Source organism: Ochotona princeps, chromosome 5, assembly GCF_030435755.1.
Source record: "Ochotona princeps isolate mOchPri1 chromosome 5, mOchPri1.hap1, whole genome shotgun sequence".
Taxonomy (NCBI): Eukaryota; Metazoa; Chordata; class Mammalia; order Lagomorpha; family Ochotonidae; genus Ochotona; species Ochotona princeps.
The window spans coordinates 53,307,740-53,379,828 of NC_080836.1; positions in this window are offsets into that span (position 1 = coordinate 53,307,740).

The following is a 72,089-nucleotide window of genomic DNA, read 5'->3' on the forward strand; positions in this document are numbered from 1 at the left end:
ATCAATTCCCAAAAGAATTGCCCATGAGATCAAGGAGTCCAAAATCTTTACCACAGGTTGACAACTGGGACAAACTCCCAGGCTTTTAGAGATGCCTCTAATCTCTGCCTCGCTGCTTGAGCAGTACAGCTGAGGGCTCCCAGTCTCTCCTCCCAGAGGCCCTCTGCACAGCCAGCAGACAACAGCTGAGCAAAACAGGAAACTCCTCTGTACTGTACTTTTCAGAAAATAAGAGAAGAGAAGAGGAAAAAGGAAATGAAAAGAAACAAAACGACAGAATCTTCAATAGATCCAACAGGTTATTCTGGAAGGGATGCAGCCTTGCCACCTAACCGGCACGTGTCTCCCTAGCACACGACTGCCCTCAGGAGTGCAATCTATATTGCCCCCTAATTCTGGTTTTTGTGCTTCAGTATTCTCCTTGATTCATAAAGCTATCAACTCTAGTCATAGTCAAAGGTGCTTTTTGATTGCTAAATATCCATCATGCTTACCAAGCATTGAAATACTATAGGTCAATCAAAATTACTCTGAGTTTTGTATTTTTCTTGAGCATGACAAAAATCTCTCTGGAATTTGACACTAGAATAGCAGTAAAAAATGATTTTATAATATTGCAGGAATATACATTATAATTAATGTTATAGATGGTATTTATGTTATACAGTAGTAAGTGAAGTTTGTGTGTTTTTTATGTATTTATAGATGTACACACACCTGTCCCTTTTTATACAGGTGAGATGGATCCCCAGACCTCCACAGGTACCCAAATCCTTGGCTGCTCAAATCCCTTATAAACAATGGCATAGTATTTACCCATAATCCAAACTCATCCTCCCATATACTTTCAATCAAAATTTTAGATCCCTCATAACACCTAAGATAATGTATATGCAATGCATGTTGTCTTTATGCGGTATATTTAAAGGATGGTGATAAGTGGGAAAATCTGTACATGTTCAGCATAGACACAAGATTTTTTAAAAGAAAAATGTTCTGGGGCCACTGTTGGTTGACTCTGCAGAGCTGGAACCTGCAGATAACAGACCACTGGCTGTCTATTCTACTTAACAATTGTTATCTTGTTATTCAATTACTTCCTCTGATAAAAAGCATAGCAGCACCCTGAGTCATCTCTCTCTGGGGTAAGTTTCACTCAGATTCCCTTGCTCTTTCTAAGAACATAGTTGGCCCATAGCCAACTGGCCCAGTGCTTTCCAAGTGCTGAGAAAGGCTACTAGCCCTAAGGGATTTCACTCAGTATAATGAAAGGGATTTATTGTCATGGAGTTGAATAATAATAGTAGTGATAACAGCAGCAGTAGCAGTTGAGACTGAGGCACCTGCTTAAGTGATTATAAACGCTTTGGTTTATGTGCTTTTAATGCTCAGGCACAAGATTGTGAAGTCTTGCGTGGGTGACGTTGTATGTGATGCATTCTCATTGACTTCAAGGTAGACCCTGAAAACCACTTTCATCAAGCTGCGGAGAAATAAAAATGAATCAACGTGTTCAAATCCATGTGGCTTTTGTTCTCTTTGGATAAAAGTTAATCTAACATCAAATCCTGCAATTTATTATCATGATACAGTGATCAGTATGGCTCGGTTATTTCCAGTCAGTAACATAAATGATGTGCTAAGAAGGTATTAACATTGATGAGTGGGGAGAATGGATCAGAAGGTGGGAAATTTGGAGATGTTAACTTTAAAGATACACAGGACCCACGCAAGTGCAAGGCAAGCAAGTGTTGGGGACCAGGAATGTCAAACACCATTTCACAGCAGAGTAGCAGTCAGACACTCAAGAACCCAAATAGTCACAGGTAAAATCATGCATTTGGGATTTATCCCCACGTCAATCTGGGCTGAGTGAGAAGAGGCAGGGGAGTTAGTGGGAGGGCTGTGGATGAGGCAGGATTGACTTTAAGTGATAGTTCTTGAGGGCAATAATGGATGGCTAAATTCCATTGAATTCTTCTCTTTTTGCCTGTATAGCTTTGAAGTTTTCTGTAAACAAGGTAAAAACTACATCCTTAAAATACACAGAAAGGTAGGTTTACAAGGTAGCTAATTTCCAGCACCTGCTGTAATTGAAAACACACACAAAAAAAAGTGGCTGTTGCACTTTGTTCCTGATCCCAAAAATAAAGACAAGCAAGAAAGTCATTGCTGCTGGTAATTTAGAGATGCCAAGGTCAGTAAGATCATGAGACATGGGAGCCTTCTGCTTATTTGTCTCTAGTATTTATCCATAATCACTTTTTTTAAAAAAAAGATTTATTTGTTTTTATTTGTAAGGCATAGTTACAGAGACAAGGAGAGTCAGAAAGATCTTCCACCTGCTAGTTCACTCTCCAAATGGTCACAAGGGCTGGAGTTGCACCGATTTGAAGCCAGGAACCAGGAGCTTCTTTTCGGTCTCCCACATGGGTGTAGGGTGCCAAAGCTTTGGCCCATCCTCTGATGCTCTCCCAGGCCACAAAATAAGGAGCCGGGTCAGAAGCGGAGCAGCAGACTGGCACCCATATTGGACACTAGCACCACAGGTAGAAGCTTACTACCACAGAACCAGCCCCATAACTGCTTATTAAAGTCCAGAAACCCTGAGCCCTGAAATGTAACGCTAAAGACTCCCTGCCCTCATTCTGCACACTTACATACACTCCCACATATTGAGACGGACTGGATAGTGGGATACTCTTTTAAGCCAAGTTTTCTTTTACCATTCTCTTAGCTAACCAGGTATATTCCCTACCGAACCAGGCCCTTATCCATCTTCTCACTCCCAGAACACAGTAGCAACCGAAGAGTTATTTGTTGAACTTGGGTACACAGGGTCTGCCTTAACATAAAGTGGAATGAGGAGCCGCAACCAGCTATTCATCACTGTTAACATAATGTGGAAAAAGATCATCCTTAACCAGCGGCTTACCCATTAAGTCCAACAGCCACCCTGGCAGGATAAAGGAGAGCTAGTGGTTACACAAAATTAAAATCACAAATTTTGCTATGTAAATGTAAAAATATTCCGAAGTCCCAAGTACACAAAACAACAAAATCATGCAATCCAAATCAGAAGATAATGCGAAACACTGTCCCTGCCACTGGCATGTCATTCACCACACAGCCTTCTCCTGCATGCTGGCCCTCTCTCTACTCCCAGGAACAGAGCCAGTCTGATCCAGAAAGCATACACGTCACGGAGCCAATTCCCACTGGAAGCACTCTTCTTCCACGTCTTGGATCGGCTGACTTGGTGACAGGATAAATGACGGAATAATTCAGTTGTGACAGGAGCACCACAAGGGGACTCACTTGTCACTGGCCCATCTGTCCACTGTCACTCTGCATCCTCTCAAACACGGAAGAGCTTGGCCTGCTGCTGAGAAGGTCCCAGGCAGAAGGAAGCCACTTGCTCATCCCTGCTCTAAATGAGGTGACGGGGCGATCCCCACAATGCATTCCATGGTGCCTTCTGAGGGAGTAGCAGCCTCCAAAAGGCAAGTGATGGCCCTGGACCTTCCAATCCCATGTGTACTGGCAGTCCCTTGTGTCTCTTGTAATTTAGAACTATAGAAAAGCAATAAGAAATTGCAATGTTCTGCATGTATTTCAGATCTCTCGTTTAAGTTTTAGTGTCCCCTGTCTTCAGTTTCCCTCTGTGTCACTGTTGTGTCATTTGTCTTCTCTGTGTGGGCGGGGTTTCGGCCTTCCTTGCCGACTGCGGTATTCGTAGCAACAGGCAGTGGAGGCAGGCACTGCAGGTGTGGCTGTAACTTGGCTCCAACAGTAACCCAGAAACTGGAACCCTTGACAGGACTGAGGCACAGAGTCAGCTAAAAAGTAAAAAGTAATTACAGGAAACCAATAGATGGCAATCAGAAGGTGGGAGGTGGGGCGGAATTCCCTTACTGCATAGTTTTACAGGCAATAGGACTGTCTATATGATCTTTTTGCCCCTCCTGCTTAAGGCTCTGGGACAGCCCATGCCAAAAATAAGTCATCTGCAGTATTGTTGACCAGCCTTCAGCAGCAACAGCTGCAGGGCACAAGCAGACCTGTGAGTGGGCGTAGCTGCCCCACACTCCCAATGGACCACTCTGACTCAGAAAAATACCTCCACATAAACACCAGATGCCTCTCCCCAACCCTGGGGGATGCCACAGGGGTGGTTGATGAAGCATGACGTCTTCATCCCTGGGGTTTGCCCACAAGACAACAAAAGCAGCCGGTCTGAGATACCCTCATTGTTCTGCAGGTGTGCCAATGTTCACACTTTGATACCTGTTGGGCCACTGCTAGCTGGACCACCAAACAGTTTGGGCCCTCTTAGCTTTGTTATCACCAGCTCCTTTGCTGGCTCAATATAGCAAAAGATGCTGAGCAGGGCGGCCCAGTTTGGGAATTTGACTTGGCTGTATGCAGGTATAGATGGTGAAGTTCCAAATGTAGCTACTTGCTCTGCTCCCACCCTTTATGTCACAGAGTGAACAGACATGTATACACATGTGAGCACATTCACATGTGTACACACACACACACACACACACGCACATTCACACAGCATGCCAAGACCTATCTTTGAGTGCTGGGCCCAGATTTCAAGCAGCTGGAGCAGATGGCAGCTGTTGGCAGGAGCAGACAAAAGTTGCAGGATTGGGTCCAGATTGACATGCGGAGTCCTTGGCATGGCCACATTACAGCCCTGTCTTAGAAGAATCAGCAAGTTTCCATACCCATCCAGCAAACCCTAAGCCTTCTATGGGAAAGGAAAATGTAAACCATTTGTCCCTGACTGTTTCAAACTAAATTGAAACAAACTATATTCAAACTGTTAGGGCCCAGCTCAAAATGAAGGTTGTTGCCACACGAATAAGAACAATGGCATGAGAGTAATTGCGGGCCATTTCCTCATATGACCAAAGACTTTAGCCTCCCTAAAAATCACAGTGTGTCAGAGCTGTCATTGTGGTGCAAGGGTTTAAGCCACTGATTGTGATGCTGCCATCCCGTGAAGGAGTGCTCTTCAAGTCCCAACTGTCCTCCTTCTGATCCAGCTCTCTGCTGCATGTGGCCTGGAAAGCAATGGAGGATGGCCCAAGTACTTGGTCCGTGACACCCAAGTGGGAGACTCGGAAGGAGTTTCAGGCATGTGACTTTCGCCTAGTCCAGACCTTGTTGTAGTGCACATTTGGGGAGTGAACCAGCAGATGGAACATTTTTTCTTTCTTCTCTCTCTCTGCCTTTCAAATAAAGAACAAATTTTTAAAAAAATGATAGCAAGGCAGCCTGGCTTGTGCAAGGACCTGGTGCTGGCTTCAGTGATACAGAGGCAAGGGAGACAACCAAGTCCTTAGTAATTCTCTGCTGATGTGGTTAAGAGCTGATGACTCTGAGGTTGGGAAGATTGGGCTCCAATCCTGAATCATGCTTGGGTGAGCTTGCACAGTTTCCTTCATCTTTGTAAATCTCAAATTTCTGTATCTGTGAAACAGGAACACAAATAACACCCCTATCCTCTGCCCCCAGGGCAGGCTTGTGATACAGTCAGTTAACACACCACTGGCGATGTTCACATACTCTATCAAGAGTGCCAGTTTGAGTCCTGGCTGCTCCACTTTAAGTACAGATCCGTGATAATGAGCCTAGAAAAGCCATGGAAAATGGCCCAAGGGCTTGGGTCTTTGCTCCCAGGTGGGGAGATCCAGAAAAAGTCCTTGGCACCTGCCTTTGGCCTAGCCCCAACCTCGCTACTGCAGCCATTTGGGGGATGAAGCAGCAGATGGAAGATGGGTCTCTTCCTCCCTCCTTCTCGCTTAGCCTTTTCAATAAGCAAATTCAAGTAGCATTCTCCTCCCTAAGTTGTTGTAGGGATGGGGTGGGTTGAGACAGTGCAAGTGCTCATCTCAATACCAGCTGCTCTTACTTACTTACTTACTTACCTAATAAACGTTAAATTTCAGTTTTTCTTGATTCTGTTTTCAACACACACATATGACTATACATATCATCCAGATATCAATTCTGGATGGTAACAGAATTGGTTTTCCAGAAGTTTGTTTGAAATGTCCTTTTCACTGGTGAGGCTCCTAAAATACATGTCAACTTACAAGAGCATCACAAACACCATGTTCTTTACAAACAATTGCCTTAGAGTGGCATAAAACTTTTAAGAACATTTTACTTTATTTTCAGATGGAATAAACACACTAGTAGGCTGGATCTTTTAACTCTGTCAGCAGTCTTAAGTTTTCGAAATGACAGATTTACAGTAGGCAGATCAAAACCTGTCTTCCCTGCCTGCCCACCTTGCTCTCTAATTCTTTTATGTTTAAGATTTATTTTATTTTTATTGGAAAGTCAGATATACAAAGAGGAGGAGAGACAGAAAGGAAGATCTTCCATCTGTTGGTTCACTCCCCAAATGGGTGCAATGACTGGAGCTGCACCAATCTGAAGCCGAGAGCCCAGAGCCTCTTCCAGGTCTCCCACATGTGTGCAGGGTCCCAAGGCCTTGGGCCGTCCTCCAGTGCTTTCCCAGGCCACAAGCAGGGAGTTGGATGGGAAGGGGGGCCACCAGGATTAGAACTAGTGCCCACATGGGATCCCATTGCATGAAAGGCAAGGACTTTAGTCACTAGGTTACTGCACCTGGCCCGGTCCCTGATTCTTAATTGCTTTTGGGGCAGAAAAAAAGCCAAAGTTTTGTGGTTCCTAAATCCAGTAATAATCTCTTTAAAATGTGAAAGAAAATAAATCATCTCAGGTAAAGCAATTAAAAATGATTTTTTAATTGTTGAAAATATAAGAGAAAGAACATTGGTTTTTCAGAAACCTCAAGAGACTGTTTTCTTTTTAACATGCTACCTTTATTCTTCTAGGACATGTATTATGAACAAAAGCCTAGATTAAAAATATCCTAACATAATACCTAAAAATGTTTTGCTTATTTATTTTCATCTTATTTGAGAAAGAGAGATAGGTGAGGAGAGAACTTGATTTAATCTTAACACGAATATTCACTCCAAACATCTTGCCTGCATTATTATTATTTATTAAATTCCAACACTGGCAAACACCAAACTGCTCATTTCTGTGCATTACTGCGTACTGTTACTCCTTGAATCTGTTATCTTCAGAACACAAACTTTTCCATTTACATGGTATCAGTCATACTAACTTGGCTTGAACCGGATCTCAGGACATATGCCAATTTTCCCAAGTCTATCTTGACTTTGTTAACAATTTGAGTCTGTCTCTACCAGAGGCTAACCAGGACTTAGAATCTTAATTCTATGTTTGAGCTAAAAATACCATTAAAAGATCTTGGGTTTTGACATAATAATAATATGCAAAAGAGTCTGTTTTTACTAAATGTATCAGGATGAAGTTAATCTGGAAAGTAATATTATTTTCTCATTCTCTCTCTCTCTCTAACAAACCAGTGATACGTTACTTCCAGCAACATCCCAGTCTATTGAAAACAAAAAACCCGGGAACCAGAGTGTGATGCCAAGACTGCGTCTGTCTGCCAATCTCGACATTCACCAGATGTTGAAGGCCAGAGAAGACACCTCACAAGAGCCATCATTACAGCCTTCAACCACCCCATTTAGAATTCACAATAAACTGAGCAGAAAGTCATTATTCCACCTTCAGTGTCAAGTTCTCCTTGGGTTGCGAGCAGAGTTCTGCACCGGCCACACACACCATCTGCTCTGGGCTCACTTTGCTCTTTCGTGAAACTTCTCCCAGGAGAAACAAGCTCCACAGGAAGTGCAGAAAGATGGGGGTGTCATTTGTCATGATCTGGGGTTATTACAATCCCTAAAAGTCCTTGACAATGCCTGGGGAAAGTAATTACATGAAATAATAACAAATCATAATAGAAGGCATTAAAAGAATAAACATTATGAATTAATCAGACTTAGACAATTATAACCCATATGGCTTGTTAAACTCAATCTGCTACCTGTTGTGACATCAACCGTACACTGTACAGCCCATGTTGCAGTCTTTTCTTCCCCCTGCCCTTACCCAAGATGTAATTGATTTTGTGAACGAGGTATAAAAAGTAATGTGTTCACAATTTGATACCTCCTATATTGGACCAAAGGTGCACCTGTCACAGCTTGGAAGCTTTCTGAAGTCTTATCCTTTTAAACACTGAAGTGTTGAGAAAGAAGGTCCTCCTTCCTTAAACCACCTGCACTCCATCCTCTCTTTTCAGGTATTTACAGCAGGAAATGAGGAGAGCAGACCCTGTGCCTGTAACGAGCCAGCAGAGAAGCGATTTCCCCTGATTTGATAATATGGCCAAATGACAACAGCAGCTCACTGGAGAAAGAAAGCCTTGATGTTTGTCCAATAAAATCAGTTGTGTGACTTAGAAGAGATGATCACTTTCTCATTTACCAGGGTCATTGATAATCTTGAGCAAATCATGTGATTTCCCAGAATGTGAGTTTCATCATCCATAAGATGGGAATAACAGTAATATCTCCCCATGCAGAACTGCTGAGAGTATTCAATGGCACTCGCCCTTCACCCTTGGAAGGGCCTACCACAATGCTACTGCATGCTGACAGAATGAATGGTGAACTCCCATTCTGAAAAGCCCACTGGGAGTTTAACTGTTCAAGAGCAATTCTAAAAAAACAAAAACAGCTCAAGAGTGATGAGAATGGTCTTACTCTGAGAGGACATGGGTTACCTGTTCAGCTACAGCAAAAGGGACACTAGAGAAATTCAGGGATGAATCAGATTCAAGCCTAGTCTATGGGGTTAGTCAACTTTAAATTTACCATGTTCTACATGACAAGGTGCAGCCTGGCAGGTTCAAGGGCGCCTGTCATTAGATCTCACAGAAACTGGGGGCAGAGGAACCAATCCGCCACTCCTTCCCAAGTAACTTACAAACCAGCAGCAGGGACAATAGGTGACCACATGCTAAGAATCAGCTGTGTTCTCTATCTGTAAGTCAAACATACCCCTCTCCTCATCTCCCTACAAGCTAAGCAGCCAGCCCTGACACCTAAACACATCTGTGAGCACCAGACCTGCCAACAGGACAAGAAAGATGGAGTGAAACATGAGCCACTAGGAGTCCAACAGAACCCACAGGATCCATCTCTATGAATATGCCTTAATTAAACAATTTTCACACTATCATAGGACAAGAGATATGTGTGATGCTTGTGTTACCATTTACCCTCTTACAATCAAGTCCTCTGAGTAGTTCTGTAACATCTCTGAAAGCAAAAATTCCTGGGCTGGTTCTTTGGGCCAATTTCAATTGCAGGAACTATTTTGATGTAGTCTAATAGTCATTTGCACCTGTTGGGGGCCTACATGTGCTCTTAAGAACTAGTACAAATCCTTCACTCATGTGGGAATCACCTGGCTCCTGGTTCCTGGCTCCAGGTTGACCCAGCCCTGGCCATTGCAGCCCCTTGGAGAATGAACCAGCACGTGTGTGTGTGTGTGTGTGTGTGTGTGTGTGTGTGTGTGTGTGTAACTCTTTCAAGTAAATGAATATATCTTCAAAACAAAAACTTAGGAAGAACATAAAAGGTAGCAAGAGATTTGGTGTTTTGGCACATGGGTTTGAATTTTGGTTGCCCCTTTATATACCACAAGCATGTACCATGACCCTCTGATCCTCTTGGACTTACCATGGTATTCGTTCTTCCTAAACCCATTGTAAATTGAAAATGCCATAAGTTAAGAATGCATTGAATCCACCTTAACCTACTGAACAACCTAGCTTAGCAACACAGCACTCAGCAGTGGATAGGCTGTTTTCCCTCATGCAAGTGAGGCTGACCACAGCCTGCAGCTCTGACTGCTGCCCAGCATCTGGAGAGTGTATGACCCGCACATCACCAGTCCAGGAGAAGGCCCAAAGTCAAAATCTGAAGGACATTTCTACTGAATACATGTCAAAACCTTACAAGTGGAATCATCATCTGTCTACCCATCTCAATCCGACCTTCTAGGATGGTTGTGAAGACTAAAGGGGAAAAAATGCTCCAGAAAGGCTTAACACACTGCTGGCATGTGGAAGGAGCTAAAATCATATTTGTTTTCCTATTTTCTGCCATGTAAGGTGCAGCTTGCTTATTGTATTCATCCTAGTTCAAGATATCTCTCACCTGTATAGTCAAAACATCTCTTGGAGGTGTTCTTTCTGTTTCTTTCTTTATCCAGTTGCTATATTGGATGCAGCAGCCATTGGGATTATATTGTTTTTGGCTGTAGTAAGAAACCACCACAATCTTAGTTGTTTAAAATAATCCAGATCTATAATCCTACAGTTATAAAGGCTGAATGCCCAAAATGAATCTAAACTCTGGGTGTCAGTGGGGCTGTGCTCTCCTGGAGACTCTACAGAAGTGGCCACCACGTCACCCACATCAGTTTCTAGAGCCCACCACATCCTTGGCTCACATTTCCTTCCTCCACATCAGAATCCAGCTGTGTTGGACAAGTATCTTCCCACAGGCCGCCCTCTCTGGAGCTCTCTCACCTCCCTCCCTCTGCTACTTGCAAAGACTCCTGTTCTGACATGGAGTACATTCAATTCCACCTACATTTGTAATTCCCAATGGTCCATGGTATTGCATAATCACGAATCCTGGGAACTGGGACATGAACATCCTTGGGGAGATCGTAATCCTGCCACACACAAGATCCAGTTAAAACATGAGTCAGATCATGCTCATAAGAGGCTAACCTGATTCCTACTAAGAAGGGATTGTGACAAAGGTCGTAGAGACAGAAAAACTTTCTGGCAAACATCCTCAGATCCAAGAAGCCTTTGTCCCATGGCCCAATCCCATGAAGTCTCAACTCTTAGAATAAGAAATGGTTAAATCATTTCGGTCTAGTTTTTCCCCTTTCTATCTGGGTCTTGTACACATTACAAAAAGCATAAATTAATCTTATGCTTAGAAATTAAATAGGAAAAGGAAATCACTATGCCGTCACAGCTAAAGGGAAACATTTTTATTTTAAAATCTTTACAGAGTGAATAGGTCCTGTTCTACACAGATCTCTGCCAATGTTCCTCACCTATGTGGACCTAGAAACACAATCTTCAGCAAAAGTCTGGTTCTCACACATAGGATTCTGGCCTAGGGACTGAGAGTTTTGCCATATTGTTATGATAGCATGGTATTATTGTTTGACCATTTTCAATGGTCAGTACTGGACACTGAAAGATTAACACTCTGAAATTCACAATTAAATAGAAATTTTACATGTTCCTAATGAGATACATTTCAGAGTAACAAACCAATGCTAGTTGATGAGAGAGAAGTTTGTGGTTAATGCGTAACAAAGGAAAGCTGACATTCTAAAATCATTATTCTGCAGCCCTTGAAACAATCATAAATTGATTGAGGATGCTAAGAACGAAGGACTGAGCAAGAACTGGGTAATTTGATGACTGAGAGAAAGACCACCACATTATAATGGACCACTTGGCTATCACCAGCTGACCTCCCCAACTAATCCTGTCCTCCCTAAACTTCAATAACCCGGACAGCCTTTTTCCCTCCTAATGAGATACAATATGAAATAAAACTCAAAATATTACACCTCAAAACATTGATGGTCTTAGAATTAAAAAATACAAAAGATAGAGAGATAAACACATCAGCATGCTGAGGAAGACCTTAGATAAATCCAGAATGTGAAGCCACCCAGAGGACATCCAGTCTTTTTAAGTCAATGGAAGGAATAAAAATAAGGGAGTGGGAGTAGGGATGAGAGAGACCCAAGACACACAACCAAATGGATCCCAAACAACCAAAACACTGAAAGAAAAAAAAAAAGAACTGAAATGACAGTTGCAAAAAATGGAAAGTGGATAAACTATTAAACAATACTGAAGAATTCTTGGGGTGCCACAAGGTCCCTGTGATTATATAACAGAACACTTTCTTTGTCTAGAGATGCATGCTGAAGCACTGAAGCAAAGTCACAATGCTTAAAATGTTTAAAATTCACTTCAGAATTTCTCAGCAGAAAAGAAGACCGACAGATGCGAGGTGGCAAAATAAAAATCTCCCCTGGAGTGACGCTCTGAGGGTTCATCGTTTATTCACTCCTCTTGTGTGTAACTTCATACTTTTTCATAACAAAAAGTAGACAAAAAAAATAAGAAAGTGATTCTCACTCAACTTTGGTATCACCAAATTTTACTCACAAAGAATATTTCCTGCCTTTGAAGTTTATTAATGATATGAATTCTAAAACAGAGTCATAAAATTTATGGATATTCCTAAGATCTGTATTTTTTGTCTTCAAGTTTTTTAAAAGAATAATTGTTCTTTCTAGTTGACTAGTTGATCACTGATGAAATGAAAAATGCCCAGTTAATGGACCATTAGAAAAAGTTAAAATTATACTCAAATCTCACCCAAAAAATGAGCTTTCAGGGTTTCTGAATGTTTAATGCTCCTCACATATGAAGGATGAAGAGTTATAAATATTCCCAGTGTAGCTTTCAAAAATACTGTTTCACCTAAAATTTTTAAACTGGATATAAGAATAATTTGTCACTAGTTGGTCAGTTAAGTTTGTTTCTAATTTTGAAAAGGTATGCATGGAGGGAGTTGCAAAAACTTTATTTCATGATATATATTTTCACAATTCAGTTCATAGAAGTAGTAACTATTTTATCACATACTTAAGCCTGAGGTGCAGATTTCAAGTTGAATCTAAGACCTTATAGACTTTCCTGGTTTAGGCAGTATTAAGCCAACAGTTAACCCTCCTACTAAGAAAACACAGGTAGTAGGGTCCTAGGGAAGTGGCTAGGTCCAACAATAACCTCCAGACTCTGTTCCCATCTCCCTGCTGACCCTGGGAAGGTAGCAGAGATGGCCCAACTAATCGGGAAACTTGGATTGAATTCCCAGTTCCAAGCTCAGGTCAAGCCCAGACCTGAACCTGGAAGGCATGTAGGGAATGAATCAGCTTTCTCTATCTTTCAATCTCTCTGTTCCTATCTCTCAATAAATAAATATTCTTTAAGAACCCGCTAATGGGCCCGGCGGCGTGGCCTAGCGGCGAAAGTCCTCGCCTTGAAAGCCCCAGGATCCCATATGGGCGCCGGTTCTAATCCCAGCAGCTCCACTTCCCATCCAGCTCCCTGCTTGTGGCCTGGGAAAGCAGTCGAGGACGGCCCAATGCATTGGGACCCTGCTCCCGCGTGGGAGACCTGGAAGAGGTTCCAGGTTCCCGGCTTTGGATCGGTGCAGCACCGGCCCGTTGCGGCTCACTTGGGGAGTGAATCATCGGACGGAAGATCTTCCTCTGTGTCTCTCCTCTCTGTATATCTGACTTTGTAATAAAATAAATAAAAATCTTAAAATAAAAATAAAAAAGAACCCGCTAATGAAGTGGACTCCACTAATTCACTAACACTGCGAATGAAAAATCCATCTGTGCTTTAGTTTGCCTCTGAAATAACAACATTGACTCCCCTGACATTTGGGAAACATTCTCTATGATAAATTGAAAGGAACAAGACTAAGAAAACTAGATACAAGGAATTGATTATCCTACCAAATCATGTTTAAATCAAAAGGGATGATCCATGGCACAAAGTAAAATAAATCTCACGAGCCTATGTTGCCATAGACTCCAAGGAGCTCCTGGCTCTGCAAGGACAGATCCATTATCCACTGCAAGGTTGTTACATACAGCAAGTGGACATGGAAGCTTGTGGTCATGTGGCTAGACTTATTTTCAACATTCAGATGCTAATGAGTTCATTTTTAAAAATTTGACAATAATATTCTACTCAAGTTGCCTAAGGTATAAAATGTAAAGAAGATATTATCAAAAGAAGCAAGATAGTGGGAAAATTAAGTCAGAAAATGGAGCTGAATCCTACAACAGACCAGGATCAAGGATCAGAAAGCTGTCTGGAGTGAACATGGCCTCCTGCTCTCTTGGATGGAAGCCTCTGGAAGGGTACTGTATAGCTTTAAAATTTGATTATTTGAAAAAGAAAGTGAGAAAACTCTTCCATTTATTGGTTCAATGCTCAAATAGTCCCAACAGCTGAGGAAGGGCCAGGGTGAAGCCAGAAGCCCAAAATTCCATCCTGATTTTGCACATGAGTATTGGAAATTCAACTGCTTGGTCCATAATCTACTGCCTGCCAAGAGCATATCAATTTAATAAATGGGCAAGTGGAGTAACTGAGACTTGAATCAGCATTCCAATAGAGGAAATAGTTAACTCAAGTGTAATCCACTGTGCCACAACAGCTGCCTTGTGGATCATATGTTTTGACACAATGTCCCCTAGCATCTGCACCATGCCTGACACAAAGATAGTCAAAACTTAAGGATAAGTGAATCATTTTGTTTGTGTAGTCTCCCTTGTTCCTTCCCTTCTCTCTCAAGCTGAATGACTTTTCCTCCCTATCTCTCTCTTTACTGGTATCATAACTAATTTGCTTTTTCCCTTGATTGTTTTTCAGTACTGCCCTACACAGAAAGCTGAGCATGGCCACCCTACAGTTCTTGAATTTACATATCTTTGGTTGAAGAAAGCACAAAACTCAGGATCAATTCCAGACTCTCAAGAAAAAGTGCAAATAGCCAGCAGAAGCCAGCTCTCCATTTTTAATTCAACTCACTCTAACAGGGCAACAGTTAAGGTCAACAGAGTCCACTGGTGGGTGGAGCCAGTTCCTGGAAAAACAGGCCAGGACATCCATTGTCATCTACTCCACTCGTATCCAAACCACCAAAAAGCAAATGTTCCTACTTGGTTCTCACATCAGATCCATAGATGTTGGAGAGTACAAGACTATCCTCATCAAGGCAAAGTCACCACATTTTCGGCAGGTAAGCAACATCATTCTGGACTCAAATTCCACATGTCTCACTTTTTCCTGTGACCCCAGGAGGCAAGGATTCAGTGCACCTGCTCCTTGCTGCATCTCAGTGCCCAAAATAATGCTTAGCACTTAGGAGGCAACATTTGTTCAATGGATGTTGGTTGGTGTGACAATAAGGAGTAACCAATCTAAACTTTCAATCCAGTGTGTTAATGCACACACACATAAATGCACATATACACACACATTTGTTGCAGCCACAGTCAGTCTCCACTTTGATTTCAGAGGAAGAATTGACCCTGTTCCTGCTCAAGGCCAATAAATCATTTGCCCTCTTAACCCCACATTCCTGTTTTCTCAGCTTTGGACTATTGCTTAACCCCTTTCTGGTATTTCTCACCCATTTTCCCCCTTTTGACTTCTGCCCCTCAACCTCTGAAACACACGTTGATCTCACCCACCCATAAAGCTTCACCTGACTTCATTTTGGGCTTGAGGCATTTCTTCACTGTTCAACAAGACATAGATTATTTTTGTAATTTAGCAAAGTTTACTTTCCCAAAATGTATACACAAAATTACAGACCTGCTTTTCAAGATGTCTCACGTGGCTTGAGCTGGTGAGTAAAGTGTCCCATGGGTCCTGTGTTACACAGAGGGCTGCATTTGCAACCTGGTGGGAAATTATCTACTATGTGCTTATATCTCTCCAAACTATGAACAGTTTAGGCAGCGAGCACGGCTTTTTTTTTTTTTTAAAGATTTATTCATTTTATTACAGCCAGATATACAGAGAGGAGGAGAGACAGAGAGGAAGATCTTCCGTCCAATGATTCACTCCCCAAGTGAGCCGCAACGGGCCGATGCGCGCCGATCCGAAGCCGGGAACCAGGAACCTCTTCCGGGTCTCCCACGCGGGTGCAGTGTCCCAATGCATTGGGCCGTCCTTGACTGCTTTCCCAGGCCACAAGCAGGGAGCTGGATGGGAAGTGGAGCTGCCGGGACTAGAACCGGCACCCATATGGGATCCCGGGGCTTTCAAGGCGAGGACTTTCGCCGCTAGGCCACGCCGCCGGGCCCAGCGAGCACGGCTTTTGCCATCCCAAATTCTCTAGAACCCAGCACAGAGTCTGAATCAGCATTAAGTATGTAAAATCATGCCAGTAATCACACCAAGGCAAGGGGAGGGAGATATATATATATATATATAAAGTTCTATATATAGAATATTGACATATATATGACAATCTTGGTACTGCATTGAGTACAAAAATAGGAACAGCACAAATAATTGAATAACTCAATTAATAGTTCTTTAGTTGAGTAATTTCATGTGTGGGGCTGGCAATTTATAAAATAATGTATTACTCATGACTTATCCCTACAAGAAATTTGCTCCTATTTGTTACAGTTGAGGTTTTCTCTTGATGATTTATTATGTTTTTCTCTGAAAGGCAGAGCTATAGAAAGAGAAAGAGAGACAAAGAGATCTTCCAGCTACCGGTTAATTCTCCCACATAACCTCAACAGCTGAAGCCAACTTGATGCCAGGAGCTTCTTCTGGGTCTCCCACATGGGTGTATGATCCCAAGGACTTGAGCCCATCCTCTGCTGTTTTATCAGGCCATAAGCAGGGAGATGGAAGGGAAATGGAGCAGCCAGGACATGAACTGGCATCCATAAGAGATGCCTGCACCACAGGTGAAGATATAGCCTACCATACCAAGGCACCAACCCAATAGCTGTAGTTTTAAAGAAATAGCAAGCTAAAGCATCTTCAACAACTTTTCTTGTGCTACCTCATTTTAAAGCCTTTATGTGGAGCATGAGACAAAGAACTCTGAAATTCTGATCTCTTGTAGAACAGAGTTTGACCACAAGGCCATTCTCTGTCCCCAAAAGATTATCTTGTGAAAACAGATTTATGACTTGAATCACGTTGATTTTTGTCTCTTCCATTGCTGACATGTTCAGTAGGGCATTCCCCATAGAGGAAGAGCAGGACTCACCCCAACAGAGTTATGGTCTCTGTAGACAGTTCTCACCTAGGGCTGTTGAATGGAGAAGTAGCAGTCTGCTACGAATACCACCTGATACTATGGATCATAACAGAAAAAAAATAGTATTTTCCCCCCAAATGAGAACACCACACAATTTTGATGACTTGCAGATCAATTCTACCCAATCTATGACTTAGAAGGAAATCAAACCCTTTGCTGCATGGTGTGCACAAGTGTGTCATCAGCGTTAAGGCAGAAAAATTAAAGACTGGCAATAAGAGAGACAGAATGAAATATCATTTGAAAGAGTTTCAAGCTAATAAAACATTTTTGGGTCTAATAATTGACTCCTACAGGGCATAAATAATCTCAGGATAGTTCTTTCCTTTCCACCACACACCTTCCTTAATCAACTATTTACCTATTTGGATATGTACACTGGCTCCTTCCAAAGGACTTAGGGCACCTTTGGGCAGCTGAAATCTTCTTTCCTCTTCTAATCAATACCCATCCCCAAAGCTTCGTTATTTTAGGGAAGATGCAACCCTGGGCTTTAGAGGGAGCCAGATGAGTTGGCAAGGACCCATTCTTCCACTGTGTACATGTACAACAGCCATTTGCATTTTTCTAATTTTGGATTCCTGCTTCAATAGGCACATAGGACATTCTTGGGGTATCTTGGCAACTCACAGCCATATTCATGCATGAAGGTGCCTAGTCTCAGGTTGATTAATCCACTCATCTAATATACGCAAGGTCAGGTGACCATGGGCTTCACTGACTGTATTCAATTCTGCGCAACTAGGCAAAGCTTTTCAGCATTTCTAGTTACGTGAAGCACAGGTTAGAAAAAATCAATAGACTTCTGTTGCTAGGCTTTGGCTCTGCTTCCACATGACTTCCGGGTGGGAAAATGGGATATGCACTCACTGTGCAAGATCCTTTCAGCACAGCTGGGCTTGTAGCAGAGAAAACAAGGAAGTTGAGCCTGCCGTTTGGTCTTCTATGGTCTGGCAATCTGGAGTCTGAAAAAGAAGAGAAACTAAAGGGAAACAGTCCAACTAGTAAAAATTTTTTCTCAGATTTGGACATGACTTCACGTCTACCCACACAAGTGGTCTTCTATGTATTCTTGGGTAACTTGAATTTCCTTATTAAGGAAGTGATTTTCACAAACTCCAAATGTGAGCATCTCTGGGTGTATTTAAGCAGCCTGCTTCACAAAATAGGAGTCAGGGAACCTCTGAGTTCCTCCCAGCACAAATCTGTGCAAACAAAGGCTCACATCTGGACTGAGGGATGGTGGAACTTCAGGCAAATACAGTGAGTCTATGGACTGCAACATGGAGGACCTGGCCCAGGGGTGGAGGGTGGAAGACCCATAATGCAAGAACAACAGCACTTCTGTGAAATAGTTCATTTTTGACAAAAGCATCCCCATAGAAACCAAGATCAATCAATGGTCCAGAGTGGCGAAGGCAGGTAGTGCTGGATGCTTTATGGAGCATCCCACGTACCTGGTCTTACTTGGCCATTGGGAAGCTTGCCTGAGCAGGTTTCAGAAAATGTTATGGAAAAATTGAATCAGAAAATAATGTGAATTTCCTGTGAATTCTTTGGAGTCCCCTCAAATTTTTCTCCTGGATTAAAAAAAAAATCTTTAAGTCATTTGCTTCTTCAGCTCCAGGCTCTGCAGTTGCTTCACCTGTTGAGTTGTAGTACTTGAGAGTAGTGGGCCTGAACTAGAACTTTTCCCAACAGAGTGCCATAGAGGGGAAGCTGGAGCAGCAGTGTTTGTGAAGAACGGCTCAAAGCACGAAGCATCAAGCAGCCCTGATTCAGGGACACGCAGAGGCATCCTCACATAGAAGGAGACCAGCAAGACACTCGATTCTAGGAATCCAGGAAGGAAGGTTAATATTCATGAGATGGAATGAATTGTCCTCACCAGCTGGTAAAGTCCAAGGTATCTGTCTTGTGCCTAGAAGAAATCATTGAGCACTCACAGAACTCCAAGAGGTATTGATGACTCAGCAACTCTTCATTTGTGACTGAGACAGATACATTTTCTTCACAGTTCCTTGCCTTTCAGGCCACACCAAGTCTTCCTCCTGAAGGAGCCAAGAGCTTGATGCTGCCAGCGTCCTCTCCTCCTTCTTATCATTCTTGCCTCTGGGTTCAAGACCCTCTTGTGGTTGACCTGGAATTATTTTCTTTTCTAGAGAAAAGTCAAATTATTGGCATGGGCATTTGGCCTAAGTGTTAAGACCTTGCCTGTGATGGCCTGAAGTGCCGGAGTTTGAATTCTGGCTCAACCCCTAACTGCACACTCTGGGAGGTAACAGACAATGGTGCATATAGCCGGGTCCATGTCACACACATGGCACACCTGGGATTGTGTTCCTAATCCCTGGTTTTGACCTGGTCCAATTCCAGGTCTTACAGTCAGTTTGGGGAATAAAGCAGTAGTTTGGAGATCTCTGTTTCTATTTCCCCTTTCTCTGTGTGTGTATATGTGTGTGGCTGTGTGTGTCTGCCTTTCAAATAAGTGAATTTAATTAATTAGGTCCAATATGGTAGCATAGTAAGCTAATCCTCTACCTGTGAAGCCAGCATCCCAGTTCTAGTACTGGCACCAGTCCTAGTCCCTGCTACTCCACTTCCGATCCAGAACCCTGCTAATGGCCTGGGAAAGCAGCAAATGATGGCCTGAAACCTTGGGCCTCTGCATCAATATGAAAGACCCAGAAAAGGCTCTTGGTTACCAACTTTGGACTGGCCCATCTCTGACTGTTATGGCCATTTGTGGAGTGAACCAGTTCATGAAAGATCTCTCTTTGTTCCTTTGTCCCTTTCTCCCTCTCAGTAACTTTGACTTTGAAGCAAAATAAAATTTAAAAAAATTTTTTTAATTTTTTTTAATTTGTCATAAGATTTTAAATTACACAGAGTGGGACATCCACAGAACAAATATCTTGCACATTAACATCAACCGCCTTGCATGGTATAATGTGATAAAATAGAAGACTCACTCCCATCAGAGGGGAGGAAGAGAAATGAAGCAGCATAGGGTAGAGGGGCTGTTCTTGCCTGTCAATGATAGCAGTGAAGAGGGAGGAAGAGACAAATGAGCCCCATACTTAAAACAACTGGGATACTATCTACAAACACCTTCCTTGGTGTTTTTTTTTTTTTTTTTTTTTTTAGCAATAGGCTCTGCACATGCATCAGCTCATCCAGGGCAAGTTTCCAAACAAATCCTGGACAAATGAAGTCTTGCTCCAAAATTCACAATTTCCTCATCTCAGCTCAATATCTAACTGCATCCTTAGTTCCATGGCATTCTCTCTCTCCTTCTCTCCTTCTCCTTCCCTTGATACGCTTGTGACTTCTCCTTGAAACTTAATGTTAAGCACCTAATTATCCATCCTGTTGCCACTTCCCTGCCAGAGAGTTGGGAAGTAGAAGGTTATGTCAGGGAGTTTTTGGTCTCCTCCACTGCGTAGAGGAATTCATCAGAAAATATCAGAAGCAACACAACCAGGTGAAACCCAAGGATCTCAGTGAAGAAAATCCAGGAGTGTTTCTAAGATGACTAAGACATGTCTGAAGGACAAAAGGAGTCAGGAGGCAAGGTCAGGATTTGGACTTCTTGGGTCTGGGAATCAGGAAGGGGAGCAGTGTGACAGGGCCAGGTGGCTTCCAGGGCTGTCAGAGATCAGGAACCTCTGGGTTGCCCAGCCACACCAAACTGCATGCTGTTTCCTCCGCTGTGCATGTCCTTCCCCACCTATCTGTCTGAAGACTCACATCAGACAGCACCTGCCTCTGTTGGTGAATCCATATTAAACCTTAAAATGCATTCTGATGCTATTTTCACTGCACATTCATCTATTAACTTGGCTGATTTTCTCCCTGCTCCCACCTTTAATGCCAAAGACTTTGCTGTGCCATCTTTTGAATTTTATACTTGGTCAAGTTCCCAGCACATGAAGATCCTCAAAAATGAATGAGTGAGAGGAAGTGTGAAAATGGCACAAACAAAGCTAATTGAACTCTCTCCTTCAATCCCACCAAAGCTATGCCAAAAAGATTAATTTTTTTTAGAAATGCATAATGATAGGGAAAATAAGAGGGAGACACAACAACAAAATCCGGAAGCTAGAAAGCAGGTGTACAAGGCTTATCTCTCTTAGTAAATCTGGAAAGCTGGATCCTAAGTCAACAGAGATGAAAGTCAGCAGCCAACCTGTCCTATAGAGCAGAACATTCAGAAGACCCTTGGATGCTTGACATTAGATACTCCCAGAGGGTAGAAGAAGGGGTGGATTCATGAAGAGCCATCTGAGAAGCCGTGAGAGTCCAGTGCCCCTGCTTTAGTGTAGACTACCAGGCAAGCATCCCTCTGGCCCCAGCAGATGCCCGAGGGTTGGTTTCTGGAGAGAGCAAAGCAAAACATCTCTAAACTTGAGAGAGTGTGTAGGAAGTGAGACTCATCCTGCTCTGGCCCCTGCGTGTTACTGTGTCAACCCACAAGAGCCATCCATATCCAATGACCCTTCCACATCTTCTCAAAACAAATGAGTTTTCCTTGGTTTGCCTATGTTAAATCCTACAATGGGATGTATAGAGGCAGCAAAAGAGCAAGCACATCCATTATTTTCAGAACAGCAAGCAATCTCCCTGACACTCCATAGCTCGGTGACACTTATTCCCAATGAGGGGTGCACACTGTCGCTCTAGACTTTTAACCCTGGAAGGCCAAGGCTCTGGGTCTTGTCAGTGAGACACTCTCATTTCACATCCTGGTCACAGTGGCAGCTAAAGCAGCTGGTGGGTAAACAGAGGACATTCATACCCTCAGGGTGACTTGTGAGCCATACCAACAATACCAAGGGTTATTGTCCCGAGGCTTACCTCGAACTCAAAAACACATGCACAGCATAATAGTGTACAAAATAGAACTAGTTTACATGGATTAGTTAATTCCGTCCTGGGTCATCTTTTTAAAATTCTATCTCTAGTTGATTCCCTATTACTGTGCAAAGTCAATGGAATAAGCAAAGGCCTTGGACCCTCAATAGCCAAAGGTTCAAACAAATGAACTGACAATTAAAAAGTCCCTCCAAGCCAAGCACAGCTGCATTCCCCAAATTGTGCATGCTACAGCACCACAGTGAACTCAGAAGAGCGATTCCCATCAGTCACTCTGCAAGCTACTACTATGAAGCACTTTGGAACAAAGTACCTAATAAACAGAACGATTGGACATTTCTCTAGGTCTAAAGATGCCTAAAAATGGCTGAGATTCTAGGAAAGCCACAGATGTAGCAGCTTCACGTGACATTTCTAGCCACCATGTACATCTCACTGTCCTGGGTCTCCCACTGACTTTTCTCCCTCTTCTTAAATATGAGCAGATAATTGAGTGTATCCTGCATTTGGGAGATGCTCCTCTGGCAGACACAGAGATAACAAAACCCACTATGCAGAGAAAAAGAGTTCAGGGTAAGAAGGAGAAAAAAGAAGAAACAGGCTTCTTTCCCTTTGCAAACAGCATATGCACAGAGCCAACCACATTTATTCAATAATGTCTTAGAGCTGTAAAAGCCCAACAATAATCAATTTTGCCCAACAAGTCAGCTGTCATCTGGCATTCAAATTGACCTGCCCAGCTGACTAGGTCATCAACTAAAACCAATTTCTGGTAGCCTCCAAAGGCCTTGGAAATGGCTTTCTTTTATTTTTAGTACATCTACAAAAGAGATTCTAACCCAGGAGGAATTCCTACAGCAAGCATACACATCCCAGGACAAATGTGGTTGCTGATCTTACTTAAACCTGCAACACAATTCCATATGAATTCAAGTGATGACATTATTTTTTTAAAAAAAAGATTTATTTATTTTTATTGGAAAGGCAGATATACAGAGAGGAGGAGAGACAGAGAGGAAGATCTTCCATCTGATGATTCACTCCCCAAGAGGCCGCAATGGCCGGTGCTGCACTGATCCGATGCCGGGAACCAGGAACCTCTTCCGGGTCTCCCACGCGGGTGCAGGGTCCCAAAGCTTTGGCCTGTCCTCAACTGCTTTCCCAGGCCACAAGCAGGGAGCTGGACGGGAAGTAGAGCTGCTGGGATTAGAACCGGCACCCATATGGGATCCCAGTGCGTTCAAGGTGAGGACTTTAACCACTACGCTGTCGCACCAACCCAGGTGATGACATTCTTAACCGCAAATATACTTCCTGCTTGCCAAACTACTGTTGTTCAATTTGAAAATTCAATCTTTGTGATGAAACTCTGTCTCTATCAGGCAATTACAGTCACATTTTTATGTTCTAAGAAAAACAAAAACAAGATAACTAAAGTCGATAAAAGGGTCATTTTACTCTTTAGTTTTTTATATAGAATTGGACTAAATCATGGCAATTAGTGTAACAGAAATGTTTACAGCAATCTCCGATGGCAGTTCCACTAATGCAATGATTTCACTCAAGCCCAGTAAAACATGAACACGTACCATTAGGATAAATCAGAATCAAAAGCAAAGCAACTTTTTTACTTACAGTAATTCAACATACATCATCTCATCAGCAATGCCAACTGTACAATTAAGGATACACAGTTAGTCAATCAGACAGTTCCTGAACTAATTAATTAAGCAAGGAAAATTAGCAAGCAAGGACAAGGCTGCATCCAGCAGCAAACTTTCTCCTCTTGGAACAATCCCTTCCATGAATTTGGGTCTAGTCATCTGATAAGTCACAGAACTGTCTTCCCCGAGGAGATGAGTGGCCAGGACACTTTACATCAGCTATCACTTGGGCATCACATAAGCTCACCCCACCAGATGTCACTTGGCCTTGTTTCTGCTCTCAGAATTACTCATTTTGCTACCTGCCTGGCAAAGCCACATGTCTCGTAATCCTCCAGGTTTCCTTCAGCAGTCACTAACAGAGTTCTGCCGAGACAGCACTCAGAGAGCTGCAGGTTTCACTTTTTTATTTTTTAAGATTTATTTTAATTTTTATTGAAAAGGCAGATACACAGAGCGAAGGAGAGACAGAGAAGAAGATCTTTCATCCATTGATTCACTCCCCAAGCGGCCCGCAATAGCCAAAGCTGAGCTGAGCTGATCCGAAGCCATGAGCACAGAGCCTCTTCCAGGTCTCCCACAAGAATACAAGGTCTCAAGGCTTTGGGCCATCCTCAACTGCTTTCCCAGGTCACAAGCAGGGAGCTGGATGGGAAGTGGGGCCACAGGGATTAGAACTGACGCCCATATTCCCATATTCCCATATTCCCAGCACATGCAAGGTGAGGACTTTAGCCACCAGGCCCGGAGGCTTCACTTTTAACACAAGAAATCTAAACAGAGATGTTTTCCAGATCTACGGAACCAGAGAGGAACGTGTCACAAGGATAAAAGAAGTGATTCATCAGAAATGCATTAATATGGCACCTAATAAAAAAATATCAAAACACATGAAGCCAAACCTAACAGCACAAGAGAAAACTTAGTAATACTTCCACGGTCATAGTTAGAGCATTTAATGATACCCAGTCTTTAAAGATCATACTATAAAAGAATCATTAGTGGCATTAGAAATGTTGATGCTACATTGTGAAAAACTAGTCACAAAATTATATCCTCACTAAAGTGTGATCATTAAAGCACGATCTCAACTTTTAAAAATATATTCACATTCCATTACACGTGAGCAAATGGGAGGGAATAATGAGCAAGTTGTTAACAGTGTGGATCAACAAGTTGTTCACGACAGGTGTGGGTCATTTTTATTTTCTTCTTGATATTCTCTTATGTTTCCAATTTTCCTTTTCTTGACATTATTTTTATAATCACTCAAAATAATATTTAATCTGCCTTTTAAAAAATGGCAACTGCATTGACCTAAAGTGGATATTCCTGGCCCGATTTTCTAAACATTGGAGATGAGAGCTCACCACTAAATAAACACATGACCATGTCACAGCAAACAACCTGATGTTAGGGTTCAGAAATCAGCCCATATGAGTGTTTCTTCAGTTCTTTAATTTAGTCAGCAAGACTCCCTCTTTAATTATTACCTTTCCCGAAAGAAATCCACATTTCATCAGAAACAGAACAAAGCTCCTCTGTTTTCACTGAGAGCAGTGAAACATGGTAGAATGTTCCAGAATCTGACCAATTTGTGCAAAGCAGTTATACCCCACAGCAAAGAAACCTTAACAAGAAATCAGGGAGACCTGGGTCTAGTCCAGCTCAGTCCCCACCGAAAGGTACTCAGCCTCATGCCACAGACACTGTTCGGAGATTGTTTCATTTATGTGAAAGGCAGAGTGGAAAAAGGGAAATAGAGAGACATACAGAAAGAGCTCACCCTCTGGTTCACTCCCTAAATGCCTGCAAAAATCCCCAGGGCTGGAGAAGGCTGAAGCCAGATCTCCCACATGGTTGGCAGGAGCCAAGTTCTTGGGTCAATGTTTGCTTTTCCCAGGCCCAATAGCAGGAAGCTGGATGGGAAGCAGAGGCAGGGCCAGATACCAGGTGCTCAGATAAGGACGTGGACATCTTCAAGGGTTTCTGCACCTGCTGCACCATGATGCCTGCCCTGACAACACTTTCTGAGCATGTTCTGGGAGGCCAGCAGAGGTCGGCAGAAGCGCACTTCCTGAAAGAGCAGGGCCACTGGGAAGGGTCGTGGGTGAGAATGGGCAGACAAATGCCCTCCAGCCACAGAACCCAACCCAGCAGGGAGGATGAAACCAAGTGGGGAATACCAGGTAGCCCCTTCCCTTCTAAGAGAATACCTGGGGATTCCTAAAAGGTGGGTCTAGATTCCCAAGAGCCATTTTAAGGCACAACCAATTCTCTGGAGGTCGCAGAGTTGGTGACCAGCAGGTCTGCATGCTGGTGCTCTGACTCCAAAGCCCCTTTTCTCCCCCAGGACACCATTACCTGGGAAAGGAGCAGGTGTCAGATGGCCTGGTTCTTCCAGCTTTGTCCTGCCAGGAGGCTGTGGAAAATAACATGGGCTGCAGACAGCTATAGCACTAATATCACAACTAAACAATCCCCACCAAAACAAGAAGACAACGTGATAGGATGTGTGAATGATACTCAGTCATAATTTAAGTAAGATTCTGTAATCAGAATGTCAGTTGGGTCTGTAGTCAGCACATCTACCTCTTGCATTGGAGGGCCTGAGGTCAGTTCCCACCTCTAGATTCTGACTCCATCTTCCCACAAAGCAGACCCTGAGACAAAGTGGCAATGACTGCAGTGATGAGGTCCCACGGGGAAGATCAGGAGTGCATCTCTGCTTCCCAGCTTCAGTCCCAGGCCAGCCTCGGTCATTGCTGGCATTTGAAGGATAAACCAGCAGCATTCTCCTCTCTGTCTCTCTCTCTCTCTCCCTCTCTCTATCCCTCACTCCCACTTTTTTCTCTTTCTCTCCCCTCTCTCTGCTTCTTAAATAAAATTTCAGATAAAAAGAAACTGTTACAATAGAGTGAGGATTTTCAGTTTGCACAGTATCAAGGGGCATGCTTGTAAATGCGCCTCAGAGCAGCTCTGCAAACCAGCAGAGAAGTTGAGATCATGTAAAAATATATTCTGGAATGTTCCTCAGATATTTGCTTATTTGAAAAAGATGCAACCTGCAAATAAGAGAAACAGAGAAGAAAGACAGGCTGACACAATTAATTTGGAAAGCTTGGCTGCTGGGTTTTCCATCAAAACACAAGTCACTGGGTCCCAAGTCACTGCAGGCCACTTTTCTGGAGGCATTGAAGGCAAGCCAGAGTGTAGGAGTACTCCACATTGAGGACAATGGCCAGGACATGCATCTTTATTAGAGTGTAATTAACAAATAGAAATGATAAATAATTAAGATACACAAGTTGAGATTTTAAGGAATGTATACATTGTGAAATGGTCACAGTTAAGCCTGTTAATAATCGGTGTTCGTCGATCATCTCAGTTATGTGTGTGTGAACACTTAAGACCTATCCTGTAAGTAAATTTCAAGTAATCAGTACGTCAGCTGTGGTCACTGCTGTGCAGGAGAGCTCCAGAACTTTCTCATCTCATGGAAATGAAAACTAGACTATTTGACCAACATCACCCTTTTTTCTTATCTCTCAACCCCTCACAACCACCTACTCAGTGTTTCAGTGAGTGCAACAATTTTAGATTTCACATGTAAGTGAGATTATATAATATTTGTCTTCCTATGTTTATATTGTATTGAGCAGCATGAGATCTTCCAGGTTCATCTATGATGTCACAAATGGCAGAATTTCCTTCTTTAAGGCTGAATGTAGCTCATTGTGTGTGTGTATCTCACATCATTTTTAAATTTTTTTCTTAAACTTTATTTTTATTTAATTGAATGACAGAGAGAAAAGAGAGAGAGACAGAGATGAATCTTTATCTGATAGTGCTCTCCCCAAATTCTCACAACAGCTGATGTAGACCAGGCTGAAGTCAGGAAACAGGAACTCCATCCAAGTCTTTCAGGTGGTAGCAGGGACCCAAACACTTGAGCCATGTCTTTCTGCCTCCTAGGATGTGTGGTAGCAAGAAGCTAAGCACTCCAGACAGAAGCTGTTGTTGCACAACACCCACTTCACTGCGTCTTCTTCATCAATTCATCTGTCAGTGAATATTTAGGTTGCTTCTATATCTTGACTATTATAAGTAATGCTGCCGTGAACGTGGGGGTGCAGGTACCTCCTAGAAATCCTAACTTTATGTCCTTTGGCTATATACTTGATAGTAGGCTCACCAAGAAATACAGCATTTCTATTTTTAGTTTTTAAAGGAAATTCTAGTTTCAAAAGCGTGGCTCTAGCAGCGGTATTGCCCAAGGGCCCCTCTTCTCTACATCCATGGCAGCACTCATTAACTTTGAGCTTTTTGAGGACAGCCAGTCTAAGAGGTGTGACGTGATGCCTCATTTGACTCAATTTGCATTCCTGTGAGGATTAGTGATGGTGAGCAAGCTTCATGTAACTGCTAGCCATTGTAAGAAGGTATCTATTCCAGTGCCTGACCATTTTCAATCAGGTTGTATGCTTCTTTGCTATTGAGATGTTTGAATCGTCGTGTATTTTGGGTAATAAATCCTTATCATATATTATGAGTATGACCTGCAAATATTTTCTTCTATGGTGTAGGTTACCTCTTCATTCTATTACTTTGTTTGTTGTGCAGGAACACTTTTAGTTTGAAGCAATCCCCCTTGTCTTTCCTACTTATGCTGGAAATTCTGTTTCTGTGCCTACTGTACCAAATAATTCACAATAATGACAAAAGCGTAATGTTCTGCTTGCCACTCTCATCAGCATCACCACATTTTCTTCCCCACAGGAAAACCACCATAATCAATTTGGCATGTATCCTTTCAAGCATTCTTTTTGAAAATACGTGTGCCAATAAACACAAAATTTTATGGCAATATCTTGCACATCAACAGTATCATCCCACGTGGATTATCTTTTAACCAGATTTATCGATTTAAAAATCTGTCTTGCAGTCTTTCCATGGTGGTTTATGCAGATCTATTTTATTCCTTTTAGATGCTGCCTAATTAAGAGCACTGCACAGCCTGTGGTATCGTAGCTTGTTTAATATCCCCGTTCTGCTTCCAGTTTTTTTACAATCACAGTAATACTATCAAAGTAATGAGCCTTTCTGTATATAAAACTTTGGCACATGTCCAAACCTTTCTTTGAGACAAATGACTATAAGAGGAACTGTTATAAATTACAATAACTTCAACAAAAATCGTCAATCCCTCAAGGCTGCACTAATTCACACCTTCACAATCATAAATGAAAGTGCTTGTTCCCCAGTCTTCACCACCACTAGACATTATTGGTTTTTCCAGTAAACCGAATAGATAAAAATAACACCATTTTAATTTCCATTTCTCTGAATGCTAGCTAGGTTGAGCAGTAATTGTTTAATGTGTACTTCCTTCATAATAACCTATATTTTGCCCTACTACTTTAATGGCTTTGTTTTTTCCACCCTGACCTAAAATTCCATCTGAACCTACATTGCAGCCCCATTCATCACAAGTCAATTTTAGAACTCCCTACTCTCTTCCACTGATCTATTACTTTGGCAGAAATTATTGTAATTACCAAAGCTTAATTGTGTGTTTAATGCCTGGTAGGGTAACTTTGGCTGTTTTATAGTTTCTTTACCAGATGAATTTCAGAATCTGCTTGGATTTACTTAAGTTTCCTTCTCTGTCTTTTAGCAAAGTTTTAGAGTTTATGCAAATTTTGCATAGTTCTTTTTGGATTTCTTTGCAACTTTTGGAGTTTTTAATGGGTTGGACTGAACATGCATATTTAATTCATATCTGATATGACATTATTGCTTTAATTACTACCTTTACAAATAAAATCATTTATTTTTCTAGACATTCTCTAAAATACACTCAGTTTTCACCACGTAAATGAAGGCATGCTATCCATGCAATTAATTCGTTCTGTAATCATATAAAAGGATAATCAATGAGAACACTGCCAAGGCTTCTTGACTGTGGTGGGTAACTGGTAGACCTGCTTCAAGAAATTTCCAGTCCCAAACCTCTTCTCTACTGGGTCCTTGGCCTTGTTTCAACATTTTGGAGTATTTCACACGCAAATATTCTATACACACTTTCATTTCTAAGCAAACTCTCCTGATGGAAAAAAAAATTTTTTTTTCCTCTTAAATAACACTGTTTGTGATATGAAACTCGAGAGCTGAAGGCCCACTTTTCAAGGCTGGAACAAATTTAAGGCTGTTTTCTGAAGAAACAGCTGGCTGGACCTGAGCAATCCTCCAGGGCCCATTTCCTCACAGAGGTGTGTGGACTACAGGGTCCCATGAATCCTCTGCCTGCTGGAATGGCGTCCTTCATGCCAAAGACCAAAGCTGCACCTTCTTCATTCACCAAGAGAGTTTCAGCATCAGAGGCCAGCCTTCACTCAGTGAAATCACATGCTCTGGTTTTGATGTAAGCTCATTGCTAGGAAGCATGATGAATGAATAAATTGGTGAAAAATGAAAAAAAAAAGGATCAAATTCAAGAAAACCCACTTGCAAGGTACGACACCCTTCTTTTGTAAAATGATCATTGCTCATTTTTAAATTAGATTATTTGGGTTTTGCCATAGAGTTATTTGAGCTCTTCATATATTCTGGTATTGATCCTTCATCACATGTATAGTTTGCAGATGTTTTTCCCCACTGTGAAATCTGTCTCTTTATTCTGGTTCTTTTGCTGTGCAGAGCTTTTTAGTTTGTAACAATTTCATTTTCCATTTTGTATGTGCTGTGCGTTTTTATGCAAAAAAAAGAGTCTCCATTCGTTGCCATCATTGTCAAGATCTTTCATCTTTTTTGTTAAATGTGTTCCTCAGACATATTTCTGTAGCTATTATAAGCGGGATTGCTTTTCATGTTTCATTTTGTGGACAATTGCTATCAGTATATAGAAATACTACTGATTTTGAGATGTTGATTTGATGTCTCTGCAACTTTGTTGTATTTGCTTATTCTAGCAGGGTTTTGTGGAGTTTTGGGGTTTTTTATTTAAAATCGTATCATCTGTTAATAGTAGCAGTTTTATTTTTTTGTTTCCAATTGGCTGCCCTCTGTTTTTCCTGCCTGAGAGCTCTGGCTAGGACTGTCAACACCGTGTTGAATAAATGTGAAAGTGGGTATCCTAGTCTTGTTCTAATTCTCAAAAGTTTGCAGCTAGTCCCCTCTCAGGTTGATCTTAGATGGGCTTATTACCTTCCTTTTATTCCATATCAGAATTTTTATCATCAAAGGATGCTAAATTTCATTAAATACCTTTGCTATAATTATTGAGAAGACCATGCAATTTTTGCCCTTTATTTTGCTGTGTCAATTTCACTTGATATTGATTAATATATCCTTCTAATGTGATGTTGGGTTCATTTTACTAGTATTTTGTTGAGATTTTTTGAATCAGGAATATTAGTCTGTAGATTCAGTTTCCTGTTATATTCTTGTCTGGTTTTGTTAACCTCATAAAATGGGTTCCAAAGAATTCCTTACTCTTCTATTTCTTTTTCTTTTTTGGAATAATTTGAGAATTTCTTTAAATATTTGATAGAAATTAGTAACGAAACCATCTGGCCGTAGGTTTTTCTTTCCTGAGAAACTTTCTATTGCATATTCAATCTCATTACTGGTTTTGGTCAGATTTTCCATTTTTCTCGTGATTCAGTTTTAGCAAGGTGAATATGTCTGTGATTTTGCCCATTTTTTTTTCAGGCTTTTACCTTTGTTGGCACATATCTTTTGTATTTCTGAAATGTCAGTCATAATGTCTTCTTTCTCATCTCTGGTCTTGTTTAATTTTTTATTTATTTTTCACAATACAGATTTACAAGTTTAGAGGATCATCCCTACCCCTACTATTCTTCCTCCTCCTCTTTCTCTCTCTATCCCCCTCCTACTATTTGTCCGCAAGTCATTACAATGGCATAGTCATTCATTTTACAGTTACAAGTTTAACTCTGTGAAATATAAATGACCACAGTATGGGAAGTATGGGAAAAAGAAGAAAACAAAGTAACAATGCAAAAATACAATTAAAAATAATAATGGTAATCGTATTATTATTTGGAGGTAAATAAGACTTCTCTCTCTTAATAGTCTAATATTTATTTTGTGCAATTTAAAAAATAATAAATCCCCCATTTTGCTGACCTTTTTCATTTCATAGTTATTGTTTAATTTATTTCTGTTTTGAATTTTATTATTTATTCCCTTTCACTAATTTTGTATTTGGTGTGTTCTTGTTTTTCTAGATCTTGGGGTAAAATGGAAGGTTATTTAAGATCTTTCTGCTTTTCTGATGGATGCATGGATTGTCTTAGCATTCCTTTACTGTATTTCATAGGCCTTGATATACTGTGTATTCATAATCATCTCAAGAAAATTTTAAATTTCCTTCTTAAATTCATCATTGATTTATTGGTTATTCCAGAATGTGTTGGTTTTTCTCCATATAACTTTTATAATTCCCAGAAGTTATTTTTGTTGCTGACTTTTAGTTTTATCACAATTTAATTGGAAATGATACTCAATATAATTGCAATTTAAAACAAATGTGTTGAGATTTGTTTTGTGGCCTACCATATGGTCTATCCTAGGGATGTTCCATGTGCTGTTGAGAAAAATGTGAGTTCTGTAGCTGGTGAATGGAACATTCTAGAGATTCCTGTTAGGCCCACTTTGTCTGGCTGCAATTTAATTTTTTCATTTCCTTGTTGATTTTCTGTATGCATGATCTGCCCATTGCTAAAAATATATTTTTCAAGTGCCCTACTATTAATATGCTGAAGTCTTTCTCTCTCTTTAAGTGTGTTAGGATCTGTTACATGCATTCACTGTTCCAATACTGTGTGCATATTTTATAAATGTTTATAATTGTTATTTCATCTTGATAAATTTGCTTTTTTATCATTTTATCATGGACTTTCTATCTTCCTATTGCTCATGACTTAAAGTCTATTTTGTCTATGTAACTATAGCTTGCTTCTGTTTTTTTTTTTAAAGATTTATTTATTTTTATTGGAAAGGCAGATATACTTAGAGGAGGAGAGACAGAGAGGAAGATCTTCCATCCGATGATTCACTCCCCAAATGAGCCGCAACGGGCGGTGCTGTGCCGATCCGAAGCCAGGAACCTGGAACCTCCTCCAGGTCTCCCACATGGGTGCAGGAACCCAAGGCCTTGGGCCATCCTCAACTGCTTTCCCAGGCCACAAGCAGGGAGCTGGATGGGAAGTGGAGCTGCCGGAATTAGAACCGGTGCCCATATGGGTTCCATATGGGCCCCTTGTTTGTTTGTTTTTTTTTAATTCCATTGTGTAAAGTATCTTTTCCATCCATGCACTTTGAATCTGTGTGTCGTTAGAGGTGAGTTTCTCATAAGCAGCATGTAACTGGGTCTTGTTTTCTTACTCATTCATCACTCTAAACATTTTAATGGAGAATTTAATCCATTGATATTTAAGGCAGTTATTGATAGGTAATATCTTAGTACTACCAGTTTGTTACTTGTTCCTGTTCCAGTTTTTTGTATTTTCTTTCTTTCTTTCTCCCTTCTTACATTCTTTTGTGGTTAGGTGATCTTCTCCAGTAGTGTTTTGATACCTTGCTCATGAGCTTTAGTGTCTATTATAGATTTGTGCTTGGTGATTATCAAGAGGCTCACAACACACACACACACACACACACACACACACACAACAAAAAAACAACAACCTATTCTAAAATGGCAGCAGCTTAAAATTGATCACAAAAGTGGGAAAAGAGGTTGCCAGCATTGTGGCATAGTGGATTAAGCTGCTGCCTGAAATGCTGTCACTCCTACAGGTACGCGCTCATATGCCAGGTACTCCACTTCTAATCATGCTCCCTGCTATTGAGATTAGGAAAAACAGCAAAAAATGGCCCAAGTCCTTGGACCCCTGCCACCCATTTGGAGAACCAGAAGAAGTGTCTGGCTCCTAGCTTCAGCCTGGTCTAGTCCTAGCTGTTGCAGTCATGTGAGCAGTGAACCAGAAAATGGAAGACTCTCCATCTCTCTACTTAATATTTCATCCTTCCCCCTCAATATATATTTGTAATGAAACTTCATGGCACTCTTAACTCTAATTGAAAACAGTGGTTTTCCTACACACAAAGACGGGGAAATGAAGGGAGAGGGGGGAAATTTAAAAGCAAAGAGAATAAAAGGAAATGAAGAAGGAAAAAGAAAGGAAGTCAGTTGTTCAACAATAGAAAACGATCTTAAAGGAACATTCTATAAAGCATATCTTGAAGTAGAATTTCTTTTAAACTATTACAATACTCCAAAAATGGCAGAAAAATTGGCTGGAAAGCTTATTTTTCAAGATTTTTCATGAGTGACAGAAGCTCTAGTCTCCTGGCTGCTCCTGGTGAGCTGCACCGCATAAAGATTTGCTCTTTCTGACAATAGCTCTGTTTCAGCCCACGTGGGGACACTGCCCGGGTCGGGGCAAGCATTGTGTCTGCATAGCTCTCTGGGCACAACTCCAAGGCCAGCTGAATAGCTTCTTTTGTTTTTGTGCTGAATCCTCCAGGTTACTTTCTAAGAATGATGTATAATGTTTAATACTATCTTATGTTCATGTTAAATCTCATCAGGCTTTAGCACAAGGTTTCTGTCACCGTAGATTAGTGGTGCTGTTTTATAGGGACTCTTTAGCACTTACGATTCAGACTGAAGAGCTAACACCAAACCACTTCCTGGCATCCTTAGGTGGTCACAGAATCCAACAGAAGACACCTGAATCTCTTTGTCTCTTGCCTCTCCCATCCAAAGGACACATAGTAAACCACATAGGCATGGCTGGATGAAGACATCATGCTAGAGATATGTAAATTAAGCGGCATGAGGATTTAAGACATTCAGCATGAAAAAAAAAAGATGAGTAATCCCATCTTATGACCATTTTTGTCTCAATATCTGCCAAGGGATTTCTGGAACACATTAAAATCAAAATTTTTCCTAGCACATGGCTGAGGAAATGGATACTCATTCAGCCACACATGGTCTCTGGATGAAGGATACTAGAAACACAAAACATTCAATTTACCAATCTTCCTGTTTCCCTACCAGTTTTTTAGAATTTCTCTCTCTTTCTCTCTCTCTCTCTCTCTCTCTCTCTCTCTCTCACAGACACACAGACACACACACACACACACACACACACACACACACACACAAATGGTTGAGAAATCTCCAGCAGAAGAAACTGCAAGCATTAACGAGAGTCCGAGCCAAGTTCCCTCTAACTCTACTGCCAACATGTCACTGAACAAGACTGAACAGGTGGACCAGGGGCTCTGCAAGAGAAATTTACTCCACTGTGGAATGAGGTGTTTTGTTTGCAGAGTTCATTTAACCTGGAAATTAGTTGTTAAGTATAAGACATAGAGGAAGTGCAGTCGAGCATGGTATTGTACCAAGAAGACTCAGTGGAATCTAGTTAGGTCATGGAAAGTACCTGAGCCCACCTCTGTTTCACAGCTAGTTCAACAAATCTCACAGACAGCTGGAGTCTGCACCCTCATTTGTAGATTAGGGAACTGAGAGTCAGGGCAGCCAAACAACTTACCCCAGGTTCCCCAGCTGATGGGAGGGTGGGTGAAGCGAGTTGTGGGTTTCCCCTGGTGTCTGTGAGTGACTCTCCACCCTCAAGGCAGACAGAACCCTGCCTCTCTCAGTGGGTTCCCCACTGCTTGCACACATGCTAGTCATAACTTGTGAGTGTTTTCATCTCCCTAGGGAACAAGCCTCTGGATGAGGCTGGCATATTGTATCTATCTTTTGTCCCAGCACCTGGTATAACACCAAACTCATGCTGTAGCATAGAGCAACACTGCTAATAGCTGTTGTTCTCAGGTCCTTGGTTCGAATCAGGCCTGTGCTGCCTTCTGAATGCATGACTTCATTTGGTCACTATCCTTGGAATTAAGCACTCTTACGGATCCCACTTAGTGAACTCAGGAATGGACACAGAGAGAGAGAGAGTATGCCCAAGGACCGGCACAGCCTTCTTGGGTCTGCCTCACTGCCCCTCCTTCAGTTTGCATTCAGGGCATGAGTGAGCCTGGTGTCAGGTCCCACTTTGGTTTTGCTGTCTCCCATGTGTGTAGCTGGGCAAAACAAAGCCTTGGACTCCTTTCCTTCCCACAGTCTAACAGAGAAAGGGTATGCCCATGCTAATAGACAGCTTTGTAAGCTTGCTGAGGCCCCCTAGCCATTGTGAGATTGTTGGATCACTTCCATGTCTTGAGGTTCTCAATATATTAGAACACAAAGACATGGTGAAACAAGATTACCAAAAGAATGGAATATTTTAAATATTCAATCTTGGCAATAAAGTCCTGTGACTACAGGTAGCCTCATTTGAGGATAATGTCAAACTGGAGTATTCCAAGTTTCTGCATACATATAAACCCAAGACCAAAAGGTCTTCCAGACCCACCCTGTGATAAGTCCCCATTAATTCTAAATCCACTCACCTTGATTGATTCATGGAGTTGCTGTTGAAACTGTTTGCCATTGTTCCAGCCAAGCACTTACTGTACAGGGTACCTAATAATCACTAATTATGTTAAATGGTTATTTTAACCACTGAATGGCACAGGGGCAAACAAAAGGAAAGCTTTTCTATAGCATGGGGGCTACCGTCTATCTGCTGTCCATTTGACAAACCAGAGAGAGAGGGGTTTGTCTCAGCAGAAGCAACAATGGCTAAGTGAGTGTCCTCAACTTGCTTTTTCCCAGTTCCAGAGGATGGTACAGGTTCCTGCTACGGGGAAAATTGCAGAGTCACAGCCACACAACATGTGCCATCCTGAGCAGCAGGATGCCATTAAAAGCCAACGTACAGGATGGGCATTTGACATTGCAGGAAAGACATTGCTTGGGACACCAGTGTCCTATACTGGAGGACCTGGAGTCCAGTCCAGGCCCCCCTCTGACTCCTGCTTCCTGCTAATGCACACCCTGGGAGACAGGAAGTGAAGATTCAAGTAGTTGAGTACCCATCACCCACATGATAGACCTGTATTGAGATCCATGCCTCTTGCTTCAGCCTAATGCAATCCCAATTGTAGGCATCTGGGGAGTGAACCAGGCAAACAGAAGGTTTCTCTGTGTCTCTCCCCTATTCAAATAAAATGATAATAAATAAAAATTTAAAGTCAGTATTTGCAGGAAGGGAGTTCAAGTACTTGCAAGTGAATGAGGAAAGCTTTTTAAGCAATTGTCAATATTGACTCTTCATTGACCTTGGAATCATCAACAAAGGTCTTCTCTGTGAGTGAGTAAAGAATTTTACATTTTATTTTCATGGATTATCACATGAAAAACTTTGTTAGTCACATTTTCACTTTGTATTTCAACAGATGTCAGAATGTTCAAAATCCTGATCGATTAGGAATAAGTTGAATGAGAAGTCTTTTATAACATTTTCCTTTTGTCAGTCCTCAGAAGGATATCAATAAAAGTTCACAAGTCATTGAAATTTGATTGCAATCTTTCAAAGAGCTGGAGGAACCATAGCTAGGGCACTCCCGGTTCTAACTCAGTGTGCTGTCATTCATCTTCACTTTCTGAAGTTGGGCAGCTGCCTGGCCACACCCTCAGAAGGGTCTTTTCCTATGCTAATTGTGTAGCTAGTTACTCTACACTGCACAAGGAGGAATCTCCCAAACTCAAACCACTCGTTTACTCCTTCAGCAAATAGGGGAACATCTCTGGGGTGCCAAGCATATCAGAAATGCGTCCTGGTGCTCTGAGTTAAAACCGCTAATGCACTTTCTTTGGAAATGTCATCAGTTCTAGACTCAAGAAAGCAGGGACCCTGGCAGAAGCCAGGACTGAAGAATTCCCAAGCTTTGGCATTCTTTCTGATGCCTGGCCTAGGTCACAGCATGTGGTGCCAAGTGAGAAGTCACCCTGAGCCTCAGACAGGACCTCTGCAGGCCCAGTCTCCATTGCCTACCCTCAGAGGCCTCTCCATAATCTTATGGAGTTGGCCAGATACTTAGAGGAACTCCAGCTCTTATTCTAGTGGAATCATGTGAGAGTATTACAACTAGGCCCTGGTTCTGAAAGGGTTGCCTGGCAAATTCAGTCACAACTATGTGATGGGCCATTTTCCACATGATCAGAATAGTGCAGGCATCAAAATCATGCTAATACTCTGATTTGCTTGACTTAAATTCTTATGTAGATCAGTCCCCCATGGGACAGGAGGAGTAGATTAAATTTGGACCTCTTTGAGCCAATTAAATGTTAGAAAAGCAGGTTAGACACTCTTAAATTTTTTTCTGTGGGAGGCTGGCACTGTGGTATAGTAGGTTAAGCCTTTGACTGTGGCACCAGCATACCGTATGGGCACTTGTTCAAGTTCTAGCTGTTCCACTTTCCATCCAGCTCCCTGTTTATGGCCTAGGAAAGCAGAGAATGGCTCAAGTCCTTGCACCCTTTTACCCACATAGGAGACTTAGAAGAAGCTCCTGGCTCCAGCCGTTGTGGCCATTTGGGAAATGAATTATGCCTTTCAAATAAAAATAAATAAATCTTTTTTGAAAAAAAAATGTAGTATAGGGAAATACTTTCTTATTTTCAAACAACTGATCTTCAAATGACTTTTTGGATGCCAATCCATCCCAAATCAGAGACTGTCTCTATTGTTCTGTGTATATAGTAGTACTCACTTACAAAGACAGACAACTGTTTCCTGAAATCATGGCTGCAAATCCTGGCAATAATGTGAAGCAGACTCCAATGTAGGTTTCTCTGTTTTATTCAGGTTCACATCCTCATGCCTCAGAATACCCACCTCAACACATTGCCTGTAGTAGACGCTCAGTAAACATTTGTTGATCATCATTTGAAAGCAAGAACTGTTTGTTCCAGATTTCTCATCCAATAACGAAAGGCTATAGGAGTGGCCCAGCTGACTGACTGGAGATCTTTCACCAAGAGAATAAAACAAGAAGCTCTTATATAACATGAGAATATTGTCTTCAAACAAAAAAAAATCCTTTTGCCTTCACTCTTGTCAAGACTGCCATGGTTCTGGGAATTCAACAACAAAAATGGCACCTTCTTCAAAACACCAAAAAAGACACAATAGAAAAATAAAAACAGAGGAATGAAATACAACTCTGAAAGTGATGCAAACCCCTCTTCCCTGCTGACTTTCTCTTCCCTCTTTGACAGTCTTTCTTCTCTCCCCCTCACTTCCTGTTGAAGGGAAACAAGAAGCTGGTGCAGAGGGTGCGGCTGCCATCAGTGTGAGCCCAGTGAACACAGTCAGCCGCTTACAAAGCAGGCGGCCACTCGTCATGCGAGCATCAGGAGCCGCTTCCTGAACCAAAGAGAAGCCGAGCCACTCGGCTCAGTCAGAAACTTACCGAGAGACCTTTAATGATATTCAGTGTCAACGTCTGCATTTTTTTAAAAAAAGATTTATCCATTTTTATTACAAAGTCAGATATACAGAGAGGAGGAGAGACAGAAAGGAAGATCTTCCTTCCGATGATTCACTCCCCAAGTGAGCCGCAACGGGCGGTGCTGTGCCGATCCGAAGCCGGGAACCAGGAACCTCTTCCAGGTCTCCCACACGGGTGCAGGGTCCCAAAGCTTTGGGCCGTCCTCAACTGCTTTCCCAGGCCACAAGCAGGAAGCTTGATGGGAAGTGGAGCTACTGGGATTAGAACCGGTGTCCATATGGGATCCCGGTGCGTTCAAGACGAGGACTTCAGCCACTAGGCCACGCCGCCGGGCCTAACGTCTGCATTTAAAGGAGCCTGCGTGCACCTACCTGCTGCACAAAAATTAAGACTGTTCAGTAAATGTGTCACATCTCCCCTGTGTTACCTGGCCATGATTACCAAGCAGTATTAGCCAACAGCTCTGCGTGCTCTCCAGGAGGTAGTGACCTCCATTCTGCTTGATGATTGCATGGCTCCCTTTCAGTAGGCTCTTACACAGCCGAATGTTGAGGCCATTACACATGATAGAAAGCAAGCAAAAAATCTAAGGCGGCCAGGAAATGCCCAGGCTGAAGAGTCAGGGCCTCTCCTTTGGTCTGCTGGCCAGTGTCCTCAAGATTGAACTGAAAAATGCCACTGGGGCTCCTCTGCCCGGTCTGGCTGCCGTTGTGCAATAATATCCTTGCAAATTCCAGCTTGCCATTCACAGAGAGCGGATAGAAAGACTGAGTGTTAACTTCATTTTTGCTAGCTAAATCATTGTCAATGCACCAGGAAAACTGGATTCTGCATGCAAATATGTATGATTCTGAGTACTCAACAGTTTGTCTAACATACCCTTTGTGTTCTACAGGCTTAGGGTATCAAATTACCCCCAACTAGCAAACAAGCAAAAATGCAAAACTGATTTTCCATCAGAAAGCATTTGATCTGAGCATGCGCTTGTGGTAAATTCTGACTCTGCCTGATTGGCGCTGGAAAGGACACACGGAAGTCAGATATAGGGATGGGGTAACTTTCGCCACCATGAAGACTGGGCTTGTCTCACCTCCAGAAATGTCGCTGATTGTGTATGTCTTTGATGGACCACCAAAAGCCGCTGGGCGTCACTTTGGAGTTTGAACTCATTTGGCGGGTGGCCCTGAGTTGTGGCCCTTGCAGGCCAGTAATGGGGTAGCACCACCATTCCTGGAGGTGGGGAAGGAACAGGGTGAAAAGCCACAAGAAGTTGGCACCCACTCCCACTGCCACCTGGACCACTGAGGTCAGGATGATGGCCGCAGGAATTTTACTATTCTGCCCACTCCCTCAGGACTGTGACACCCCGTCCAGAGCACCCACCTCCTCTGTTACCCCTAAGCCTCGTTTTTAGAGTCATCCCCTCATCCACACTCTCAGGATTTTCCCTGCATCTTCAAGGTTTGCCTCTCATTGGCAGTCAAATCCAGTAGCTCCAACGGACAGCGAAGCTCCAAAGCAGGGAGCAAAAATATGGATTATTTTGGATGTCCCTTCAGTTCTGGAACCAACCACAAAAATGTAATGGAATTCTCCACAAGTATGCATTTTTAGATTTTGTAGTAGCATAAAGAAAATCTTCATTTGTGCTCCTATGAACTCAACTTTGCCTAGGCCCCCAGTTCCTGTGTGGGGAAGCCTTCAGCCTCAAGGTGATGGTGATTGGAAATGAGACCTTTGGGAGACTACTAGGTTTAGGCAATCTCACGAGGATGGAGCCCTCATAATGGCATTATGTAATGCTTTCAAGAAATTGTTTCTTGCAATATCTATCTACCTATCTTTTATCCTTCCCTCTCTTCCTCCTCACCCTGTGTCTGGGATAGGCAAAAGTCAGGAACCAGGAGCTTCTCCCAGATCTCCCATGTGGGTGGTAGAAACTCAAGCACTTGGGCCATCTTCCTCTGCCTCCCCAGGCACATTAGTAGGGAGCTGCGTCAGACTCAGTGCAGGAAGTACTCGAAGGAGTGCTCTAATGTAGATGCCAGCATGGCAGGTGGTGGTTCAACCCACTGAACCACAATGCCAGATCCCTGAATTATTTCTTAATAAAACTGTTTTAAATGTATCCATCTGGGTTAGGCCTAAGTATTTACTTTTGAGGACAGTGAGGGGATGACAGGGGGAGTAAAGGAAGGAGTAACAGAGCTGAAGCCACGCCTGTGGGCTAGACTTGACAAAAGGCAGACTTGAGAAAAGGCAGGAGTGTGGCTATGGTCCTTGTGTGGCTTTCCTCATTGAATATCCTCCTGGGAGAGCCAAGGCACAGTCTCCAGGGTCAGGAAAGTTCACCCTCCAAACCAAAGTGATACCCAGCCCCCGGCAATGCGTCTTTACAGAAGCCTCACTCTGGATGGATCTGATGAACATGAGATGTCCCTACAGGTGGAAATTTGGTGGACTGCAGCCGGCTCTGGGCTCTGGGCCCTTGGGCTGGCTCCCCTAGCAGGAGCCCGTTGATGAGAGGATGCCAGGAAAGTGTTCCCCCTGGTCCTTGCAGTATACCTCCCACTTGATTCCTATCAAAAATCCTAACTAATGGCAATTCATATTTTCACACAGCTCTGACAGTTTGAATATGCAAGTGCATGCACCCTTTCAATCCACATGGTTCACCATCCAAGGCTCCTGTGTCTGAAACACAGACGGCATCTCCCTGTAACCACTCTGCCACAGGGCAGCTGCGCTCTCCCAAGACCGCAGTGAGGGTCTCGCACACAGAAGACATGCTTCAGTTCTCAGGCACCATCTGCCCGACTGGTGGGTGCACAGCCCCATCCCAGAGAGACAGCTGCCCTTGACAATGAGGAGAATGGCAGCACTTCCTTAAGAGCCTTTGGCAACAAGGGGAAAAAAAGTCTGCAGAAAGAATATGTAAAATTGCTGCAAATTTCAGATGCAATTGCTATTATGCTGCCTTACAGCTAAATGATCACGCTCAGTAGACTGTGCTCTGTTTAGCAACTGTAACAATTAGGCGTATTAATATAGAATAGGGCACTAACAAGGCTAAAGACTATTGTCCTGTTTAGAGTTCCTCTCACAAGCTGTCTATGGTAGATGATACCTTTAAAAAAACAATGCCCAAAACAGCCTCTTTCAAAATCTTTTTTTAAAGATTCATTTATTTTTATTACAAAGTCAGATATACAGAGAGGAGGAGAGACAGAGAGGAAGATCCTCCGTTCAATGATTCACTCCCCAAGTGACCGCAACGGTCGGTGCTGCGCCGATCCGAAGCCGGGAACCTGGAACCTCCTCCGGGTCTCTCACGCGGGTGCAGGGTCCCAAGGCTTTGGGCTGTCCTCGACTGCTTTCCCAGGCCACAAGCAGGGAGCTGGATGGGAAGTGGAGCTGCCGGGACCAGAACCAACAAGACCACTCTCACTAATAACTGTGCTGTGAGTACAGATAAACAATGACTCTTTTCAGAAATTCTAACTCTGGGGGTCAGCATTATGCCTGTGATGCTGGAATCTCATATGGGCACTGGTTCCAGACCTGGCTGCTCCAGTTCCAATCCAGCTCCCATCAAATGCACTTGGGAAAGCAGCAGAGGGTGGCCCAAATGCTTGGGCCCTTATGCCCTTGTAGGAGAGTGCGAGGAAGTCCCCAGCTCCTGGCTTGGACCTAGCTCAGTGCTGGCTATTGCGGTCATCTGGGGGATTGATAAGGATAAAGATCTCTCTGTCTCATTCTCTCCATATCAGTAACTCTTTCAAAATAATAAAATATTTTTAAAATTCCAATTCCAAATAAATTAGTCTGGCCTACAAGATGTACTCAATTAGCTCTCTATTAAGGGTGCTGCAAAATCCAAGGGATTGTTCTCAAGAAGTTAGGCAGTACCAGGAAAACATGTATCACTCAGCTTAGTAAGCAAAGTATTTAGATAGAAAAAGTTCTAAAAGTAAAGAGTGGACACCTTTAGGATTATTTACACAAGTTTCAAAGACAAAGTGAGAACACACCCAGGTTCAACTGTGATGAGCATTTTCATTGCTGGAAACACAGGCGTCTCTTTCCCCACCTCCATCCCCCTACCCCTGAGAACTCCTCTAAGTGGACCCGTAGGCTGCATATCAGATCTGCTAACTAGAATCTGCATTTTCAGAGTTCTCCTTAATGACTCATGAGGCATTCCACGGTTCTAGAACAATAGAGTCCCACTGACTGTGCAGAAAACATCCTACCAGAGGCCTGAGGCGGAAATACTGAAATATCTATTACTAATAATCTCATCCATTTCAATCTATTTTTATACTTACATCCTTGGTAATATATCAGTATAATAGTACTTGTGTATAATTTATCAACAAAATGTCCATCACAATTAATCTCATTCTTTCTTTTGTTTGTGTGCTTTCCATGTTTGCATCTAAATCCTGTATAATTGCACCTGCCTATGATGTATAAACAGTAAACACCTAAGTTGGGGGAATGAGCTCAGAATGGTTTCAAAAAACACTCCTGCTCCCTGAAGATCAGGGCCCTAGGAAGGCAGTGAAGGATTTTATTTGGCTTTACTTGGGAGGTCACAATCACATTGACAGTGTGACAGACCAGGGTTGGGGATGACCATCCTCATGAGGAGGGCGGGGGGCACAAGGTGGCCTGTCAGGAGGTGGGGCACACTGGTGACTTTTTACATACAATGATTGGGATGGGAAAAAAGTCAGTCTAACCAGGGAAAGAAAGCTTGTTGAGGGAGGGGAGAACTCTCAAATATTGCTTTGGAGAAGAGGTAGGTGTGCCCCTCAGCAGAGCCACAGCTTCCGACAAACACACTAAGCCAGAGCCAGGCAGCAGATTGTCCTGGGAGATAAGCTGTTGTAGTTGCATCTTGCCTGCTGAGGAGTCCAGGGCAGATACTAACTCATTGCTTCACCAGGTCATGGCCATGCGATTCTGTACTACAACTTCACCTTCCTTTCTCCAGAAGGTCATTTCTGACCCCAGAGATTCTGTTTTGTTTTATTTTTAAATTCTAATGCTTTTGAAAACTTACTGAGCTTATTTAAACTTTACTTGAAAGGCAGAGAGATCAACAGAGAGAGAGAGACAGAGAGAGAGAGACAGAGAGAGAGAGAGAGAAGATATTGTACTTTCCCAAATGCCCACAGCAGCCAGGACTGGATCAGGCTGAAGTCAGGAGCCAGGAACTCCATCCAGGTCTCCCACCAGGGTGGGAGGACCCAAGTACTTGAGACACCACCTGTTGTTTCCCCGAGTGCACGTGGGCAGGAAGCAGAATCAGAAGCAAAGCTGGGACTTGAACCAGGTACTCCAATATGCGATGCAGGCATTCCAAGCAGTATCCTAACCACAGTGTCTACCACCAAGCTATAATGTTTTAATGCTCTTCTGCTAATAACCCTGTTGAAGGAGTCAAGGGAAGCTGTGGAAAGGACCTGTCCATCAGATGCTGCATTATTGGGGGCAGGAGGTCAGAAGGAACCGATCTTCCTCCAGGTCAAAAACAGCCTTTGTCTTGACCGCAGTCACCACTGAATGACTTATTTCTCTTCACTCATTTAAACCAGGCAGGACAGGAACCAAGCTGACTAGTCAAAACCAGAGGCAGTGGTTTGGCAAGAGCAGTCACCCAGATCACAGGCAGAAGGGAGGTGTGCTTCTGAGAGCCCAGTCCTGCAGAGGTGGCCGATGCAACCACTTCTCTTCATCGCCTTTAAGCTGCAATCTCACATTGCTCACAAACTCATGGGAGGCCACAACTGGTTGGGGATGTTGTGTTCCTCCCATAGGGCTGGGCTAAGCCACTCAGAATAGGAAGACAACTAGATATGTGTGAATCCCAGAGGTTCCAGAAAGTTCCGGAACAACTCAAAAACTATAGGAATGGCAAATAGCCCAGAAAAGGCAATCACATTATCAGCCATGTCATCACCTTAATTAACTCTAAGCTCATTATAATATCCTTAACATTGCAGTTGGGCTTACGACTCTCCTTCAAAATTGTCGACATATCCAAAAGGACCTTATCAGGAAAGAAAATAGATGGTACCCCTAGTTCAGAAAACTCTCCTCCTTAACTCACAAATGTTCCCCATTCTCTCATTATAAGATAAGGAGAGATACTCTTCCCAGATGCTCTCCCCAAAGCCTGTCCACTGTTTCTCTCAAGAAAAGTACTCGCGAGTTCAGCCTTCACACGGAATGACATTTTTCTTGTAGCATCCAGAACCTACATGTGGTTCCAACAACAACCCTTCCTAGGCCTTCTTCCGCAGTGACTCTGTGTGTTCTCCAGTAGATGGTGGGCTGGTGTTGTCCACCTTCTTTCCTCACAGAACTTATTGAGTGGGTTAAAGGAACGCGGGATAGTGGTCATGGGACTTTGAAGCATTTGTTGGCCAGCTCTATCCCCTGTGCCAGGCACATCCTTGGGCTCTCCATCCTCACACAACAGCCGAAAGAGCCACTCTAACAAGGGACTCTTCCTCATGACTTGGGAAGAATCTGCAGTTTTAGAAGCAACCATGGCCATTGGTGCTCAGCATGTTCTGTCAGTTTTTTAGAGCTGTGTGTTCGGGTGATCTGAAATGGCCCAGGTGCCACTTCCACAGAGCTTTTATTTCCTCTTCTTCCTCACATAAAAATCCCTCTCCAGCTTTACAGGAGTCCTGACGATTCTGGACAAAGCAGTCCTTGTAATCACTGCGGGTAGACAATGATTCCTCTGCTGATTGTAAGATTGGCCAGGTTTTCAGTTCACAGGTCTTCAGGCTCTTTGGAAAGCTAGTGTAGCAGTCAGACCCCACCAGCTGCTCACTCACCCTGGGGGTCTTTCGGTTCCTCTGGAACAGGATCTCCAACTTTTTGTTGGTTTTGTGGCTGCCATTCTCAGGCTGCTCCAAGAACTGGGCTTCTTCAACAGTCAGCAATCAACTCAATGGATCCCAAGATTCTCCACCTCACTAAGCTTGCCCATTTCAATGGAGAAAGACCTGACAGGACAATGGTCACCACGCTTTTGGGAACTTAGTGTTTTTAGAAAGTCTGAAAGAGCCAATGTAGGTTACCTCAGATATTACTGAAGAAATTGCTGGTTCTGGCTATTCTGCCAGGTCTGTTTTTGGGGGTTACAGTCAGGCAATGCAAGAGCCAAACGAATACTAGCAAACTGGCTTCCCAGGAGCCATCCATTGAGAGGGACAGCAGCAATGCTGGGTGCTGAGTTCTACTCTGGCACTGGGATAGAATCTCTTGTCTGGGAGGAGTCCCATGTTCGATGAGCTGGCAGAGCCTTGAGGTACTCGGGAATCTGAAGGGCTGTGAGGGACCCTAATATGGGATGGTGTGGTGCAGAGCAGTTGTGTCAGCTTCATACCACAGGACAGTCAAATCCTCAGGCACAAAGGCCAAATGTTGCAGTGTCCACAGACACACAGACTGGGCAGTTACAACAGTTAATAAGAAAGAAAGACACTTGAACCAACCCTTAGACAGAAGAGTTGCTGGGCCAGCTCCCAAATCATCTCCTCTTCTTTTTTTAGAATGTTATTTATTTATTTATTTATTTATTTGAAAGGCAGAGCTAGAGTGAGGGAGAGAGACAGAAGAAGAGTCTTCCTTCCACTGATCCACTCCCCCAGATTATTGCAATGGCTAGAGCTGGTCTGGTCTAAGGCCAGGGATCAGGGATTTCTTCCAAGTCTCTCACATGAGTGCAGGGACCCAAGAACTTGAGCCATCCTCCACTGCTTCTGCAGATACACTAGCAGGGTGCTGGATGGAAAATGAAACAGCTGGGACTCAAACTGGTACCCACAGGAGATGCCAGCACCTCATATTGCAACTTTTACACGTGATGTCACGGTGCCTGTCTTTGAAATGTCTCCTCTTTAGGTTGATGGGTGACAGCTACTTGTTCATATAGCCCTACACCACAACTTCCAGGGCAATCCAAGTGGCAGATTATGCTACCATAAAGCCAAGCTCTCACTTTTCACAAGTTGTCTGTCATACGCTGCTGAGCTCAGAAAACTGTCAATGACAAACCCCACGTCCATTACTCATGACCATGGTCTTCTGGTCCTGGAGTAGATACTGTGGTTCTATGGGATGCTCACCCTGCTCTCTGGTCCTTGAGCTCTTTCTTCTCATAAGCCAAGTCCCCAACAGACTACCTCTAAGAACTCTTGGAGTCTCCTGTGACATGGGTCAATAGCAGCCAAGGGTGACAGTCTGAGAACCACTGCCAGCAGCAGACTTCCCGAGGGCATAGCTCTGCTCCCCAGCTTGTCCCCAACCTATACCCCAGCCTCTGAGGAGAAGCTTGGCCACCATTAAGAATATTGCATGTGCTCATATCCCTTAGCATGAGAGACCAGGGGCCAAGATCTGACTTCATAGAGTTGTCTATCCCTTCCCACCCATAGAGTTGTCTATCCCTTCTGTACACTGCTTGTGAGTAGTCCTGAAATTCCCAGGCTGAACCTAAAAGTTCAGACTAAGTAGGGCAGAATGCCAGTATGGTCCAGACACTCAGCCCCTGCTTTAGCAAGTAAGTGTCATCTGGCTGTTGGATTGTGGGGTCGTCTAGAGGATGTCAGGAAAGGACTTAAGGGAGCCACAGTGGGAAGAAGGGAGTGTAGCTGGAGAGGAAGGACCTTTTACCATCAGGTATGGGACACTTCAGTATCGTAATAACCAGTACAGTCATGCTGGTGCACTAACCTCTAAAAGGGAGGCTTAAATGGATGGGTACCATTTGGCTATTCCATTTAAATTTACCATCACTTTCTCTCTATTTTTATGTGTGAGGTAGCACATAATGTGCTCATAATGTGAACTGCATTTGCTACAGTGATTACTACAGAAACTACATACATAGCCACAGAACTTTCTGAGGGATTTAATCTAAGCAAAAATAGTGTGGTCCAAGCAGTTAATGCATTGGTGAAAAGCCCAACATTCCGTTTCAGAATGCCTGCATCTTATTTCCAGCCTGGTTCCTGACTCCAGTTTCCTGCTAATAGAGATTCTGGGAGGAAGCGAGATGAGAGAGAACAGGGTTGGGTTCCTGGTTCTTGACTTTGGCTCACTCCAGTCCTGGACCCGGCGGGCTTTTGGCCGTGAACCAGCAGATGGCAGTTCTCTCTCTCTCTCTCTCTCTATCTATCTATATATATATACATATATATTTGTGTATATACATACATATATTCATGTATGTGTTTCTACATATATACATACACATATGCAGTATGTACATCTGCCTCTCAAATAAATTTTTTAAAGCCATAATGTATTCAATGGATTCTTGACTCTCCAGCTTGCACTGAGTAAATGTACATTTTCCATCCTAATTGTTTTCAGACCACTGACTAGAATTACAGCATTAAAAAGGCGGCTGTCACGTTCAGTATACATTTTTTAATAGACATCCTTAAACATTTGGACAAAATATTATTTTTTAAATGGCAATTCTTTAACTGGTAAATGTAATTATCTAACTTTAAAGAAAAAAATTACCTGACAATCAAAATATTCTGTCACTGCTCTACCAAAGCACCTAAAATATCTTTTCAGCAAATCAAATGATTATTTCATGCTTTTAAAAATGCATTAGGGTAATTGCTCTGCAACAAATCACCTTCCCTGCTCCAAGCGTGACTACCACATCCCTCACATGTCCATCAATGGAACACACTGTCATGATACCCTGATGATCACCCCGGGTGAGTCCCCTTAACAGCCTGTTTAGAAGAATATTCAGTTGAGCAATCTGCAAAATAATTATATTTCAATGGAGATATTATACTGGGGAAAAATCTATTAGACGTCAAATGCTAAATGAAGCAGTTATGGATCCAAGACACGTTTATTGGTGCTTTTAATCAACGCAAATAACTTGCTAGCTGGTCGTTCTATTGTTTTCTTGCAATTTTAATTTGCCTTTAATAACAAAAATATACTTGGCAATTAGCAGCCATCACTTTGCTTTGGAAGGACCCAAACACCAGCTTTTCTCTTCACATTCTTGCTTACCATCACCATGATGACAATCTGCTTTCTCAAAGCCCTAGGACAAACACACACATGCACGCACGCTCGCACACACACACCCCACACAATAAAAACCCGTACAGAAGCTGATTTCCTTCCACAACCTGTCCTGAAAGTCTATGCTTTTCTTAAGCCCAAAGCGACAATAAAGGACTCTTAAGTCCATCTCTTGGTAGCAAAAGAATTGAGGAACTTTTGCTGGCTGCTTCCTCATTGGTTCATCTACAAAGTTTCATGTGCTTTGCAGCTAAACGCACTCTCTCCCATGTGGCTGGATCCCAACAGCAGGGAGCTAAGCTGCCTTTCAAGACTTAGTTTTCAAAGGTTCATGTGTATCTCAAGAAATGTGGGAGTAGCTAGAGAAATCACTCTTTTAAACCTCAGACCTGAACAAGTACCCCCCTCACTCCCCCTCTAGGGAATGGCAACTCATGTTTCCTACAGACTCACTGCCTGCCAGGTCTTAGTTTTAGTGCTCTGCAGCAGCCGCTCCCATCACTCATAAATCCTGTGAATATCCCGTTTACACAGGACAACATCAGGATGGGAGAGATCTAGGACATGCCTGGCCACCTGGCCAATTCCCTCCACCTCTGTGTCCCCTGCAGATGCTCAACAGGTGTTTACTGAAAACAACGCGGGTGTTTTAAGCGTTGAGCCTGCTTAGGAAAGCCTTCTTCCCTGTAGAACCATCACAAGTCTTTGTCCTTGTCTCCAATGAGCACCACATTTGCAGGCTGCTTAAGCCACCTGGGGAGCAAATTCCCACCTTAACTAAAGTCATAGAGAGCAGAGCCCCAAGGGACTCCTGGCAACCCTTCCCCCTGAGGCTCAGCAAGCCCCAGCCTGTAGGGATTTTCCCCTTGCCTTCCCTCTTCTGCTTTTAATCTTCTTTTCAAAATGATCCATTTGAAATTCCATCCAAACCTCACGGTAGGATTTCCCTTTCTAATATCTGCCTGTTTTGCAGGCAGGAAATGTGACTAATCACAACATTGTGATGGGAAGAGTACTTTGAGGGCTCTCAGGGGCCTGGCTCTGATCACACCCTAGGCTCTTTCAAGCTCCAGCAGACAGAGCCTGAGCCTAGGAGGGTGCACTGCCTCCACCCCATCCTCCACCCCTTCCCTAGACCTGGCAACCACTGGCCAGACAAAGCCATGGACTCTAGCCACACTCTTTGCAGTTCCTGCTTTCTATTCCAGTCACCAAATGTATTTACTTGATGTCATTCAGTCACTGCCATCTATAAGAGCTGATCCCACAGCCCATGCGCCATTGCAGTAGAGATCCATGAAAGGAGCCACTTTTTTGGAACAAAGACAGCCAAAGAGATGTGGGTTCTGGGAAAGACATCCTGGAAGTATGTGTGTGTGTGTGTGTGTGTGTGTGTGTGTGTGAGAGAGAGAGAGAGAGAGAGAGAGCGAGAGAGAGAGAGAGAGAGAGAGAGAGAGAGAGTCTGAGTGTCTGCAGTCTCTTTGAGAAGTGAGTGCATTAAGTGTGGGAAGAAGGGCACCCGAGGATGTAGCCCATGTTCTAGTCTCACCATTCTCAGAAAGCCTTGAGGGGGCACAGTCTTTTGCTGGAGAAAACACCAGTTTAAACCAAAAACTCTCGTCTACAATGAGTATTTGGTGCAGAAGCCCAGATCCTGCTTGGGATGGCCACATCTCTCATCTAAGTACCTGGGTTCCAACCCTGGTTCCATTCCACATTCCAGCCTTCCTTCCTTCCTGCCTGCCTTCCTTCCTGCCTTCCTTTCTCTCTCTCTCTCTCATTTTCTTTAAAAAATATTTATTTATTTTCATTTGAAAGGCAGATAGTACAGGGACAAAAGGAGAGGCAAAGAAAGAGGTCTTCCATTTGCTGGTTCTCTCCACAAAATGCCACAACAGCCTGAGCCGAGCTGATCTAAAGGCAGAAGCCAGGAACTTTTTCTTGGTCTCCCATATGGGTGCAGGGGCATAAGGACTTGGGTCATCTTCTGCTGCTTTCCCAAGCACATAAGCAGGGAGCTGACTCTGAAGCGGAGCAGTCAGGACATGAACCTGCATCCGTGTGGGAAGCTAGGTGCACACCACCCTTGAGGGATGCCTGTGTGGAATTCCTGGCTCCTGGCTTCAGCCTGGTCAAGGCTTGGCTGTTGTGCCCATTTGAGGAATGAACCAGCAGATAGACACACACTCTCTCCCTCCCTCTCTCTTTCCCAATTCCTCTTTCCCTCCATCTTTCTATATCTCTGACTTCTGATCTCTTGGATTCTAAGAATCAAAATGGAACCATAGGATCTGAACCAGGAACGTCTATAAAATGATGAAGGGGACATGAAGAATTAAATGGGGCTGAATCAACTAAACTAGAGCTCCTATGAGTCATCATCCTAAGACAAATGTCACAGAAAAATGAGTCTCAGGGCGGAGCTCAAGGACTGGGTAACTGAGGGACTAAGCTGCCATTATCCCAGGCTGCCTGAAGATAACAGGGACAGATGTGAGCCAAGCCAATGAGCAAAGAAGTCAAGCCCACACAGAGGGAGTTATAGGAACCCTTTGGCTTGACATAGCATGAAATACGGAGCTGTAGAGAGATATTTGTGGAAGAAGTGGCCTACAAAAAGCAGTTTGTGTGGAGTTGGAGTGAGGTGGGGATTTGTTGGAAGAGACTTTCAAAATAATCCAGGAACAAGAAACAATAGATGAAAGGGAAAAACATAACATCCAAATATATCTAAAGTGAGAAATAGTCTCCAGAATTCTGAGTGCAAGTAGTAAACAGCATGTTAGGTCAAAGGCATGGATCACGGTCAAGTACTTGGTGCAATGGTTATGACACCTCTTGGGATGCCCATATAAGGAGTTCCTGGGTTCATGCCTGCTTGAGCATGACTCCAGCTTCCTGCTAATGTGCATCCAGAATAACAACAGTGGTGACTCAACTACATGGGTCCTTCCCACCCATGTGGAAGACTTAATTTTCCAGGTTCCTGGTTTTAGCTTGGCCCAACCTCAACTGTTGTGGGTTATCTCTCTCTCTCTCTCTTCCTCTCTCTCTCTTTCCCTCTCTCTCTTCCTCCACCCAACCTTTCTAAGTAAATAAATAAGTACAAGAAAAAAGAGCATGAACCATGGCTTTCACAAGATGCAAGATGCCCTGCCCAATCACCTACACTGGAATGGCCTTGCAGATTTGTAAGTGTAAGTTTTATTCAAGGATAAAATTTTGGACAAAAAAAAATTTTCAGCTTGAAGAGTCCTCTAAGTTAAAAAGGAAAATGCAAAGAAAGAAGTTTCCAAAACTTGATTATTTGGCCCTGAAATTGACAATGCAATTCATTTCTATTTTTTTTTTTTTCTGGATGTGTTTTCCCATCATCAGCCTTTTGCCTGAGCAATGAAGCCATGGCACCTGCCTCCAACTGGGGTCATGAGGATGAAAAGGGTGGACCCACAGTCTGGCATTACACATGGCTTCCACAGGTGGCTAATAATGCTGCTGACTATTTAAACTTTAGAGATCATTACTGACAAAAGCTCACTGCTAAGTGAATGTTTCTAAAAGAGGAGGTAGGTGTGAGAGGAGCTGGGAGATGCTCCCCAGGGAAGTGAACAATGGGACCCAAATAAGCTGAGTCTGGGCTGAGAGCAAAGCACCCCAAGGTGGGACAAAGAGAACACCGCAGCTTGGATGTAGGCCACAGAGTTCAGAAATGAACTCTAGAGGCAGGAAACACAATAGTAGGGAGAATTGCTCAATTATGCTTGTGACCTGTTTCTTGCCAAACATCACAGCAAAGAATACAGTGGAAAATATAAGCTCTGTTCAGGGATACAATTTTGGGGGGGAAAATTAACATGAAGAGCCTTCTAGTTACAAAAGAAAATACAGAAAAAAGGAGTTTCCAAAATGTGATCATCTGGCCTTGAAACTAAAAATGCAGTAACTTCTATTTGTTTTCCCTAGATGTGTTTACCCATCACCAGCCTTCTCTCCTGAAAGCTTTCGATAGTGGGTTCTCAATTAGCTGTGTTCACAGACAGCCTCAGCGACACAGATAAAAACCAATCACAGATAACACAACAATGATTTGCTGCCGTTGAGGTGTCCTTCAGCCTCTGACCCGCCCCCTCTGAAACGCCCTCCAATCTGCAGACCCCAAGGCACGTGGTGTCAGGAGATTGGTGGGGGGGTCACACAGATAATCTACTCAAGGGTAATGGATTTGACTACAATTTAGCATTGATTAATTATGGTGTCCAATTTTAATTCAGTGCTATTCACTAACTAATTAGATAAGGTTTTTCTATGTTCTATTTTTGGCACAGAAGATTCTAAGCACAGGTACTTTGAAATTAGCAGTGCTGTGGAAATTTAACAACCGTTTCTCCCCAACCTCACAATAAGAGCCATCTGAGGGCCAGGGGACCCAAGGTCTCGCTAGTTCTCCATGTGGCAGGGTCTTGAAGATGCCAGGTAATCCATTTGACCTCTCTGGCTTGTTTCCTTGAGGATCAAGTGAAGGTCGAGGAGGTGAATGCCCCAGATTGCTTTCGTCGCTGTCAGCTGATCTACTCCAGGGTGTAGTTGTGATTCATGCTTGCCTCTAGCCATATACTCATAAACTTGTGGCAGTGGACAGGGTCAAGTGTGGTCTTGCAGCCTGGGACATTTGGAAATATCTGAAGACGTTTCCATCATCCTGATGGGGGTGTGAGACCAGGGTATGTGACATTGGCATTCAGTAGGTAGAAGGCAGGGATGCTGCTAACATTCTTCAATGCTCAAAACAGTCCCCCATCGCAATAAGTATGTAAAAGTGACTGAGCTGGGGCCAACATGGTAGCACAGAGGGCTGACCTGCCACCTGCACTGCCAGCATCCCATAAAAGTACTGGTTTGCACCCTGGCTGCTCCGCTTCTGATCCAGCTCCCTGATAATACATGTGGGAAAGCAGCAGAAAACTGTCTGAATGCTTGGGTTCCTACAGCATGAGATCGAGCTTTGGCCTGGTCCATATTCAGACATTGCAGCCATTTGGAGTGTAGACCAGCAGCTAGAATCTCTCTCTCTCTCTCTCTCTCTCTCTCTCTCACTCTCTCTCTCTCAGTCACTCATCCTGCTTTTCAAAATAATAAATACATCTTTTAAAAAAACCCACAGTGGCAGAACTTGAGAAACTATAATACATAAGAAGACAGTTTGACATAGGTCATCTGTCTAGCACTTGCCCTATTTTGGAGGAGAGACAGAAATTTAGACTACAGGATAAGTAAATTTAACTTAAGTTTTAACTGACAACTACAGCATCAGAGATTCTATAACTATGAATTTTTCAAAGAAAGTTCCAGACTATCATACGGAAATTTCTAACAGTTATAAAACCTGGGCAGCCCTACAACTTGTCAGGAGTATCTGACAGGATTGAAGGCTTCAAGGAAAGAAATTCTTGGGTAGAGAGCTGCTGTTTGCTCTGTGTGTGCCTCCTAATCCCACCCAACAAGGAAATGAGCTGGCTCCAGCTATTTCGAATTCCGCTCCCAAGGATTCTACTTGGGAGTAGGGAGATTTCCAAAGTCATTTTGGAACAGAGACTCCAGAAAAAAAAAAATGATGGAAACAGTGTGAAGGACAGGAGTAGCGTGATGGTGGCATGCCCCTGTCAGGGCCCTCAGAGGAGTCTCCCAGACACCCAGCAGGAAAATTTGAGTTTCCAGCATCCAAAAATGGAAGACTGTCTCACAACCACCCCAGGGGAAGTTAGTTCCATGCCATACCCTTGTTCTCATCTTCCAGGGTGCTGAGCAGCCTGAAGGGCAGACACTGAGCAGCAAGAAGGAAAAGGCCACAGATCTCCTTCGGTAAGCCTGGAGGCTGTGACTCAGGCAAAGAAAGTCCTACTTTGCAGTACCTGTTAAAACACTGATTACATATTAGATTGGAATGCTCTTTTTCTAAATCAACACTGTATTTGGTGGAGGGTATTTCGTCTAGGGGTTAAGATGCTGCGAGGGATGTCCACATGCCATTCTGGAGTGCCTGGGTTCAAATCCTGGCTCTGCTTACTGTCCCACTTGCTGCTAATATGCATCCTAGGAGACAGCAAAGGCAGCTCAAGTGCTCGAGTGTCTGCCACCCAAGACTGAGTTTCTAGATCCCAGCCTTGGCCTAGCCTAACTTTTGATGTTGCAGGCATTAAGGCAATGAACTGAGGGGTGAGAGCATTTCTTTCATTCTTTCTCTCTTTCCCTCTTTCTGTTTCTCTACTAAAACAAAACAAGTAAATAATTTTTTTAAAGATTTATTTATTTTTATTACAAAGTCAGATATACAGAGAGGAAAGATAGAGAGGAAGATCTTCCATCCGATGATTTACTCCCCAAGTGAGCGCAACGGCCAGTGCTGTGCCGATCCGAAGCCGGGAACCTGGAACCTCTTCCGGTCTCCCATACGGGTGCAGAGTCCCAAGGCCTTGGGCCGTCCTCGGCTGCTTTCCCAGGCCACAAGCAGGGAGCTGGATGGGAAGTGGAGCTGCCGGGACTAGAACCGGTGCCCATATGGAATCCCGGGGCGTTCAAGGCGAGGACCTTAGCCGCTAGGCCACGCCGCCGGGCCCAATAATTCTTAAAAATAAAAAAGACTTAATGTTTGGGCTTCAGTCAATAGCAGAAATTTCTGCTCCATAACTGACTGTGACTTTAATCCAACACAATCTTCCCCACTGAATAAATTTCCAGGAGCAGTGGAAGTCAGAAATCAGTTTCATTCCAATTACATCTTACTAATCATGCTTGTTCAACATACCGGTTATATACACAAACATTTCCATTCTTCCAGAAAGATACTCAAGATTCCTCACGAGCTCTTTGCCTAAGGGAGTGGGTGGAACACCTTGATAAAAATTCTGTTTCAATGAGATTCCCAAAATATCAAACATTCAGAGCTCATAAAATATGAACTTTCGGTTCCTACAAATGTATAACCAATTTCATTGAACTTTATACTCTGAGGGGGAAAGCCATCTTGCTTATCATTAATCACAAAACTGCCCATGGTCATAATAAACTCAGCTGTGACTTGTCACAGTGCACATGGGCCTAACCTGAAGGATTTCACATTGCCCAAATCTGAGGCTAATAACATTGTCATGCTTTTTGAGAAGTTGCCTTTTCAGAAATAGACGTTCATTAAAAATTTCCACTATTTTGTTAACCATAGAATCCTGGTTCATTTTAAAACAATGAAATCCAGAATTTCATATTTGCATAACCCCCAAAGTCATTTCCCCCGAGTAGTCAGCAAAGACACAATAAAAGAGTTTGACATTGGTAGAAATGCCATGCACACATAGAAAAAATATTTTTGTGTTCATTTCATTGCCATCCACAGATGAGTCTTCACCTAGAAATTTCTAGAATTAAATTATCAGCCTTTTTTGGTAAACTTCTTCTATGGTGTTTACAATAGAACAGAAGGAGAACAACAGTGAGTTTAGTATGTTTCCTGGGACACTAGCTACCCAAGATACAGCCATGAACCAGCAGCTCGGTACTGTGAGCTAAGTGCTCCCTGAAAGCACAGAGCCTCACGCTCCACCCCTGCTGCCTGCAGAGCTGCTGCTTTCGCATCACTCCCTGGAGAGCCTCAACAAACATTCAGGTTCCAGATGCGCCAGTAGAGGCCATCTTTGAAAAGACCTGCCCTGATATTGGATCACAAAGTAACCCTAGACAATTAAGTAAAAACAATCCAGGCAAGATAAATTTAGTTTGCATCAATTAAGAAGTAAATAAGTCCACACTAGAAACAAAATAAATCCTTGGCAATGAAAATCGCTTTTAATACAAAGAGAGTGTCAAAAAGCTTCTCACGAAGTGCCTTCTGTAACCAGAAGTGCTTTATTCAGTGGAAACACAGCTGAGGCTCAACATAGAGCTCCCAAAACTGTCCTGGCCAACTGTGCTGTAGGGCTTACTGCTTCCTTAAGAATCCCACTTACTGGTTATTGTAAACTAACTCTCTCTCCCTCTCTCTGTGTCTGTATAACTCTGGCTTTCAAATAATCAGATTTTTTAAATCTGCTCCTTTACTAAATTCTGAAAAACATAGCTACAGAGAGCTGAATCCCTACACTCTGCATGAAAATTAGACCCTTTGTAACTCCATCTGTAACTACAATCTAATCCTTTCACAAATCACAGACTTAAAGAAAGTCTTGGGACCATGAGGGGTTGCTGTGGCTGCTAACAGTCCGGGAGTCTCTGGGCCTGGGTGATTCTCATCAGAACCTATGGAGTAAAAAGCAGAGAGTTGTCATAACTATGTGCCACCTGACAGTACAGCAATAAAGCCACTGGCTGAATTATGAGCAGTACTACGGACTCTTTCCACTGCTGCTTCTTTTGACTTGTTAGTCACTACATTTTTAGCCCCTCTTAGAGTTGGTTCAGTTCAGGAAAAGAAAATAACATGCCAAGCTTTATGTGCAGAGAATTTTTATGTATTTTCTTATGTCATAATTATAAGAAAGCTGTGAAATTAGTATTATTTTCTGGGGCCATTGTGATGGTTGAGTTGGCTAATCCTCTGCCTGCAGCGCCAGATCCTATACAGGCACAAGTTTATATCCCAATTGCTCCACTTCCAATCCAGCTCCCTGTCTGTGGCTTGGGAAAGCAGTCAAGGACAGCCCAAAGCCTTGGGACCCTGCACCCATGTGGGAGACCCGGAGAAAGCTCCTGGCTTCTGGCTTTTGATCAGCTCAGCTTCAACCATTATAGCCATTTGGGGCATGAGCCAGTAAAGGAAGATTTTTCTGTCTCTCCTCTCTGTAAATCTGCTTCTCCAATAAAAATAAATAAATCTTTAAAAAATAAATTGGTATTATTGCTATGCCTTGCAAAAGAAGAACTGTACTTCAGTTTACAAGCCATCCAAGAAAGATCTCAGTTAGTACGATACTAATGAGTTTCACAAAACTGCATCTTTACCAACAAAATAATGGACATAGTAATATAATAAGACCAAAAAAAAATAGCCAAATTCCCTATTAGTTAGCTTTTGTCACTATAGCAAAATGCCTGAGGTAACCTAACTTTATAAAGGGAAGAGGTTTTGGGAGCTCACACTTACAGAGGATCACACAAGATTAGAAAGCTCCGTTGTTTCGACAGCTGGTGACTCTACCTCCTGGCAGAGTTCCAAGGTGACACAGGTCGCCACATGGCAAGAGACAGAGAGCAAGTGTGACTCTATGTGAGCTGCCACAAAACCAGATTTTAGTTATGTGGGGGCCACCAATGGGCTCCAGAAAAGCTTAGGATTCAGATCACAACATTTCAATAAAACACCTCCTCCAGGACCAGCGCGGTAGCCTAGCACCTGAAGTCCTTGCCTTGCATGCAACGGATCCCATACGAGCTCCTGTTCTAACCCCAGCAGCCATGCTTCCCATCCAACTCCCTGTTTGTGGTCTGGGAAAGCAGTTGAGGATGGCCCAGAAGTCTTGGGACCCTGTAGCCTAGTGGGAGACCTAGAAGAGGCTCTGGGCTCATGGCTTCGAATCAGCTCTGCTCAGCTTCAGCCATTGTGGGCTGCTTGGGGAGTGAATCATTGGACAGAAGATCTTCCTCTCTGTCTCTCCTCCTCTCTGTATATCTGACTTTCCAATAAAAATAAAATAAATCTTAAAAAAAAGAATTCCTCCTCCAAGCCTCAATCAAGGATTTCTGTAAATACACATGTCTTCCCCTAAGATATACACTGATACGTGAAAGGAAACCTCATTTGAATCCAAATTTAAAAGAAAAATCACCTGCAAAGAGAGAGGTACATCTCAACTTATAGTTTCAGTGAAGACTGACTTGATCTATGCTGGTGTAGCCTGTTTATGATGATGACTCTATTACAAACATGGATTCACTCACTTCTTTTGGACATAGTTTAGTGTCCCATTCATCACATGAAGGGTTTAGTAGGTGAAAACTCCAGATATACTGAGGTTGTCTGATTTTACAGGATTCAAATAAGAAGTAGAACCAACCAGTAATAACCACATTAAGAAAAAATAACCTGTCTCAGCAGTTAAAATCATGCCCAAGGTTTAAGAGGAATCCAGTAAAGGAGTTGCCAGGACCCAGTCTGAGATCCTTATTTGTTCACCACAGCTCAAAATTGTTCATTCACATCCTGTCTTTAAGGAAAAGAAATCAATATAATAGACAGTAAAAGAAAATGTCCCTGAATAACCCAGGATACCCAAGGAGACCACAACACTCCATGTTACATTAAAGAGGTTTTTTTTTTTTTCCCCAAGGTCAATGTGAGCCGTACTGTATAGATTGTGTTTATATATAAGATACAAGTACTTTTTTAACTGTCTGAAAATACTGGTAATCTGAAAACTATGACTTGCTTAAAATCATACACTCTGTGATGTCTTTTCAATAGTCCCTGTGATCTTCTAATATGGGGAAGTGGTTTTTACCAAGCTAACCACCAGCCTTGAAATACCTAATGATGCCCTGAGACTGGAGGGAATCATTCCAAATTGCTCTAAATTGAACTTCCCATGGTAAGAACAAAGGGTGACACTTAACTCAAGGCCAACAGCCATGAACCTTGGGGGGCCCAATTTTCCACTCAGGATTCCAGTCTTGGGATCTTCAGGATTTCAAAGTATTGCATCTCAATCTGGCATGCCGAGCGAACTTCCCCCATTTACCCAGAGAAAGAGCCTGTGTGGTGGTGGAATGATTTTTCTGAGATTTCTTGCCTCTGCTAGAAGCAAGAGACCTCCAAGTTAGAGGTGAGGCTGGCTGGAGAAGTGGTCAAGTCCTTGCCCCCGTGTCAGCATTTACCCAGACCCGCCCTGTATTGTAAAGTGTTCTCCTTAAAGATAAGTGACCTCATTCTCAAAATGCGTGTCAGCACTCTATAGGCCTATTATAGCAAATCATGGACCACAGAGCAAATCAGCTCCCCACTGGGAAGAATCATACTTTATCGGGATATTTTTTGGTTGTGAGAAGTAGAACTCCAGTTGAGCTAGCTTAGGCAAAGAAAAGATCAAAATTCTGGGGTAATCTATAAAATTCAAAAGTAACGGCAGAGCCAAAGTTCAGAAAAGGACAAGAAGCCCGTAGAATGCTGTGTCAAGCCCTCCAGTCTTTCCATCTCAGTCTCTGCTTCATTCTTCCCTCTGTCTCCAAGTCACCATGGCGGAATCTGGCTGCCACCAATGCTTCTCTTATTGGCATGTACCCCATGCAAGTCAATCACCAAACTAACCCATGTGCCATTGTGCCTAATTCTGCTTTTGACTTAACCTAGGTGAAGTGCCCAGCAATCAACCAATCAACTGTGATTAGGGGAAGAGATCATTTGTTCAAACATGGCTCCTCCCACAAAAAAAAAATGAGATGGAGACAAAAAGAGGATACAAGTTTCAGCATATGGAGATTCAAGAGACTTCACAAAATTCAAATTTCCTGTGAAGAACAATGATGTTTGTTAGTAAGTCTAACTCAGGCCAACACTTTCCTGAAGGCAAATTTAGGAAGCAAGAACACAGGCTGTGGAACCATTCCACTTCATTCACACACAGGGCTGCCCCTCTGCTAGGGACCCCTGATGTTGACTCAGGGTTCATACCACTCTCACTTCGACTGACAAGAGACTCACTGGTAAGAAAAAGACAACAGCAAAGTGCAAGAACGATCACCTGCCTTTTCCAGGCTTTTTCTGAAATAAAGAAGGGTCAGAAGACATTTTCTGAGCCTGAATTGGACATTTTCTGAGCAAGAATTGGAATGCGGCCTTCACCAAGAGTACAGAGGGTTCCTGCTGCTTCCCAGCTTGGCGGGAGAGAGCAGTGGTGGTACAGACTGAATCACACGCATCTGTATTCAGCCCCAGGCACCCTGGCTGCCAGCACAGCTGACGACCGCTCACACACAGCCCACACACGGTGAGGTGAATGAGCCTATGCTTACTTTCAAGGTCATCGAGAGTGAAGCCAAGTCTGAACTCTTCACATGTAATATAGATAGAGCACACAGATGGCACAATCCACAACTATACCTCGGATGACTGTAGAATTAAACCTATAGATTTGGAATACTGAAGCAAACCCTATCAGCCTGGTTCCAAACCTACACTCCCATCAGTGATCAACACCTTTCAGATCTGCATGTGTAACTCTACCTGACCTCCCCATCCACATGTGTCATTGGTCTTGTGGGGCATTGCCTCAGCACAGCTCAAGGCTGCTAGGGGGTGAGCTCACTTTCCTTAATGGAAGGCATTTGTGTTCACTTTGCCAAGGAGGAGAGCAGTTGGAAATCTTGCTGAATCCACAGTTCCTCTCATAGCCTGCACTGGAAGTTACAGCCATTGACTTTTTCAACCTACATTCTCCAGGGATAAATCAGGTGCCTAATAATATAAAACAGCATCCAAAGAGGCCCAGGCATACACTAACATTCAGCAAACCCTCTGATGGATCATACGCATTTTTTCATGTAAACTAGTGATCCACCAATGCATAATCAAGCAGTAGATGAAGCAAAACTTCTCTTGACAGAAGTATTCTGGCTTTCCAAAGTAAATTAAGTAGTAAGTGATAATGTAAGAAAAGTATCACTTTGCTACTTCTGGTGGATAAAAACGCTGAAGCATTGAGCATGAGTGATTGTTGACCTCACACGGTCCGACGTTCATGGTCTCCTGATGGAAGAACTCACCTCTCTCTACCAAGTTGTCTTGATGAAAAATAATAATAATGAATGTGATTAAGTTTGGGCCAATTTTCACTTTAGAGATCAATGATTCAGAGGAATATGCCAAATATTGCCTTATACATGCAACCACTAAATCTAGACTTTCGGAAACCCTGCAGGATACACAATTCTGTTTCTTTAATAGTAGTAACAAAAGTTTCGGGGAAAAAAGAAATGAAGAGAGGTGCTACAGATCAAATTTGTCCATTGTCCAGGTGCCAGACACACCCACTTGCCATGCCATGAGTAATCAAAGCTGTGACATCTAATGCTACCAGTCCAAACCACCTGTCCCTGGCAGGTCAGAACTCCATTTCTTTTTTTTCTTAAATAAAGATTATTATTTATTTTTATTGGAAAGTCAGATATACAGAGAGAAGGAGAGAGAGGAAGATCTTCCATCCACTGACTCACTCCCCAAGCAGCCATAACAGAAGGAACTGAGTCAACTGGAAGCCAGGAGCCTCCTCCTGGGTCTCCCACGTGGGTGTAGGGTACCACAGGCCCTAGGCCGTCCTCCACTGCTTTCCCAGGCCACAAGCAGGGAGCTGGATGGGAAGCCAGGCTACCAAGACCAGAACCAGCACCCATATGGGATCCCGGTGCGTGCAAGGCAAGGACTTTAGCCGCTAAGCCACCGCGCCAGGCTCACCTCCTTTTCTTCTTGACACAAGGCGCCAAACATGCTCAGAGAGCAGTGTGTATTTTCCCATATAATTCAAAGGGGGCGCTTTCTGAAGCCTCTGCAGAAAGTGGACCTGAAGAACCAAACCAATACAGCCTAGAGCTGTCAGTGTAAGTATCACAGGTTGCCTTAGGCAATAACTGAGAGTAGTAGGGACCTGGAAGACCTCCCAGGCATCAAATCTATTAGCACCCTGAGCAGGGACTTCCCAGCCTGGGGGATAAAAAGAAACAAAGGTGTGCTTTCAGCCCCTCAGCCTGTGGGGTTTGGTATAAGCAGCTAGGAGGTGTTAAGCTTGGCTGCCCTGAGGCCACCCCTAAAGGGCTGACAAAAAAGGCAATTTTCTCACATCAGCCTCAGCAGCCCAAGCATCAAGTCCTTCCCTCATTAACAAAGAACCCAGGAGGGGTACAAGGAGCATTCTGCTCCCCAACACTCCTTTCCTCAACCTATGTGGACTCCCCCCCTTGTAAGCATGCAGTATAGAGACACTCGCAGGCTTATTATTTTTCCCAGGGGATATACTGAAATTTCAAAAACAGTGACAGGCTGAAAGGATTCTGCAGTGTCTATCCACAAAGCCACTATCAAGAATGAAAGATCACTGTTTACCACTCATCTTTCCATCACTCAACACATCTAATGTTTTAATGAGTCTCAAAGCAAATTATGCTTCCATATTCTTCACTCCTGCACACTTGAATGTATTTGCTATAGTTAATCTATCGTGGACTATAGTTTAATAGTGTTATATTTTTCTTTAAGGATAAAACTTAAATCCAGTGCAATTCAGAAATTTTAACTTCATGTTGACGATTGTTTCCGGTGCCATACATCTGTGTAACCCCAACCTGTGTCAGGAACACCATCATCAATCCTGGCTTGTTCCTACCCCAACCATCCTCCCAGCAACAACTATTCATGTTTTTTACGATCATAGATGACTTCTGCCTGTTCTAAACTTCAGTAAAACCACACATAAAACCATCCAAGGGGCAGACTTTGCTGTGAAGCTTGCTGCTCTTGACGTTGTGAAGGTTTGTCAGCTGTGCTGCGGGTGTCAGTTTGGCACTGCAGTCACTGTGCAGTTTCAGGAAGTTTTGAAGGGAACATTTTAACATCTCCCAGTTGTCTTTACAAACTCTCAAACTTTCTTGATCACATGAATTCTACATAACCCAGTCCCAGAAAGACAAATATCATGTCTGATAAAAGGCAACTTTCATACAAAATACAAAATAAATAGATATACAGGTGAGTGAGTATATACTTATGTTCACACAGATGGACTCTATAATACAAATTAGCATATCAGGAAGTAAACATGCATTGCATCAGGCAGCTCTACTACTGAATAAAAGGAGAACTCCCAATGAAACAGTTAACTATACCCTGACATTATCATAGTAGATTTTCTACCTTTGCCTGTACCCACAATGCCATGATGTACTTAAATAGCAGAATGTTAAAACTGTACCTTTACTAAAGGACTGTAATAATATGGGGGTAAATGGGAAGCAAGAAAAGGCAGCGTGAAGAGGGAATCACTATACCTACACAACTGCATCATGGAAAATAACAATAACACCATTTTTAAATGAAAAACCTTGATTATAACATTTTTCAAGAATAATGGAAAAATCGGGTGTGGCACAATGGCTCTGTGGCTAAATTCTCATCTTGCATGCACTGAGATTCCATGTAGGTGTCAGCTGGCTGCTCTACTTCCCATCCAGCTCCCTGTTTGTGGCCTGGGAAAGCAGAGGAGGAAGGTCCAAAGCCTTGGGACCCTGTACCCACATGGGAGACCTGGAGGAAGCTCCTGGCTCCTGGCTTCGAATCAACTCAGCTCTTGGCTGTTATGAACACTTGGGGACTAAACCAGTGGACAGAGCTTTCTCTTTGTCTCTCCTTCTCTCTGTAAATATGCCTTTCCAGTAAAATAGATGGATCTTTTTAAAAATGGAAAATTTTATGTTCATAAATTATATGTATGCTTTTATTGGTGATAATACCATATATGTGATTTCAGGTGTTTATTTTCGTGGTGTTTATCAGAAAGGTAAAACTAATCCTCTCTGTTTACAATAGGCATTTAATTGAATACTTAATGGTAAATGCAGACAAAGCCATAAAATGATTCCATCTTCGCTGAAAGTGAAATAGCGGTCGCTGATACTCAAGGCCTCCAACACGGCTCCCATGCACTCTTTTCTTTATTTTTATAAAGAGAACAAATTGCATGCATAATTTTAAACATGTATTGATGGTTTTTTGCCCTTCCTCCTCCTTCCTTTTTTTCTTTTAATTTTATAATAACATGATTTCAATTTACTTTATAATCACAAGCTTCATCCTTCATTAAATAAAGAATTCAACAAACAGCAAGTAGAAGGATCTCTGTTCTGCAGGAGGATAGACAAGGCCTATAAACAATAATCAATTTCAAGGTGTCAACTTCACAAATTACATTACCTTGTCTTTGTACTTTGTAAATTAGTTACCAACAATCAGAGAAAATGTACATTTGTCTTTTGGGATATGGCTTATTTAAATAAGTATAATGGTCTCCAGTTGCATCTACTTCGTTGTAACAGATAGGATTTCATTCTTTTTTATGACTGAGTAGTATTTCACCACATACATACCACATTTTCTTTATTCAGTCATAAGTTGATTGGCATCTGGTTGATTCTGTATCTTAGGTACTATGAGTTGAACTGCCACAAACATTGGAGTACAGATAATTCTCATATGTTAACTTCATTTCCTTTCGGGTAAATTCCCAAGAGTGGGATCGCTGGGTCATATGTTAGATCTATTTTCATACTGTCTTCCATAATGATTGCACTAATATACACTCCATCAACAGAAAACTGGGGAATTAGGGTATTTCTGCTCCACTCACCAACATCTGTTTTGTTTTGTTTTGTTTTTGAATGATAGCCTTTCTAACTTGGATAAGGTGAAATCCCATTGTAGTTTTTATTTGCATTTCCCTCATGGATCTTGAGCATTTTTATGTGTCTGTTGGCCATTTGTATTTCATCCTTTGAAAATTCCTATTCATGTTTGTTTCCTATTTCTTAACTACATTGCTTAATTTGTAGTCATTAAGTTTCTTGAGCTCCTTTTATATTCTGAATATTAATCCTTTATTGGATGTAGATGTACAATTTGCAGGTTTTTTTCCTCCCATTCTTTCTGTTGCCTCTTCACTTAATTGTTTCCTGTGGTGTGCAAGAGCTTCTTAGATTGTTGTAATCTCTTGTCAATTTTTTTTTATTGTCTGTGCTTCTGGGGTCTTATCCAAGAAGTAGTTACCCATGCCAATGTCTTGCAGTGTTTTCATTCAGTACTTTGATGGTTTCAGGTCTTGGGTTTAGACCCTTGATCCACTGTGAATAGATATTTGTACAGAATGTAAGGTGGGGCCTTGTTTCACACTTTGATATGCACAGATCCAGTAGCCCTCACACAGTTTTGTTGGAGAGACTATTCTTTTTTCCAGGGAAAGATTTCAGTTCATTCGTCAAATGTGGTTGATAATAGATGATGTATGGATTAATTATTGAGTTTTCTAATCAGTTCTATTTGTCCACATGTCTATTTTTGTGATAGGCTTATTAATTATATTTGAAATATTGGTTTCTCCAGTAACAATCCAGCGCATTTTCCCAGTGCCTAAGAGCTCTCATCACAAGTATCACTTCTTCTAGCCACTTACTTGATATTACTATTTAACAATTAAACAAAAGGCTTTAAAGGGAGTTGGCCAGGTGCACAGTGAATGTATAAAGACCTTTACGCAGTGGCCTTTACTGCACAGCGAGTGCTCAGCCACTGTGGGAGGACAGCTTATCACTGGGTGCTTGCATTTGCTTTCCTGGCATCATTTCACATTCCACAACCTCAAAGCTCTTCCATTTACATTTCTTCCTGAAGAACTACTCTGGGAAACAGGAACATATCATGCTGGCTCGACAGCTCTCAAACGCTAGCAACATGCAATCAGCTTCAACAGCTATGAAAGCTAGCACTCTGACAGGGACTTAGGAGATACTCACAGGGAGTGGCAAGGCAGCCACCCAGTCTTTCCAAAGCCTGGCCTCATGGGTGGACAGCAGAGTGCTTCCCCCGAGAATGCACCCTCTGCCTACCTGGTAAAGCACAGATTCCTGTGAGTGGAAGAAGAGCAAAACCACCAGCAGGTGCAGCTGCTCCGGACACACCTGAAGTTTAGGAATGTCCAGAGATGAGGATGTTAAAGGTGGGCCTGCATCACAGCCATTACTTAGGATCCATTGGTTAAGTCCTAGGCGTCATCTTACTGCATCTTGGCTTCAGGACCCTACCCTTTCTTCGACCCACTTACCTGCTTAGGATTGCCTCGTGCTGATCATACTGTTCTTTGCTCTAATTTCTCACACTTCTCATGGACACAGGGAAATACATCAACCTCTTGTAATCAAACTTTCTTCTTAGAAAATTCTAACTTTTTCATTTTCCCAGAGTATCTGAGTGCTTTTTCCCTGTAGCGCAAGGGAAAACACTGCTCACACTAGTTCTCTATCTTTTCCACACTCTATCCCGACTCCTTTCCTTGAAGACTTCATAAATGATTCCAATTTCCTTCTGCTGAAATTGAGAGTATTGACTTACAAAGATCCACAGTGATCCCTAAAATGCTTTTCTGTTCTAATGTTGTGTATTGTTATAGTTTTTTTGTCATTCTTTTGCTCTAGTAATCTCATTATCCAGAGCTATTACATTCTTATTTTATGAAATCCTTTATATTTGAGGTTATAGCATAGTTCTATAATTAAAGCATAATATTTATATGAGCAATCATTTTGCAGAGACAATGTAAAATGGATAAATCTGTGATTAGAAGATTGTAGGGTAATGGAGTATAATCTGATGGTAGTTTAATGCACCACATAGCATTTTATAGTATTGCTACACAATACAATGTACATGTTATGAATTCTTGACAACAGTTTTGCAATTGTCCGACACTGCTTTTCAGGTTGTTGAAGATGCTCATTAACTCTCTACTGCTCCAGATACTCCTCACCACATAAAACACAGGTCCTCAAATCAGGTTAGTTTTAATCCTATTTTTATCTAAGTGATGTGTTTCTCAAGTGTGTTCATAAGTGCTCCATACAAAAGCATTTTATAATCGAAGAAATATTGGGAAATTCTGAGTCAGATTCTGCTCAATCAACTTAAACTGCACAACTTCTCAGAGCCTTCACTGTTCTAATATGTACCTAGAAGGGAACCCTTTTCCAAAACTTTTGTTTCAGCCAAGCAACTAGCTGACATTTTGTAAAGTAAATTATCAATGAAATATAGTTGGGAAGGCTGTCCTGGATTTACTTGAAACATTTTATGTTCCAACAAGAACTGTATTAAAACTAATAAAGGCATCAGAAGAATATCTATTTTTCAAAAGCTTTATTATTTATTTATTTGAGAAGCAGAGAGAGAGTCTTCCATCTGCTCAATCATTGCCCAAATGGATATAATGATTGGAGCTAGGCCAGGCTAGAGCCAGGAGCCAGGAGGCAAGAATTCCATCTGGGTCTTTCACAGGGGTACGGCAGCCCAAGCACTTGAGCTATCATCATTTTGAGGCACATTAGCAGGAAGCTGAATCAGAGACAAAACAGCAAGGACATGATCCAGTTCTCCAATGTGAAATGCTATTGACATGAATGCAACTTAACCTGCAGCACCATGATGCCTGCACCACAAGGCTGCCTTTGAGGATATCTTTGGCCTGCCTACCTTTCTTTGCTGGATCTCAGGTGTTTTGATTATCATCCTGACCATGTCTCAGAATGCTTCTCCCAAGTGCAGCTCTTTCCTTTAAAACATTTTAAGTCTCTCCATGAAGAGCGAAAAGGATGCAAGGAAGAGAGGGAGGAAACCAATAGGAGAGAAGGCCTTCACACAGCGCCTTTGATGTTTAAAGCAATGCTGAAAAGTAGGTTAAGATCATAAGCAAACACCTTTTAGTTAAGGAAGGATTTATGAGTCTTTTTCCCCTGTTAGAGATTCCCTGATGAGTGGAAATGTTCATAAAACGACTTTAAAAGCTACTAAATGGATGCAGAATGACTGGTAAATCTTGATCTAAGAGAAACCTGTTCTGCGTGTTTTTCCATCCTATTCCGTCACACCTGCTTTCATGTTCTGCTCCTCCCAGCATTGCCATGTTATGCCCCGATAGTCCAACAGTCCGACAGTCCTAGAATAATTCCCACTCAGCGCCTCTCCCGCTACGCCTCTCTTGGAATTCCACAAGCTTACTCGGGAAGGAAGTGGATATTCAGGCTCCCCACATACACAATCTGAAGCTAGAATTTTCTCTGAAATGAGCGGTCATTTTTTTTTTTCACTCATTCAAAAACAAGGATAGAAAATGACCTGGACACAGCTGTTGCCCTCAAGGAGCTTTGAAAATATTCAGAGGAACTCAGTTCTCAGAACAGAAGGTGCATCAAAGGAGAATATTATTGTGTGAGGTTTGCCAAGAGAGCTTCCTGGAGGAGGTGGTACCTGGGTTGAATTTTGCACGTTTGTTTGGTAGACATGACAGGGTACAGCCTGAGAAACTGCATAGAAACAGACATCAGCCTGGCAATACTCAGAAGCAGCAGGTTGATCCTGTGGCCAAGACTCAGAGCAGGGTAGCCCTGGTGAGAGTAGCTGAGGGAATACAACATGCTGGCTCTTATTATGCTTCACTCTTCAGAATCTGATCAAGAAATCTTCAAATAAAAAGGTCATATCACAGCATCTTCCTTTGTTGATCTCAGGCCACAGTATGAGCCTGGATTCAATACCCGGGGATAACCCTGACCTGCACGCTGGTCAGAGAGTCTCCCCGGAAGCCATCAGAGCAGAGCTAGTACCATGACAGCGCTGGCAGCACCACCACACAGGAAGCCAATGCCAGGTCAGTGTTCTCTCTTGCCATGCAGCCCTCTGGGCTGGTGGGAAATCCCCCACATAGCCCTTCATGGCACCCACACTCTGCACTCTCAGCCAGGGGCTTCTATACTGGTATTCTGGAACCTCTTTGCAGCAACATCAAAGATCATGGATGTTAGGTAGTCCAAGCACCAGGGTTCAATGTGTTCCAATTTCATCCCCAAGGCAAGTGTGGAAAGATGGGGCTTCCAGAGGTGTGCCTACCGTAGGTAGGTGCATGATCACATAATAGATGCGGCCATCCAGAGGTGTGCCTACTGTGTGTAGGTTCATGATCACATAGTGGGTTTGTTGACAGGAGCTAGTGTTGTAAAGCAGTAGGCCAATCCACCCAAGTCACCGGCATCCCATATAAGCACTAGTTTATGTCTCAGATGTTCCATTTGTGATCGAGCTCCCTACAAGGGTACCTGGGAAAACAGCGGAAAACAGCCCACATACTTGGGTCCTTGCCGCCCACAGGGAAACCTGGATGGAGTTCTCGCTTCTGGTTTCAGCCTATCACATCCTCCAGCGGATGGCACAACTCCTTCTCACAGCCTTTCAAATAATTAATTTTTTTAAGATTTTTAAATTTTATTGGAAAGGCAGATGTACAAAGAGGAGGAGAGACAGAGAGGAAGATCTTCCATCTGATGATTCACTCCCCAAGTGATTGCAATGGCCGGTGCTGCGCCGATCCAAAGCCAGGAGCCAGGAGCTTCCTTCTGGGTCTCCCACACGGGTGCAGGGTCCCAAGGCTTTGGCCTGTCCTCCACTGCTTTCACTGGCCACAAGCAGGGAGCTGGATGGGAAGTGGAGCTGCTGGGATTAGAACCGGCGCCCATATGGGATCCCGGCACGTTCAAGGCAAAGACCTTAACCATTACGCTGTCACGCCGGGCCCTCAAATAATTTTTTTAAAAGTGACTTTGGAGGTCGGCATGGTGGTAAAGTGGGCAAGGATGTCACATGTGGACACCAGTTCAGATTTCAGCTGCTCAAACTTCCAATCCAACTTCCTACTAATGACCTGGGAATAATAGCAGTAGATGCCCTGAGTCCTTGTGCTCCTGCCATCCATGTGGGCGACTTGGATGTGGGAGACAACCATCCAACTGGGAAACTGGCTTCAGCCTGGCCCAGCCCTGTCTGTGGCAGCCATATGGGGAGTAAATGAGTAGGTGGAAGCTTTCTCTGTAACAGACGTTCAAGTAAATAAATACATAATTTTATTTTTAATTTAAGAGCAAGACCAACTTGAGATCTCTCTCTCTCTCTCTCTATCTCTCTCTCTCCCACTCCACTTTTGCTTCTACTGTGGGATGACCCACTAAGGAGGCCTTCACCAAATATCTCCAGCAGGAGAATAGATTCCAGAACTGGGAGAAATAAATGTTTTCCTATGTAAGTTACCCAGTTCATGGTGTTCTGTTACAGCATCACACACACACACACACACACACACACACACACACACACACCCTAGAATCTTCTTCCTATTCTTGAAAAGCACCTTCTGTATTTCAAAGCAAACAACACACTTCATGATCCTTTGCACTCCGTGTATGTGAGTGTACGGGTGTGGGTGTGCTTCCTCCACTAGCCTCTAGCAGGAAACCACAGAATCATTCATCCTTTCCCCAGTTCTCTTGCTGCTGGAGCTCTCAGCCGCCCAGCTAGCTTCCCTCTGGTTTACCTGTCTCTACTGGACAAGCTGTGCTGTCTCTGACTGTCATTTCATGGACTCTGTGAAGCAGCCAACTTGCATCCCCAAATTAACTTGTGTGTGGGAGTGTTAAGTGGCTGCTCAGGGCACAGAATCCTTCCTAATGCTTCCTGCTTGCTGTGCTTGCGGCTTCCGCCAACATCAGAAGTCTGAACATAGGCATCCCTGTGACTACCGAGGATGGGGATGGAGGTGATTGTCTTTTCTTTTTCTTAAGATTTTTTAGTTTTATTGAAAAGTCAGATATACAGAGAGAAGGAGAGACAGAAAGGAAGATCTTCCATCTGCTAATTCACTCCCCAAGGGGCCACAATGGCCAGAAGTGAGCCCATCCGTAGCCAGGAACCAGGAGTTCCTTTCAGGTCTCCCACATGCATGCAGGGTTCCAAGGCTTTGGGCCATCCTTGACTGCTTTCCCAGGCCACAAGCAGAGAGCTGGATGGGAAGCGGGGCCACCGGGATTAGCACAGGTTCCCATATGAAATCCTAGTTCGTGCAAGGTGAGGAAGTTAGCTGCTAGGCTACCGTGCCAGACCCTATTTTTATTTTATTGGAAAGGTAGAGTCACGGAGAGTCGAGAGAGAGAGCTCTCTCATCTACTGGTTGATTCTCCAAATGACCACAACAACCAGAGCTGGACTGATCTGAATCCAGGAGCCAGGAGCTTCTTTTAGGTCTCCCACATAAGTATAGGAGCCCAAGGACTTGAGCCATCCTCTGCTGCCTCCACAGGCTATAAGCAGGGAGTATATCAGAAGTGGAGCAGCTGGGATTCAAACCAGTTCCCATACAGGATTCAGGCAGCACAGGTGAAGACTCATCTTGCTATGCCACCACACCAGCCCCCAGGATGACATTTTTGACATGAGGTTTAGTCCTTCTGTCCTTGATTTCTGTGACACTCCTATACC